The sequence below is a fragment of the Euphorbia lathyris genome, chromosome 1 (genome assembly GCF_963576675.1).
Source record: "Euphorbia lathyris chromosome 1, ddEupLath1.1, whole genome shotgun sequence".
NCBI lineage: Eukaryota > Viridiplantae > Streptophyta > Magnoliopsida > Malpighiales > Euphorbiaceae > Euphorbia > Euphorbia lathyris.
Genome location: NC_088910.1, coordinates 133664758 through 133736846, shown reverse-complemented (window position 1 = coordinate 133736846; position 72089 = coordinate 133664758). Strand labels below are relative to the sequence as shown.

Here is a 72089-nt window from a genome sequence, read left to right as displayed (position 1 = left end):
TTTATGAAGCTGCCCAACCGATTTCGCAGGCATTCTCCTTGATCAGAGGAAAGGCTGGTGTCGGAGGGGGTACCCTTCTCCTTCTTTACCAGACCAATTCTTGTGCTCCTCGGCATTTTCAGAGTGGTGATTGATAGGGGTATTTTACCTCTATCTTTTAGCATGATTTACGGTTCAATTTTAGAAGAAATAAATAAGTTTAATTACAAAATTATAGTGTTTTAATAAACTAACGAAATAAAAATAAATTTCGTACTTTCGGTTAATTTTCCGTATTTTTTGATTAATATTAGTAAATAAAATGTCAAGCTAACTCGGCTCCCGAGAATTGTATTTCAGGTACGAGCAAGAAGTGAAAATCCACCCATACACGCGAGGCGCATCACTCCTCACGCGAGGCGTGAAACATTGGATCAGAAATAATTGACTTATCCATAGGCACCATGTGGGATCCAGTCATCAATACGTGAGGCGTGTACCTGAGTCAGAAATGATTAACCTAATCCTGAAAGTCAGGCTGCACGGTCTCCCTGAGTCAACTATCCATACGCGGGGCGTGCTTCAGCTACGCACGGCGTAAAAGACCCAATTCAAGCAATAAAAACTCAAACACGTGAGGCGCATCCCACCATAGGTGGGGCGTGTTTGAGACAACAAGATCTGGAATTGGTCCACATGCAGGAGATTTCTGACGGAATGGGCAAACACACGGGGCGTTCCACACCCTACGCGAGGCGTATTATGGGATTTCTGCACAAAATAATGTTGCTCCATGCTTGTACTTTGTGAAATTACAAATCTACCCTAGCTTGATGTGTATAAATAGGAGTGACTAGCACTCATTTCACACCTTCTTTTTTGCATAGAAAGAAACTCTTGAGATAGATTAAGTTCTTGCTATTGTAGTTTTAGATTTTGTTTTTAGGCTTTATATAGCAATTCTCTTCCACCTTGAGAGCTTGTTCGTTGATCCCGGCATTCCATCAAAGTTCCGTTCCATCTCCGTCCACCAAGCTCGAAAGCTCCACCTCCAAGTCCTAAGAGACGGCCTTGAGTCCGGTTAGCTAGTTCCGAGGGTGGATTCTTCCCTTTTCACTTGCTAATTAGCTTGTACTCTTCCTATGTACTAGGCTTGGTTGTATTTCATATTCATATTTATAATTTATGATTTATAATCCCTTTTTCTATATATGTGTTAATGTTTGTTACTTGTTTTGATATTCGTAATTGATTATTGTGTAGGAGAACGCGATTTCCGACGCCATTCGGGCTATCTTTAGGGATTCACATAGGTGTTGCCTTACCGGAAGTGACGCTCCGGAAACCGTAGGAATTGACAAGCCACGGAACTTACGGGCCCTAATTTCTGGTCCCAAGCATTAGACACGCCTTGACTAGGAACCACGTAGTCTAAGTTCTTCACGGGTCGGTTACACTACACGTAGTCGTCTTTGCAAGAGCAAAACATCAACCGTATATGCACTAGAAGTCGTTATTTGTCATATTTATAACTTATCGCATCCACATCATTTCATAGAGTTTTGTTATATAAATTCGCCTTACCCGTAGTTAGGAGTAGTTTGTAGTTGGTCCCCACATCAACCTCAAAGTATTCACCGCTTAAATAACGTATAAAACCGAGTGGTTTAATACTTGCAGTTATAAATCCCGTGGATTCGATACCCGGTCTTAACCGGATTATTACTTGATACGACGGGGTACACTTGCCCCTAAGTAGTGACGTCTAGTAAAGATAGAGCATTTGGAAAGATCACATCCATATGCATACTCTCCAACCTGTGACTGTTCTGGTTGGGATTAGTTCGTTCCGCTCGTTCGTGATGACAGTCATGCCTCCCTTCTTCGGAACAACTTGTACCGGGCTCTTCCACACATTGTCTGATATGGGATAGATTATTCCTGCACCTAGTAATTTAATTACTTCTGCCTTCACCACTTCCTTCATGTTTGGGTTTAGACGCCTCTGTGGTTGTGCTGAAGCTCTGTGAACTTCTTCCATTAATATGCGGTGAATGCATACCACTAGACTAATTCCTTTGATATCAGAAATCTTCCATGCTAATGCCTCCTTGTTCTGGCGAAGTATGGTCAGTAGTTGTTCTTTTTGTTCGGGTGTCAGTGCGGACGAGATGATAACAGGTAGTTTATCTGGAGGATTCAGGAATGCATATTTAAGGTGAGATGGGAGTGGTTTGAATTCGAGCACGGGTGGTTCTTCTATGGATGGTTTCATCACTATTGTCGGTGTATTGTTCAGAGGTTCAAAAAGAGGTCGTCGGTTTGCAAACATGACGGAATGAGTCGACGTGTCTTCTTCGAATCCCTTTGCTTCCTCCTGTTCAGAGTGTAGGTGTTCCTGCAAAAAGATTTGCTCATCAACAAAATCCATAAAATAGCAGGCATCGTCGCTAGATGGAGGGTGTTTCATGGCCTCATTCATTTTGAATACCACTTTTTGGTCGTGTATTTTTAGAATCAACTGTCCGTTTTGGACGTCAATTAGGGCCCTGCTAGTGGCTAGGAAGGGTCTCCCTAAAATGATTGGTACATGTACATCCTCGTCCATGTCCATGATGATAAAATCCACAGGTAAAATGAATTTATCAACTTTAACAAGGACGTCTTCCATGATCCCCATTGGGTACCTGATTGTTCTATCAGCTAATTGAATGGACATTCTGGTAGGTTGGGGTTCCCCTAATCCTAACTATTTGTATATTGAATATGGCATCAGGTATATGCTTGCACCTAAGTCACATAATGCATTATCAATGTTAAGATTTCCTATGGAGCAAGGAATAGAAAAACTCCCTGGATCTTTTAATTTCTGCGGTAGAGGTTCCTTGTTCTGCAAGATGGATGAACAATCTCAATTTAACTGCCCAGTGCCACGTTCTCCAACTTCTTCTTGTTCTGAAGCAGTTCCTTCAAAAAATTTGCATACATGGGCATTTGGGCTAATGCTTCAGCAAACGGAATGTTGATGTGTAGTTTCTTGAACACTTCTAGGAATTTCCCGAATTGCTTGTCCATTTGTTGCTACTTAAGCCTTTCTGGATACGGGATGCATGGCAAATACGCAGGTTCATCCTGATTCCCAAGATTGTTCTCCTGGATCGAAGTTTGTTCCTTGGCCTCTTCTTGTTCTGCTGCGTCTGGTTGCGGCTTAGAGGTGGTAGGGAGTGATTTCATGGCTCGATCTGGTAGTTCTGTACCACTTCTTAGTGTAATAGCTTGGACTTCCTCCTTGGGGTTCACCTATGTTTTGCTTGGAAGGACTCCCTTGTTCTTGGGTATGACTATGTTGGTGAGCTGATGGATCTGTGTCTCCATGTTCTTGAAAGAGTTTTGTGTTTGCTGCATGAATTGCATTAGCATGTCTTCCAATTTCTTATCCTCCCTTGGTTGGTTGTTCATTTGGTATCTGCCATGATTGTTCTTATTGGTCTGGTACTGTTGATTTGGTTGTTTGTCCGGTTGCTGGCTCCAACCGAAGTTTGGATGATTTCTCCAGGAAGGATTGTAGGTGTTGGAATAAGGATTGAGTGGTCTTTGACTTGTTCCTGCAAAATCACATTGTTCTTGATTTGGACTAGGTTGGTTGCACAAACAATCAGCTGATCAATGATTTCCTTCGCAGAAATCGTATTGAACAACTTGCACATTGTTAACTGGAGCTGCGCTCAGCCTTGTGAGTTGTCTGCTTAGGAGTTCAACCTGGGTGGTGAGTTTGGACACTTCGTCTACTACAGGTGAGTTAGCTTCCCTTTTTCCATCTTCTTGGACAGAGTGCCATTTGTAACTGGTGTTGACCAATCTTTCGATCAATTCATACAGTGCTTTTGGCTCAAGTTCCTCAGGATCCCCATTGGCCACTGATTCGAGTTGTATTTTGTGCACATTGGTAAGACCGTGATAGAAAGTTTGGATTTGCATCCACATGGGGATTTTGTGGTTCGAAACTTTCCGCAACAGATCTTTGTATCGTTCCCAGGCTTCAGATAATGACTCATCTTCTTGTTGTGCGAAGTGAGACACGGCATTTCGTAGCTTGATGGCTTGTCGTGGTGGAAAATATTTGGTGAGGAACGCATTTACCATTGCATCCCAAGTACTTATAGAACCTGGCTGAAGGCTCTTCATCCAGCTTTTGGCTTTGTCTCTCTAGGAAAAGAAAAACAGTTTGAGTCGGATGACATCGTCTGAGACTTCTCTGTTGGTTTTGAAGGTGTTGCACATTGTGACAAAGTCCTGGATGTGAGAGTTTGGATCTTCATTTGGTAGTCCTCCAAACTGAACAGCTGTTTGGAGCATCTGGATCATGAAGGCTTTCACCTCGAAGAGATTGTTGCCTTCCTCAGGGATTACTATGCAGGATGAGTGGCCCTCTGTTGAAGGCTTTGAGTATTCCTTCATCCTGAGTGGAGGGTCAATACTCTGGTCTTATTCGTCCATGTTGTCTCCTTGCTGTTCCTCCCTGTTCTCCGGTTGTTCTGGTCGAGGTCCCTCCGGTTGCCTTTCAGCTTCAGGGTGTTGCTCTATTCTGGGCTGATTTGGTTCCGACAGCCTTTGCCTTGTTCTTATTCTCCTGATAGAGTTTCTTCGTCTGAGAGTTGCTTCTATTTCAGGATCAAGAGGAATAAGTGGAGAACATGTTCTTCGCATACGTTAAGAACAAGCGAATAGATCAAGTAGACCCCTGCACACTAGAACAAACAGGTTAAATCGACTAATATACACTTTTGGAGAGAAATGTTTGGCTTTCATATCCCCGGCAACGGCGCCAAAAACTTGTTACCCTAGCAAGTGCACTAGGTCCAAGTAATAAAGTGATAAGTAGATATCGTCTCCACGAGGATATAACAACCACACTCTTACTCCCATAAAAGTATGTATAACCAAGTTTAAAAAGTAACCAAAAGTTTAAGTTGATTTGAAGGTGGTTTGGTACAATATGAAACGTAAAACAATCAAAGAGTTTAATTGAAATTCAGATGAGAAAACAACAGGTATACAGCATACACAAAACGGTTTTAGAACATGCATTCCTATCCTTGTTCATTAGGTGGGAACAGCTTTGGCTTAAGGTATCTTTCACGAAAATCGGTTGAGTCAGGTGTCTCTTGTTCCCAACATTCTTTAAAAATAATTAAAATAAGTATCCTTGAGATTAATATATTCTTAAACTTTAAGAACAGGAAAGCATTTAGTTGGAACAACTAAAACCCTTAACATTTAATTAATTACGTCTCTGTGTCATAATTAAATGTGCTCAATGAAAGTTCAGCTTTACAAAGAGAGTCTCCTCGTGATTGCTCAGCTTAAAAACAGGTTAGCTACTCTTATTTATTGTTAATTACTCATTGAACAGCCAAGCCATACGCACTTAATGAGTTTAGAGAGGAATTAACCTGCCCTGTTTACCTGTTTCTGCTCCGCTGCATACCTGTCTAGTAAATTACTCACTCATGATTGAATGAGATAAAACAAAACAACAATGAAGAAAACAACAATATATTAAAACACATAAAACAAAGTTTCACAACAAGGCTTCAGATCCGAAAATCTGAATGCTTAACATACAAAATGAGGGCTCCTTAAATAGCCCGAAATTGTTCAGAAATCTTTGTTTAAGATATAATAAAATAAAGAAGATATGGTCTGGCAGACTGGTCTGGCAAACTGTTTTAGCAGTCAGGAACAGTCTGCAGCACAGCAGTCCGCCCATGCTTGATGATTTCTTCTGTGAGGGATGGTTGTTCTGCCTCCAGCATTAATTCTTCTTCCGGAAAGGTCTCCAATGATTTAAGGATGATTGATCAAGTTCTTCGGGTACAAATTGTTCCCATGAGTTCTTGTTCTCTTCCTTGTTCTTTGCTTGTCCGCACTCCTTTCCTACTTGTTCATTGTGTGGATTCTGCTACCGAACAGGCAGCTGCATTATCACAAACAATCTGCGAAAACAATGTATTATGAGAACGATATGTTGCATTATTGTTCGTTTATTCCCAAAATTGTTACAAAATATTATACACGTTTTACACTCATCATGAGACAACTCATATTTCTAACCGAAAATGACACATGATATCCACATATGTGTCACCTGGCTATCACGTGTCGATTATTTTTATGAAAAAAAAAACTAAAATTTAGTTTTCATAAAAATACCCGACATGTGGCTGTCACATTTCGTTTCGGTTAGATATTTGAGTTAACTCATGTTGACGTGTCACCCATGTCATTATTTCGATGCGTTTTAACCACTAAAATCAACAGAGTGGCCTAATTGAGACAAAACTCAAAGTTGAGTGATTTTATTAAGACAAATTGAAGTTGAGTGACTATTTTGAGACAACCATGTAAGTTCAGTGACCAATGATGCATTTAACCCCATTTTTTTTATGAAAGGATATAAAATGTATTAAGCTAAACTTCACAAAAAAAATCTGAATAGGTGAAATTGGTCTTTGAAGTTGATATGAAGGGTTATTTTAATCCAAATCAATCTTTGATATCAACTCGATCCTTAAAGTTGATGTAAATGATCAAATTAACCCATAATTAAATGAGTCATGAAAATATAATATATTTTTTATATTCGAATTTTATCATTTTTACATTTTAATATATATATAATCTATTTTTATTCTTAAAAGGTGTTGAAACTGCACTAACAAATGAAATATTTAAAAATCTCTCGAAATAGAACTATGGGTCATGAACAGTTAATTTTGATAGAAACTCATTGGAACGGCTCAAAATAGAATTAGTGCTTTTATATTATATACTAACGCATAATCCTTTTGAAATCATGAATGTTGTAGGAAGTTTATTCTTTAATTCTTTTAAATAATTTTTTCACAATTTTTTATGAATAAAATAATAATATTAAGTAATAACGTGAAGAAATAAATTCAACATATATTTTCTTTATAAAGAGAATATCCAATTTTAGATAAGAATGAATTGAATTTAAAATTTTAAGTCTACTAATTTTTGTTTAATTTTTTTTCTAATGAAATAATTTTTTTTTTTATAAAATCTAATGAAATAATTAGATTAAGTAATAAAGTGTGAAAAAAATAAAATAGAGGCCAAAACCACACTAACAAAGTAAATCTCTAGAAATCTCTCGATCTCAAACTAGGAGTATGGACCACGAACAATTAATTCTGATAGAAACTCATTAACTAAAGGCAAAAAAAATCTCAGTAAATCTCTCAAAATAGTATTAGTGCGTATGGCACACACTACTAGAAAATGTTTGATTGCTAGACGGAAAGTATTTCGTCTGTAAATTTTGACGGATTCCGTCAGTATATGTTCTGTCAAAAGGATTGACGAATTTTTTGACGGAATAAAATTCCATCAAAATATTCTGGCGGGAACATTCCCGCCATTTATTCTGACGTTATATTTTGACAGAAATATTTCCGTCAGATTTGTTAACGGAATTATTACGGAATACTATTCCGTCAACATGTTCTGACGAAATGACTGACGGAATTCCGTCAAAATTAATATATTAAATTTTTTAAATAAAAACTCCTATTATATTATTCTACTTGAATGTTTATTTTTATTTTCGTTATACATAGATTTATGAAAATAATATCTCAATTTGAATTTATTTTTTTTATTCTTAAGGTGTGTAATAATTTTTTATTTATCAAAATTATATTAAATATATATAAAAATATAGTTAAATTTAAATTTTTTTTCATATAGATTTTAAATTCATGTGTGTATTAATGTTTTACTTCATCCTAATAATCTAATTTTCTATCTAAAATATATAGTAAAGTATAAGGTGTTGATTTGATCATGGGTTAATTTGATTATTCACGCCAACTTTAAAGATTGAACTTATAATCAAAGATTGATTTGGACTAAATCGACTATTCATATAAACTTTAAAAGCCAATTTGAATCTTTATTTATTTTTATCACTAAAAATTCTTTAAATCATTTTCAGTCATCATTCTTGTTCACCATTTCCACTATCCCGTCTTATTGATAATAGAGTTCAACGTAAATCTTGGATATTTTTGAATCGGATCGAATACCCGAATAAAAAGATCCAAAATTGGATTGGAACGTTAACTTTTTTTAGGACCGGCCGAATTATACTGTTGACTTAGTTAGATATAATTCTAAAAATTTCCAAATTCCTAATATTACTCAATAAATATTTTAGAGATTTTAAAACCGGACCAAGTATCCAAAAAAAGATCCAAAACCGAATTAAACCGTTGACTTTTACTTTAGAATCGAAATGAATTCTACCATTAACTTTATTATATACGATTCTAAATTTTTTCAAATACTCTAATTGTATCAAACTGAACTCACCCTAATCATAAAGGGATAGGTTCAAACGTAAAACATGGAATAATTCAGTTAAAAAACCTGAAGCAAAACAAAAAGGTAGTTTAAACTAAATTACAAGTCTATTTGGCTATTTGCTATTTGCTGATTGTTGTTCATGTTTGTTGGTTGCCTTTAGAAAATGCTGCTTTTCCAAAAAGCAGAGGTTCTCTGCTTTTGTAAAAAGCTTCTTTTTAGCTGTAAAATGCAAATAAGGTGTCTAATCAAACACCTAAAACTCTGCCTTTTAAAATGAAAAGGCAAACAGAAGGTGAAAAGTAGGTAAACAAACGCCCCCGCATTTCTGTTCGGTAAAAATTGAAATTAAATAGATTTGATTCGGTTTGATTTGGATATAAATCAAACATTCCTTTCTTAATTTTTAATTTATTGTATTAGGAAAATAAAACATAACCAAAAAAGCAATCAATTCAATTTTATGATCTGTTATTTAAATATAATTAACATTCTCATTTTGAACTTTTTTTTTTATAAACAGCAAACTTGTATTATAAAGCAAGAAACAAAACATCGTTCTGAATACAAGATGAGACACAATCAGGGAAATCTTCAATGAGAATTTCTATATGAGAAAGAGAGCGTGCTCAATCAGCTAAATTATGTGCGATAACGTTCGATTGACATCTCTCAAAAACAAACTCAATTGAGGCAAATGTTCGAGCAACCTCAAAAATATCTCCTAGAATTACACTTAACCAGTTTGACAGAACTTTATCTCCTTTAAGTAAATTGATAGCTGAAACTGAATCAGATGCAACCAAAATCATTTGATATCCACAATCTTTAACCACGCGTAAAGACCATAAAATTGCTTGTTAATTGAATGAGGTAAAAATTCCCTTGAACTCCTTAATTTCTTATTGAAAAATAAAAGATTTTAACTATTACATTTATATGCTAATTCTAGGTTTGCCTATCAAGTAAACTTAGTGACCAAGAAAATAATGAGACAAGTGTTTTAATCTAAGCCCTTGGATGAGATGAATGGTGGTGATTTGATTGAGGTGTGATTGGGTGTGGTGATAAACACCAAAGCTTGATGAAGCCCTTCTAGAATGTGTCACTAAGCTGGAGATGATGAAAATGCCCCTGGCTTGCGCAAAAAGACGCATGTGCCCCTGAACCTTTTGTCTTGCGTGTAAATAAGCCTTCAAATCTTATTAAATGTACTTTACTCTTCCATTTGTTCGAGAAGAGAAAACCAAAAGCCTCAAGGCTCTCTTCTTCTTCCTCTGTTCGACCTTCTTCTTCTTCTGTATGAGAAACCCTAGTTGATCTGTTGAGAAAACTCATCCGTTTTTGCTTTGTAACTCTAATATCCTCCCTCAAACTAGACTTGATGGTTTTTCAAGCCTAGTTTGCTCAAAAGGAACCTTAACTGCGGCGAGTGTTGTGCTTTGGTGAATAAATCTGCGAGTTGCAAGGCAGACGCGATTGGCATGAGGCGTATGAGGCCGGCTTGGACTCTTTCACGAACGACGTGACAATCAATGTCTATATGTTTCGTTCTTTCGTGGAAAACGGGGTTCTAGGCGATATGCATGGTCGATATGTTATCACAGAAGAGAAGAGAGGCAGTGGCCGGCGATGAGTGAAGGTCTCGAAGGAGATTTGTGAGCCAATGGAGCTTGCAAGAGGTGGAAGCCATGGCGCGGTACTCTGCTTCCGACGAGGAGCGTGATACTGTGTTTTGCTTCTTCGATCTCTATGAGATCAAGGCGGATCCGAGGAAAACCGTATACCCAGTCACCGATCTTCGTGTTTTTGTGCAATTTCCCCAGTCAGAATCTGTAAAGGCTTGTAGTTGAAGGTCATTGGTGACGGGAAAGAACAGAACTAGGCCAACCGTCCCCTTAAGGTAATGTAACACCCTCTGAGCTCTACTTTGGTCTTCTGTTGTTGGCTGCACAAGGTGTTGTGATAATTGGTTTACTATGAAAGAAAGGTCTGGTCTTGTATGCGTAAGATAGAGTAGTTTGCCAATAAGTTGTTTGTATGGTGTATTGTCTGGCAACAATGTTTCATTTTGACTGGGCTTGTAGTTTGGTAATGCCGATGACGAGGCTGGTTTACAGTCGATGAACCCCATCTCTTGTAACAGTTCTAATGTGTATTTCCTTTGTGACATGTGGAGGCCATGCTTGCTGCGAGAAAACTCGAAGCCAATGAAGTAATGAATGGTGCCCATATCCTTGATGTTGAAGGTGTCGTTTATATGCCTTTTGATCATGGAGATGGCATGCATGTCGCTTCCTTACAGTATAACATCATCAACATACACTAAGATAGCGGTTGTGTGTCTTGCCTCCATTTTGGTAAATAAGGAAGGGTCAGCTATGAACTGAGTGAAACCCATCTGTTTGATGGTTGTCGTAAGTTTGGCATTCCATTGTCGTCCAGCTTGTCGAAGCCTATAGAGGGCTTTGTTGAGCTTACAAACTTACTTGCTGTGTGTAGACACCGAGTCGGAGGACCTGTGACGAAAACCTGGAAACAAGACGGTTGAAGCGATTGATTCTGAAAGTTTCAAAAAAAAAAAAAAAGAAAAAAATAATAAATAAATAAAATAAATAAGTTACGGTCGGTCGTTGTTGTCGATCGGATGGCCCGCGAATGCTTAACGGCACGGTGCGAGTGCTTAGCGGCGGCCGGCGCGCGTTCGACGACAGTCGGATGCCCGCTCGACGACGCAAAGCGCGCGCTCGACGTCTGTCGGACGCACGCATCCAACCATGACTGGTACGCGCTCGGTGTCCAAGCAAGACACGAGCTTGGCGGCACGGGACGTGCGCTCGTCAGCCACGAGGCGGGTGCGCCCGGCAGCGCGGAACACGCGTTCGACGGTCACGACGCGTGAACGCCCGACGACGCGGAGCGCGAGCTCGGCGGCCGCGGGGCGTGCACGCCCGACGACGTGGGACGCGCCCCGGCTGCCGTTGAGCGAGTGCCCGACCGCGCCGGGCGGACGCCCAACGGCAGTTGGGCGGTAGCCCAATGTAGTGTTGGGCGGCCGCCCAACAGCTTTGGACGACGCCCGATTTTGCTCGGGCGTCGCCCAAAGCTTCCGGGACCCGTTTCCCTATAAAAGGGGCGCGGATCCCAATGAATAAGAAGGAGGATTTTCTTTGGAGCCTTTCTCACTCTAAACATTTTTAGAGAGAGAAAGTGAAATTTTTTTGAGAAAAATATTTTTTTTCTCAAAAATTCCAAAGTTCCTAAAGTTAAATTTTTACTAAAAAAATATAAAAAACGGGAGATCGCAACTCGTGGAATCAATCGGCTTCGACTATCAGATACCGAATTTAAGGTATTATCCGAGGACTAGACTCTTTTATTTTATTTTATTTATCTTCTCCTTCTATTTATTTTTATGCTATAGTTTTTATTTATTTAGTTATTCATTTATTTTGTCACGTTTTATTTAATTAGCGTATTTATTTAATTTTCGTTTCGTGTTGAATAAAATTCGGTTTTGTTTTAAAATAAAAATCCTCGTTTTGATGTCCCAATACGAACCATGATCCGATAAAAAGGTAGTTCGAGTATCGAAAAGCTTTGAGATTATAAGTTTTTTTAATCTAAAAAAATTTCCAAATAATGTTTTAAAATAAAAAACATCGTTTTAGGAACTTCCGTTATTGACTATGATCCATTTTTGGTAGTTCGGAAATCCAAAGCGGTTGAATTAGATTTAATTTAAAGCTTTTGAATAAATCTGAAAATAATTGGAGTGCTGTTGTAATTTGCCATTTCTGTCACTAATTGCTGTTTACCGACGGATTTTCCGTCGGTAAATCTGCCAAAACGTAAAAAATGCCATTTCAGTCCCTTTTTCTTAACTTTTAAGCTTTTAACCCTTATATATATAGATATAATTATGTAATATATGTTTTTCCAACTATTTTAGATATTTAGTCTATATAATCATTTAGGATGTTTGCGTATCATTTTGTATTCAATTTTAAATATAAGTATATGTATATATATATTATTTTTATTCATTTGAGTTATATTAGATTTTATTTTGAAGGTTATTTACTTGGGTATTTTGGGAGAATTAATAGATATTAGTATATGTTATTTTTTATATTTAAAACTATAATAGTTATGTATATATGTAGTTTTGGGACATTTGGGTTATTTTATTAAATGAAATTATTTTGGATAAATGTTATTTTCTCATTTATGAAGTTTATTTACTATTTTCACCTCTTTTAAAGTATAAATATATTGTACCTAGTATTTTCATATATGTATAGTTTCCTTTTTATTAACTCTTATTTTCATATTCTCTTTTGATTTGGGTGTATATATATATATGCTTAAAATACTTTCTTTATTCTTTTGGACCATTTATGGGTTCATGTTTTAAATGGGCTTTATTTGAGTGTGAATCTTGGTTTAAGTGGGTTTATTATTGTAATTATAATAGGTGAAAAGTCCATTAAATAAAAGAGGAAAATAAATCACAAAAAGAGAGTTTTTCAACTTAATCATTTAATCTAATGAATTTTTAGAGGTTCCTAATGTAAATAAATGGAGTTACTTTGGTTAATATTTCAAAATTGGTTTCAAAACATCACGTTTTAAAACCTTAATCCGTTCCAAAGGCGGATTAAGCGAACATTGTAATTAAAATCGTTTTCTTTGTGAATAATAGAGTTTTTGAATCATTTTCTTAAAGGGTTTGTACAAAATTAAATTGACTTGTATGTTTAATCATGTTTTCCTATTAAAAGGTTTTTATCCTAACGTTTTCAAACACTCGAGTCGTTCCAACGGCGATTCGGGTGAACTTCATCAAACGGGGTTTTAAAACGCACCTAAATCGTTCCAACGGCGATTAAGGTGCGAACCATGTAAATAAACTCGTTTTAGGGAAATAAGTTGGTATAGAGTAAACACACAACATGACATTTAAATAAAGTCGTAAACCACTTCTTTCTTCCCCCTTCTCTGTGTATGCATAATATAAATGGGTGATTCTTTACTAATGTGGCTTTTCAATAATGTATGCTCAAAACGGTTTCTAAAAAGAGAAAGAAAAGGTTTCAAATGAATTTTAAACTTAAAGAAGTATACGATTAGTCCGTTATCGCCTAACATGCTGAGTAGGAGGCCGGTGGTTCATAACCGGGCGATGTCGGGGTGCCTAGTAGCCTTTCTCCGGAAAGGAGCTAGCCTTCTCGGCTCGTATCTAAGTTTCCCGAACCCACACCGGTCTCCCGCAAGGGATCGGTGTTCATTTTCCCATTCGTGGGTGGCGACTCTTCCATATCTCCGAGCTCCGGTCCTGCCGAGCAGCTTGATTCCATGATTGGTTGCTTTCGGTGCCAATCACCGCTTACGTCGCCATGAGGTTGTCCACCCCCCGGTCCGTCCGGGAGATTAGGCCGCGGCACCTCGTCTAACACTGTGTTGTGGTTCAATCCCTGGAGGCAGATCCATGTAAACGTCTTCGCTCAGATTCCCATGTAGGTAAGCATTGTCAATATCTAGCTGGTGTATGTACTAATTTTTGTTTATAGCCAGAGTTAGGAGCATCCTAATCGTTGTAAACTTTGCAACAGGAGTGAAGGTGGCCGTGAAATCAACTCCCTCTTGCTGAGTATACCTGATGGCGTAAAGTCTAGTGGTAGAGCTTTTCTACGACGAAATGTATATATTATGAGTGCGGACTCTATATCTATGGATGTGGTCTTTCTAAGCACTTTATATCTACTAGACGCAACGACTACTTAGGGGCAAGTGTACCCCGTCGTATCAAGTAATAATCCGGTTAAGACCGGGTATCGAATCCACGGGATTTATAATTACAAGTATTAGACGACTCGGTTTCGTATGTTATTTAAGCGACGATTACTTTGGGGTAAAGTAAGACACAACTACAAACTACTCCTAACTATGGTGAGACAGATTTATGTAGCAAATACTCTGCGAAGTGCAATGGCGATGATAAGTTATAAATATGACAAACAAAGACTCCGAATATATACGATTAATGGTCTACTCTTGCAAAGACGACTACGTGTAGTTCGACCGATCCGTGAGGTACTTAGACTACGTGATTCCTAGTCAAGGCGTGTCTAATGCTGGGGATCAGAAACTAGGGCCTGTAAGTTCCGTGGTGTGTCAATTCCTATGGTTTCCGGTTTTGTCACTTCCGGTAAGGCAACACCTATATGAATCCCTAAAGATAGCCCGAATGGCATCGAAAATCGCGTTCCCCTACACAATAATCAATTATAAGTATCAAAGCAAGTAATAAACATTAACACGTATATAGAAACGGAAATTGAAAATCATATATTATAAATGTGGAAAGCATAAATGAGGAATACAACCAAGCCTAGTACATAGGAAGAGTGCAAGCTAATTAGCAAGCGAAGAGGGAAGAATCGGCCCTCGGAATTAGCCAACCGGACTCAAGGCCATCTCTTAGGACTTGGAGGTGGAACTCTCGAGCTTGGTGATGAATGATGGAGCGGAACGTTGATGGAACGCCGGAATAACTGAACAAGCTCTTGAGGTGGGAGAGTTTTATTACATAAAAACTGAATCTAAAACCAAAACTATACAACAACTATCTAGGTAAGGTAGAGGTAGAAGATAGAAAGTAGAAGGTAGAAGGTAGAAAGTAGAAGGTAGAAGGTCCCTAAATGAGTGCTAGTCACTCTTATTTATATATCAAGCTAGGGGTAGAATTGTAACTTCACAAGGTACAAGTATGGAGCAACATTATTTGGTGCAGAAATCCCATAATACGCCCCGCGTATGGTGATACACGCCCCGCGTATATGCCCATTCCGTCAGAAATCTCCTGCATGTGGACCAATTCTATGTCTAATTGTCTCAAATACGCCCTGCGTAGTCTGAAGTACGCCCCGCGTAAATGAGTCTCTGAAGTTTTACTGCTTGAATTGGTGCTTTTACGCCGTGCGTAGCTGAAGTACGCCCCGCGTAAAGGATGATACGCCCCGCGTATGGAGAGTTGACTCCGGGTAGACCTGTTCATAGGTTGGGTCGGACCGGGCTCGGGCCGGGCTACACCGGGCTTATGAATAAAAACTTCTACCCAAACCCAGCCCAGCCCATACTAAATATGCTTCGGGCTCAGGCCGGGCCGGGCTGGATTAGAGAACCTTAATCCCAGGCCCGCCCATGCTAATTTTTTAAAATATATAAATTTCAATTTTCATTTTAATTAAATTACAATTAACAATATCATAAAAAAAAGTCAGAAATAAACATAAATTCAACAAAATAGTCAAATTAAAACAACTGGAAATTTGAGTTATAATACCCAAAAAAAACAATGCTGAAACAAATGTGCAGATCATTAGTACCACTAGAATTGTGAAGGATTTGCTGAGATGGTCGGAGTGATAGGCGACTTTGATACCTGATATAATTGCTATTATGACTTGGGAGAGAAACATTTGTGTTCTGACTTGGATATTAGGTTTAAATAGGTTTTAGTTTTATTATTATATATTAATAAAATTAAATATAAATAAATTTTATAACAGAGTGCAAATTAATAAAATTAAATATAAATAAATTTTATAACAGAGTGCAACACTTTTATATTTGAGTTTTAATTAACATATAAATTGTAATAAAATATAAATACATATGAATAAATTACGGGCCGGGCCGGGCTAAGACGGGCTTTCATAATAGATCCCAAGCCCAACCCATAAATTAATGGGTTTTTTCGGGCTTGGGCCGGGCCGGGCTAAATGAAAATTTATCTTGACCAAGCCCGTCCCATTATCTACGGGTCTGGGCGGGCCGGGCGGGCCATCGGGTCTTTGAACAGGTCTAACTCCAGGAGACAATGCAGTCTGACTTTCAGGATTAGGCCAATCATTTCCGACATGTGTCATACGCCCCGCGTAAGGTGTCATACGCCCCGCGTATGCTGAGTCATTTCCACATGGTGCCTGCGGATAAGGCAATTATTTCTGACCATGTTTTACGCCCCGCGTAAATGACGATACGCCCCGCGTATTTGAGCAGATTTTCACTCCTTCCTCGTACCTGAAATACAAATCTTGAGAGCCGAGTTAGCTTGACGTTTTATTCTCTAAATTCAACTAAAAATAAAGGAAATTAACCGAAAGTAAGGAATTTATTTTTATTTTTTTATTTTATTAAAACACTCTATTTTTGTAATTAAACTTATTTATTTCTTCTAAAATTAAACCGTATATCACGCTAAAAGATAGGGATGAAACGCCCCTATCAAACCTCCTCGGACTTTAAAGTTTTACTTGTCCTCAAGTAAAAGAAATCGAAAGACAAGGGATTGAGATATTTGAGAAACAAACCGAAGGTTGGTTTTACCAAGTGCGTGATTTCAAAGTTACGGTTTTATGCAAAGGTTTCGGTAAGTACCTACGCAAGCAATTGAGTACAAAACTTGTTTGAAACTTCCATGATCAAGATTAATAGGCAATATTAACGGGGTTTGATTATCTTTTGAGAACCCGATAGTACCTCACCAAGGGATTTCGCTCTTACGCTCAATTTTTGGTGGGTCGGTGTTTTCGCACTCTTCTTTGCACTTACTCAAGATCATGTTGAATTTGCATTTTCATCCGGGTTTTTCCTCCTATAACATGGTTAGGCAACATTAAAAATGAACCCGGAGGGGGGTTGTAATGTGGGTGGCTTCTTTAGTGGTTAGTTTAAAAAAACTCAAGTTCCAAAATACCGTTTTGTGATTGCACCGTGTTTTTGTTTATTTCGACCTTGGCAATTTTTACAAAATATGCTTCAAAATTGCTCGGGTGGAGCTTGAGAATGCCTTTTTGTTTTTATTGTATCCTTTGTTTTGATAGAGGCACAAAAACAATATTTTGAAGGCTTATGGTGCTCATTTGCTAAGGTCGTGACTTATTTCGGGTAATTCGGGTGCAAATTGATTTTTTCGGTATTTGAACAAGAGGAAAAAGGGTTAAATGTTAAAAGGGTATTAACAAAAAAAAGTTGGTTAATAGGCTCGAAGGGGTTTCCTAATGTTTAATGAAAACGAGAAAAATAAATTAAGAAAAATTAGCCTAAGTAGGTTCAGTTTATCATCTATTGCCTTTTTACCAAAAATAAGTGTACTTAACCCGGTATTAGATGCAAATTCTATGAGTCGAGTAAATTCAAAGCCCTCGAAAAGTTGTGAAAGAAAATAGAGTTCTCGTACGAACTCTTTTAGGCTCAAAAATACCTCACAAAGATTCGGGTTTAAATTGTGTACTATCAAGTCTTCGCTAAATTCTCAACTATCCCGTTTTTATTGCCTTTTCAAAGTTCATTATGGAGATAACATTTGGGTTAATACTCAATGCCTTAGTTTAGTACTAACCTAAGCTTTGCGTAAATTCCCTATTTTCAAAACTAAGACTAAAATTTCTCACTGAACCATTCCTTTATGTTCCGATGCTTTTGTTTTTAACGATAAATAACGGAACTTTTATCAATTTCCGAAGGAGGTAGTGTGTCGGAATAAATTTAAGATTCAATAAATTAGTTTAATTATTTTATTATTTATTTAATTTTTATTTTTGTTTTTGTTTAGTGCAAAACAAACTGAAAGTGCGGGGTTGCACGGCCCTCCGCGTTATTAAAATGACGTTTATTCCAAAAACGTCGCAAAAGAAAAACAAAAACAAAAATAAAGGTAAAGTTAACTTTAAAGAAGGGCCCAGATGGTCTGGTCCCCACGCGGGGCGTACCCGAGAGGGCGTCCCGCGCAAAAGGTGCTTTTTAAGCACGTTGGGGCCAGAGACATAAGCACGCGGGGCGCACTTGGAGAGGCGCCTCGCGTGTTCCTATCTCTAGACAATTTATTTATTTAGCAGGTGGGGCACGCGGGGCGTAAAAGGGATACGCCCTGCGTGAACGTTATTAACTCACGCAAAAACAAAAATGACAAGTACGGTGCGCGGGGTGTATAGGTGTGTACGCCCCGCATGGCTTATTCTCCTTTGGATAAAGTGGGATTTTTTTATTATTTTTATTTTATTTTAAAAGAAATGACATGCGGAAAATAAAAGTTGGGAAAGAAAACACCCTTATTCGAGCTTGGGTTGCCTCCCAAGAAGCGCTACGTTAGCATTTTCTCCTAGGTGTATGCTTCCATTCGCGTGAAAAATGCAAATTCTTGAATAAACAATCCGTACCTACAAAACGGATTGTTAGCTTCAAAAAAAATTTAGCAAAAACCAAAAACTATATTTACAGAAATTATTGAAGAGTTTCGTTTGCTCCCTCTTTGACTCCTTGGGTAGCTCAAAAAGAGTGAAATAACCCGAGGTAGAAGGAACCTCAAACTCTTCTAGTTGTGGAGTCATTTCCATAGGTCCGCACACAACCGGCTCATCGATTAGGATTTCCGGCTCCTTGCAGTTGAGACAACCTACATGATTTGGGGATTCCTCTTGAGAGGGCTCAATTAACTCGACCTCCACATCTTGATCACCCGGGTTGGCGTCTCTAATCGATTCGTCTGCGGTTGAATCGAGACGTTAATCCGGCGATTTGACTTCCTAAATCCCTGCAATATGCCTCATTGTTAGATAATCTCACTTGAATATCTTTAAGCATAGAGATTGCCACATGGAATTGCAAGGCTGAATGTTGGTGCGAACATTCGTCGTCCATGAGGTCGCCCCATACATGACGACTATGAGACATCATACCACGGAAAAGATCATTAGTAACAACAAGAAATAAATAAATTATTCACAAAAAGAAAATGATATTTACAAATGCTTAAACTAACAATGAAACGTTTTTGTCTAATATTGTAGGAAATTATAAATCCCCGGCAACGGCGCCAAAAACTTGATGGCGTAAAGTCTAGTGGTAGAGCTTTTCTACGACGAAATGTATATATTATGAGTGCGGACTCTATATCTATGGATGTGGTCTTTCTAAGCACTTTATATCTACTAGACGCAACGACTACTTAGGGGCAAGTGTACCCCGTTGTATCAAATAATAATCCGATTAAGACCGGGTATCGAATCCACGGGATTTATAATTACAAGTATTAGACGACTCGGTTTCGTATGTTATTTAAGCGACGATTACTTTGGGGAAGTAAGACACAACTACAAACTACTCCTAACTATGGTGAGACAGATTTATGTAGCAAATACTCTGTGAAGTGCAATGGCGATGATAAGTTATAAATATGACAAACAAAGACTCCGAATATATACGATTAATGGTCTACTCTTGCAAAGATGACTACGTGTAGTTCGACCGATCTGTGAGGTACTTAGACTACGTGATTCCTAGTCAAGGCGTGTCTAATGCTGGGGATCAGAAACTAGGGCCCGTAAGTTCCGTGGTGTGTCAATTCCTATGGTTTCCGGTTTTGTCACTTCCGGTAAGGCAACACCTATATGAATCCCTAAAGATAGCCCGAATGGCGTCGGAAATCGCGTTCCCCTACACAATAATCAATTATAAGTATCAAAGCAAGTAATAAACATTAACACGTATATAGAAACGGAAATTGAAAACCATATATTATAAATATGGAAAGCATAAATGAGGAATACAACCAAGCCTAGTACATAGGAAGAGTGCAAGCTAATTAGCAAGCGAAGAGGGAAGAATCGGCTCTCGGAACTAGCCAACCGGACTCAAGGCCGTCTCTTAGGACTTGGAGGTGGAACTCTCGAGCTTGGTGATGAATGATGGAGCGGAACGTTGATGGAACGCCGGAATAACCGAACAAGCTCTCGAGGTGGGAGAGTTTTATTACATAAAAACTGAATCTAAAACCAAAACTATACAACAACTATCTAGGTAAGGTAGAGGTAGAAGATAGAAAGTAGAAGGTAGAAGGTAGAAAGTAGAAGGTAGAAGGTCCCTAAATGAGTGCTAGTCACTCTTATTTATATATCAAGCTAGGGGTAGAATTGTAACTTCACAAGGTACAAGTATGGAGCAACATTATTTGGTGCAGAAATCCCATAATACGCCCCATGTATGGTGATACACGCCCCGCGTATATGCCCATTCCGTCAGAAATCTCCTGCATGTGGACCAATTCTATGTCTAATTGTCTCAAATACGCCCTGCGTAGTCTGAAGTACGCCCCGCGTAAATGAGTCTCTGAAGTTTTACTGCTTGAATTGGTGCTTTTACACCGTGCGTAGCTGAAGTACGCCCCACGTATGGAGAGTTGACTCCGGGAGACAATGCAGTCTGACTTTCAGGATTAGGCCAATCATTTCCGACATGTGTCATACGCCCCGCGTAAGGTGTCATACGCCCCGCGTATGCTGAGTCATTTCCACATGGTGCCTGCGGATAAGGCAATTATTTCTGACCATGTTTTACGCCCCGCGTAAATGACGATACGCCCTGCGTATTTGAGCAGATTTTCACTCCTTCCTCGTACCTGAAATACAAATCTTGAGAGCCGAGTTAGCTTGACGTTTTTTCTCTAAATTCAACTAAAAATAAAGGAAATTAACCGAAAGTAAGGAATTTATTTTTATTTTGTTATTTTATTAAAACACTCTATTTTTGTAATTAAACTTATTTATTTCTTCTAAAATCAAACCGTAAATCACGCTAAAAGATAGGGACGAAACGCCCCTATCAATACCCTTTGGCCACGAGCCAGGCCTTGTACCTCGAGATGCTTCTGTCTGCTTTATGTTTGACCTTATAGGCCCATCTGCACCCTATGGGTCGTTTTCCCTCAGGTAAGGTGGCCAAGTGCCATGTTTGATTTGCTTCTAGGGCCGCTAGCTCGTTTTCCATAGCTTTGGTCTAATTCTGATCTGACTTAGCTTCTTGGTATGTTGCAGGCTCTTTGTGACAGACAAGGTTAAGAGAGAAAATTCTTTTGGTTGGGGAAAGTTTCTCGTACGAGAGATGCTTTGAAAGGGCATGCGGAGAATTTGTAAGACAATGCAATGACGAACCTTGTATTAAAGCTAAGTGATAATCCCTGAGATAAGTTGGTGTCTTTTTGGTTCTCTGTGGCCTTTCACTGGTTGATTGATCATTTGTGAATGGTGTTTCTGTGGGCTCATGATTGTCTGTCTGTATTGCGTCTACATGCCTCATGATATCTGGTATCCCTGTTTGTATTTCTGTGTCTGGGGTCTCATCCTCATCATCGATCATGGTTGCAATGTGCAAAGAGTCTAGCTCTTCTTCGCTGCAAAAAATCTCTGCTCCTTGGTTGGTTTCCAAAAAAGGAAAGCATTGCTAAAAAAACTTGACATGCCTGGAAAAGAAAAATATGTTAGTGCTTGAGTTTAAGAGTGTGAAACCCTTTGTGCCATGTCTGTATCCCATGATTGCACATCTGATTGCCCTTTCTGTAAATTTGCTCTTGTGTCTATCTAGTGATGATGCATAGGCTAAACACCTGAATACCTTAAGGTCTTCTATGTTACTTTTTTCTCCATACACTCTTTGATAAGGTGTTTCCCCTAGGATTGGTGCCGAAGGCAATCTATTTATGAGATAGACTGCATGACTGACGGCCTCTGGCTAGAATTCCTTGGGTAAGGAACTTTGAAACATGAGTGCCCTTGTGGTATTCATAATGTATAGATGTTTTCTTTCTACTCTGCCGTTCTGTTATGGTGTTTCTAGGCATGATGTCTGATGTATGATTCCATTTGTGACATAGAAATCCTTCATGATGAACTCAGGGCCATTGTCCGTTCTAATCACCTTTATATCTTTGTTGAACTGTCGTTTGGCATATATGCAAAACTGTTGTAATGTTGTGCTTTCTTCCCCTTCCGTTTGCATTAACGTTACCCATGTATACCTGCTATGGTCATCAAGTATGGTTAGGAAATAACGCTTGCTAGAGTGTGATTCTATAGCTGGACCCCATATGTCTACATGTATTAGGTCAAAGCACTCTTTTGCTATGCTATGGCTGTTTGAGAATGAAGTCTTTTTCTGTTTAGCTTTTTGGCAAATGTCACATGGCATTCTTTTAGATGAATCAAAATCATTACAAGGTAAGTTGAGGCCTTTCATCCTTTCGTAAGAAGGATGGCCAAAATGTTGGTGCCATACATTTGCTTTAATTGAAAAAACAGAACAATGACTACTAGGCAATGGATACTCTAAATAGTAAAGGCCTTCATGCTCCCTAGCCAAGCCAATCCTCTTCCCACTTGTTGTGTCCTGTATTACACACATGGACCCAGTTATCACAATGCACAATTCACCAGTATCAAGTAATTTGCTGGTTGATATGAGGTTGTAATCGAAAGCAGGCATGCATAAGACATTATGCAAAGTGAGTTGTGGACTTAGAGTTACAGTACCAACATGTTCTGCCTTAACCCTTTCTCCGTTAGGCAAATTTACCCAACATTTGTCTATTTTTGTGTACGAGGTGTATAGTTTTGTGTCACAAATGATGTGGTCCGTGGCTCCAGTGTCTATTATCCAACATGATGGAACAGAATTAAGGTTTAGGCTTTTACCAGAACTGTCTCCCTTGACAAAAGTGTTGACACTACTGCCTGAGGCCGGGGCCTTTCCTGAATGGCTCAGTGGCAATAAGGCGACTAGCGTCTGATACTGGTCTTTGTTTAGAGTGAACGATTCTGCGTTTGCCTGCTTATTATCCTCTTCACCCGAATCCATGTTGTCTCTGCCCTGATTTACTGCTGAGTTTGCCTTGGGTTGATTAGTTCTGAAAGGATTCCCCTTATTTCTATTTCCATAGTTTGGCGGATAGCCGTGTTTCTTGAAGCAGATATCTTCAGTATGTCCTGTATTCCCATAATAAGTGCACGAAGATGTATTTTTGCTGTTTGTTTTTTGATTCGCATACCTCGAGTTATTACGATTGTTGTTTTGCCTGCCTTGTGTGTTTGTGAAACCTGCGAACGGATTGCTTTCGTTTGCCTCTCCTTGTTTGGCAGGTGCAAATCCGATTTTTCGTTCGTGTTGAATAGACAAGGCGTAAACCTTGTTGAGTGACGGTAGCAGTTCCATGAGGAGAATCTGGGAGCATACCGTGGAATAGGACTCATTCAGTCCCTACAAAAAGGTGATCACTTGATCTGCGTCCTACTGATCTCGCAAGATCTTGAAGGCTCCGCAACTGCACGGTGTCTGGCAGATACATTTGGGCATGGGTCGTAGATTTAACAGTTCGTCATAGAGTATTTTGAGACTAGTGTAATACTCCGTAACGTTTCCATTACCTTGTTTCAGGCTGTGGATCTCTCGTCTGAGCTCCAGAATCCTCAACGAGTCTGCCTGAGCAAAACGCTCCTTCAAGTCAGCCCATATCTGATCGACCTTATCCAACCACATAATACTTCGAGCGATGGAAGGGGAAATGGCATGGTGTATCCATGAGATAACCATGTTGTTGCACCTTTCCCATTGGTTGTACATAACATCTTCTGAAGCCGGAGCCTTGATAGTTCCATCGACAAATGAGAATTTGTTTTTGGACATGAGGGAAACTTTCACGGCCCGAGACCATTGGTGGTAGTTGGATCCGGAAAGCTCATGTGAAACCAGGGATGGAGCTGGAGTTTCATTTAGTGGAAGATGATAGGGGCTGCTGGAGTTGATAATAGGAGCAACCATTGATGCTTGCTCAAAATGAGAGGATTCAGTTTTGCTCTGATACCATGTTAATTGAATGAGGTAAAAATTCCCTTGAACTCCTTAATTTCTCATTGAAAAATAAAATATTCTAACTATTACATTTATATGCTGATTCTAGGTTTGCCTATCAAGTAAACTTACTGACCAAGAAAATAATGAGACAAGTGTCTTAATCTAAGCCCTTAGATGAGATGAATGGTGGTGATTTGATTGAGGTGTGATTGGGTGTGGTGATAAACACCAAAGCTTGATGAAACCCTTCTAGAATGTGTCACTAAGCTGGAGATGACGAAAATGCCCCTGGCTTGCGTGAAAAGACGCATGTGCCCCTGAAGCTTTTGTCTTGCGTGTAAATAAGTCTTCAAATCTTATTAAATATACTTTACTCTTCCATTTGTTCGAGAAGAGAAAACCAAAAGCCTCAAGACTCTCTTCTTCTTCCTCTGTTCGACCTTCTTCTTCTTCTGTATGAGAAACCCTAGTTGATCTGTTGAGAAAACTCATCCGTTTTTGCTTTGTAACTCTAATATATAATTCTGCATGCAATACATATATTGTTGAGCCAATTGGTCCTCCACCAGATATGGACACCAAACCATTGCAATCCCGAACTACCATCCCAAACGAGCATTGGGACGATCTGACCGAAAATGAAGCGTCACAATTAATTATTAACAAATACGTCGATTAATTTCATGAATTTAATTTGATTAATTTCATGAATTTATAATAATTATATTTTTTATATCGAATAAATTAACTAATAGAATGATGTAGTTTTATTCGGTTTCGAGTTCTTCAATTTTTAATAAGAAAAACTAAACCAAATTGGAATTATTAAGAAATTAAAAGTTGATGCTAACAAAAATAATATTATGTTCGAATTAGTCCGAGTTGGGGTAAAATTACCAATGTTTTAAAAACCGGACCGGACGTTGAACCGGTGAGACAACTGGTTCAAGGTTCAATAGGTTCAACCGGTTCAACCGGAATGGTTCAACCGGATAAAAAAATAAAAAAATATATATATAAAAAATAAAATGATGTTTCATTGAACATAAAATTAAAAAATTCATACCTATAATAAACAATTCTTAAGTTAACATATTAATTAAAAATTAAAAATTCATACAGATAATATAAAAATTCATACATCGGTAACCAATCCTTAATTTAACACATTAATTAAAAATTCATACATCTAAAATCAAACTCATAGTTTAACACAATATTAAGATTAAAATTAAATTAATTAACGCCAATTATTAAAGAGGTTGTTCTCTACCTAATTTTTAAATTTTTTCCTTAATTCAATATGTTTTTCAAAAAATGGCAAAAAACCAGGGTCAACCCGGTTCACTGTTTCAACACCGGTTCGCGGTTCAACCCCGGTTTGATGCGGTTTAATATAGTTGAACCTGTATAGCTAAAACCGGACCAGACACTTGACTGGTTCGCGGTTCGACCGGTTCGACCGGCCGGTCCGGTCCGGTTTTCAAAACACTGAAAATTACTTTAGGTTTTCAACATTCTAAAAAATTTTCCTAAAAATATACTGTCTTTTTTTTTTATATAGTTTTTCCCTAAAAATATATTAGTTTTTTTATAAAGGTAATTAATTTATTAGTCCCTATATTTTGACAAAACACACTGTTTAGTTCCTATATTTTTAAAAACACACGGTAAGGTCCCTAACCTTTTTCTCGATGAACTATTTAGTCTCTAACGTTTTTCTCGGTGAACTGTTTAGTCCCTGCAATTAGACTCTCATAAAGATTCTGTTAGTCAATTTGGATTTGAGTCAAAATCTATTTAAAATAAAAATGTAACGCCTTAATTACCCTTTACCACAACATCAAATATATAAGACCATTATCTTCATTGTTTCTCATCTTTGTGTTCTTCTTTCCCTTTATTTTCCTATCCTTTAGACTCTACTGCATTTAAAATCAACTTTGAGTGTTCTTCTTTTTTATTTTCTTCATTTTTTTGTGAGTGCGAGTTGTGAGAGAAAGACATAGAGGTGTGAATTGTTTTTGACTGATAAATAATAAAGGGTAATTTAGTCATTTCTGAATTCATAAACGGTAAAAAATCTAACAAACAGACGGAAGGACTAAACAGTTCACTGAGAAAAAGGTTAGGCACCTTACTGTGTGTTTTTGAAAACACAGGGACTAAGCAATATGTTTTATCAAAATATAGGGGCTAATAAATTAATTACCCTTTTTATAATTTGTATGTTTTCTCGGTTTGAGACTCGTTAGACACCAATTAAGTGGATCCTCTCCAATTAAAGTATTCTGTGTACATTAAGATTCGAACTCGAGATCTCACAATTAAAAATATACTCTTTTCGTTCTAAAATATATATCGTTTAACATAAAATTTTATAAATTAAAAAAATCATTAAATAAGATTTAAAAAGACAATACTACTCTTATTTAATGACTAATTCTCACACAATATTTACCCATCTTCTCATTAATTACAATACAGTTAAAATAGATAAATTTGTAAAGTAGTGCAATCGTCTCTCTATTCTCACCCAATATTATCTTATAAATTTTTTCATATTCTTGAATGTGCTATCAAATGAAAAAATTTAGCACAAGGGAAAATTTAGTAAAAACGATTTATAATTCAGAAGTTTTTTCCCTCTCTTTAATTACATATAATTCAGACCATGGAGTATTTATAAATAATAAAATTTGTTTTCATACTTGTTACTTAAATTAATACTTATTTAATGAAGGAAAAAGTATAAAAATAAACCTTATGGTTACACCTGTTTTCGAACAACACCTATGTGGTTTAAAAGTTTGCAAAATGGTACGTCGAGGTTCATTCCGTTAGCAAACACATACCAATTTGACTAACGGTGTTAAAAGTCAAAAGGAAAATAGTTAATTTGGTACTTATATTTATTTATTTTATAAATTAACTCTCATTATTATTTAATTATCACAAACAAATCCAAAAATAAAAAATAAAAATCATATATATCTTCTTCTTCATTTTTCTTTAATTTTTTATTTTTTCTTTCTCTCTTTTCTCTCTCTACTCTATGTTAATTTCTCTCTAAAATCAATACAATCTTGGCTTTCGCTCTTTTGCAACTAATAGAAACCGAAACTTAGGTTTTAGGTGAAGAAAATACGAATTTGGAACAGAACATCGATCTGCTTCTGAATCGAATAAGAATTTGATCAATTAAAAAGAGGGGGAAAGATGGGTGGGAAATAGAATGTGTCTATTTCTTGTTCCAATTTCAGATAGCGACTGGCTTCATCTTGAGCCGTCTTAGTTCCTATATAGAAGAAGCAATATTTTGGATGAACAAGCAATTAATGGCGGCTCCTACGGTAACGAATAGACATAATTACTACCAGGTCATGCTACTTTCTTCCCTAATTGTTGCTTTTGCTTGTTAAATTCCTTGCAGGATGAAGCTTTCTGCTTTGGATTCGAATTCGGATTCGGTGCCGATCCAGTTGAATTGCTTCTGCATAGAAGAGGTAAAGAGCAAATTAAGCTCTTCTTGATATCACAATTGAGACTACTGCTTCTTTTAAACCCCCAAAAAGACTTGCTTTGAATCTTTTTTTTGCAACTCTGGATTCAAAATTGATTTGTCTTCTTCTCTCTTATTGGATTTATAAGGAATAGGAGGGAGCGAAACGTTTCGCGGATGTGTTTGATTTGCAGCAGCGGGAAGAATGATGCCGTCGGCGAAAAGCTCGCCTGATGAAGAAGATTGATGGTTTAAGCTGCTGCATATGCTGAATTCGAAATCAGAATTTGATTCTAGGAGATCGACATCTCTTCGAACCTCATCGTCTTGTTGAACCTCGTTGTATATGTAGTAACAATTTAGGCTCTCTATGAAATGTAATTCATGGCCGCCACATAATGTGGAGCTTCATTATTTGTTTGATTTTGTTTAACCCAAATATTTTTTATAGTCATTATCATGTTTACTACAAAGTCGTCGCGTAATGATTCAATTGATTTTAGAGAGAGAAATTAACAAAAAGTGGAGAAAGAAGAGGGAGAAAAAAATGGAGAAAAGTATGTATTTAGTTTTTTTTTAATTTTGGGGTTTGTTTGTGATAATTAGACAACAAAGGAAGTTAATTTATAAAATAAATAAATATAAGGACCAAATTAACTCTTTTCCCTTTGACTTTTAACACCGTTAGTCAATTTGGTATGTGTTTGCTAATGGAATGAACCTCGACGTACCATTTTGCAAACTTCTAAATCACATAGGTGTTGTTCGAAAACAGGTGTAATCATAATGTTTATTTTTGTACTTTTCCTTTTAATGAATTCAGTAAACTATTATCATATTTTGTAAAGGAAAAAAAAAAAGGGTAAAACTCTTATGATTGAAGTGGATACATAAACAAATATTTATAGGTTCTATATATTAATATCAGCACCCTCATAAGTATTCCGATGTCGTCCAGCGGTTAGGATATCTGGCTTTCACCCAGGGGACCCGGGTTCGATTCCCGGCATCGGAATTTTTTTTATTTTTTAGGACTAGGGGTTCGATTCCCGGCTGGAGCATTTCGTGGAGCTGTGATATCAAATATATCTGAGCTCATACTTTCTGAATTTATGGGCTTTAACACCTTTTCTAATTCTGGGCCTTCGGCCCATTCACACTTTTTTTTTGGGAAATTATGGGCACACATTATTTTTAACGCTTTTATACGTAATCAATTATAAAAGGCTTAATATTCTTCCAGCCCTCTTAACTTGTCCAAATTTGTTATTTTACACCCTCAACTTATTAAATATCCTATTTACTCCCTTAACTCCATAAAAGTGGTATTTCTCACCCTCTCAACTTATCCATTTATCTCCACAACTCATAGAATATACTATTTACCCCCTTAACTTCATAAAAGTGGTATTTCTCACCCCCTCAACTTATTCATCTCCAACTCATAGAATGTCCTATTTACCCCCTTAACTCCATAAAAGTGATATTTCTCACCCATTACAATCAGTTATCGAGGCCTAAATTGATACATTTTTTAAACGTTAAATCTATATTTGTGCTATTTTATACGTGGAATCTAAATTGATATTTTTTCAAAATCATATGTATATTTTGATACTTTTTCCATACATATAATGTCTTTAACTTGTTTATATTAATATTCTTGTTTTTTTATGGAAAAAAAATGTTCTTGTTATTTGTATCTTTTATTCATTCTTTCTCTTTTCAACTTTTTTTGCTAGTTAAATTTTGATTATCTAATTATTATAATACAATATTATTATAATAAACACATGAAGGATCAATATAATTACCAAATTAAAACAAAATAAAAAGTTGATATTAAAAATCTATATTTTCAAACTCATTTGAATAAGTGCTATTGATTTTGCACTATAAAAGGGTAAGAAATACCACTTTTATGGAGTTAAGATGGTAAATAAGATCATAAGGGGTGAGAAATACCGTTTTTATGGAGTTAAGGGGGTGAATAGGATATTTGATGAGTTGAGGATGGACAAAATGACTAATTTGGACAAGTTAAGAGGGTGGAAAATACCATTTCTATGGAATTAATGGGTAAATAGGACATTCGATGAGTTGGATGAGTAAAATGACCAATTTGAACAAATTAAGGGGGTTGTATGAGCATTAAGTCAATTTAAAATTATGACTTCACATTGTAAATTGTTTTTAAAGGATGAATTTCTCTGTAATTTTCCCTAAAAGTTTTATAAACTTTAAGCCCTTATGAGGAATTCAGCAGATATTTAAAAATTTATAAAGTTAAAAATGAGACTGAATATTTGGGCCTAATTAAAAGGAAACGTATGATGTATCAGGCTTTTATTAAGGGCCTACTTAAAAGTTTTATAAAGTTTAGGCCCTTAGTTATTTGATATCTATTTATATAAAGTTTTGAGTTAGGTATATATATCATAATTAACCATAAAATTACAACTACATAGATTAGTAATTTACACCATAATTTTATATAAATATGTCATTATTTTCGTATATAACAAATAAAGTATAATTTTACACCATAATTTAAAATTTTTAAACTCCAATTCATAAATCTTAAACCTTAGACAATATATCTTAGACTCATAATTTATAAACTTCAATTCTTAAAATAGATTAAAAGTAATAATTTTATTAGTTTGACATGTATCAAAATTAGAACTTGATATAATTATAGATAGTTTTTCAAATGTGAATTTATATATAAATTTCCTTAAATTTTTCTTTTACAATCCATAAACATAAACCCTGGATTATATAGGGAAAATTACACAGAAATTTATCTTTTGATGTCAAATCATAATTTTGGATTATGTCAAACTAGTAAAATAAGTACTTTTAATATATTTTAAGGATTATAATTTATAAATTAGAAATCTAGAATATATTTTATATGATTTATGATTTATGAATTGGAATCTAGAATCTTTAAATTATAGCGTAAAATCATAATATATAGAGAATAATGACATATTAAGAATTAAGTTTGGTGATATTCATGTATTTGACCCCTGGATATAGTAGATATTTTTGGACCCCTTTTAGCCCTGGACCCTAGACCTGTGCACTCCGGGCCTAGACCAAGGGCCGGCCCTGATTAAGTGGCTGATGCTTAAGAAATTTAATACATAGTGATACATGGAAGAAAATACTCATGTATAGGGGCTTAATACATCAGTTGTCGTCCAAAAAGGTTGATTGACCTCCTAAACTTATATGGTGTCTTATTAACCTCCCAAAACTTACTTAAAGGGTCATGATTAAGTCTCTAAATCTATAAAAAGTGATAAAAAAAAATGTACGAAATATAAAGTTAATTTATTTTAAAGACTTAAAATCACGAATATTAAGCCTTTTCTTTTTAAGGTTTGATTTTTTTTTTATAGATTTAGACAAATTGCAATGTAGATCACTTTAAACAAGTTTAATGGGCAAATGGATCACTATAATCAAGTTCAAGAGGCCAATAAGTCATTTTAAATAAATTTAGATAGCCATAGATTATTTTAAGCAAGTTGATAGAGCTAACGAAATATTATATAAATTCAGGGGCAATTAATTTTTTTTGGACAAGTTGAAGGACTTTTAATGTATTAAGCCTTTATAGGGTATTTATTGCTATGATCCTGTATTTATTCTAACATAAAAGCATTAATGGTTTTAAGATGTAGATTTAGGGATCAAGTGGGAGAATGTAGTCATGTGTTTTTGTTCATTAAAAAATCAGTTTTTGTAGTATCTAATTTATTAAAAAAAAAATCAATATCTCCTTAAAACAGTCTTTAATTCTACTTTTTTTTTTTTTTTTTTTTGAGAGACATCACAACAATTAAACAGTAACGAGAGAGCGCTTGTCGTTACAAATAAACTGATATAAGAAAGGTGGAATAGAACCAGCTAGCGAGACAGGATTCAAGAGTTTCTTTCCCCACGAAGCACACTCATGAGCAACAAGATTAGCCATTCTTCGACAATGAACCACTTGAGCGGAACTGAACCGTGAAAGCCACAGTTTAACATCATCAAAGATAACCGAACCACTGAAATCCACCGCACCCCTGTCATTTAGAGCATTAGCAATCGCCAGATTATCCGTTTCCAGAACAAGATTAGTGAAACCACCATCCCATGCCGTTTGAAGTCCCAGCACAATCGCATACATTTCTGCCACTTCAATTGAGATTGTCGGCTGTACCGGCGCAGCTGCTAGCAAAATAACATCGCCCAATTCGTCTCGTATAACTGCTCCACTACCACCAGATTCATTAAGTTTCCACGAGGCATCCACATTAATCTTAATCAGGCCAACCGGTGGTGGAGACCATTTCCCTCTACTAACGCCGAGTTGATCAACACCATCACTGCTAACATCATTGATAGCTTTCCAATTAGACAACCAATCCTTAGCAGCCGCCGTAATAATGTTCGCTTGACCAGCAATACCGTTATGAACAAGGCGATTTCTATAAAACCACAACATCCAACAAATTGTTACTATTTTTACCAATAATTGAGAATCCCCAATCAGCCTTATTCCCTCTAAACCACCATTGAAATCGTACTTTAGAGACTGCCAACGCCAATCATTTGGAAGAACAATTTGCCAAACCTCTTTGGCCAACCTGCATTTCATAAAAATATGCACAAGATCTTCCCCTTCCCATCTACACCATGGGCAAATGCTAGGAGCTTCAATCCCCCTCTGCCTCAAGTTTGAGAAAGTTGGCAATATATTACGAACCGCTTTCCACAAAAAGTGTTTGATTTTAAGGGGTAAACGAAGTTTCCAAATCCATGCATAATTGGAACCATGAGTAGTCGAGCTAGATGCTTCACCCAGGTTCAAACGTCTGTTCTTTTCAATCATATAGTATGCAGACTTGACAGTGTAAGAACCGAGTCGGGAATCAGCCCAATAACGCACGTCCGGCGGAAATCTACGACTCAGAGGGATTTTCAAAATTTATGAAGCTTCATCCGGACTAAATAATTGTGTTCCAACCTCCCAAATCAGAATCAATCAACTCAGTTACGGTACTAATAGGAGAGCTCATAAGCTTTGTTAAAGGACGTTTCATAGGTAAAGAAGGGATCCAATTCGATTTCCAGATATCAATCTTAGCCCCATTCCCTACACGCCAACAAGAACCATCCTTAATAATCTTCCGAGCTTGGATCAGCCCCCTCCAAATATAACTTGGATTCCATCCTAATTTAGCCTCATCAAATCCCGAGTTTTTTAAATATTTAGCTTTGTAAACTTGGGCACAAAGAGAAGATGGAGACACAACGATTTTCCAAACTTGTTTAGCAACCAAAGCTAAATTAAAAGATTCGAACCATCGGAACCCAATGCCTCCATCTTTTTTAGCTTGACAAAGGGCGTCATAGGTTAGCCAATGCATAGATCGTTTGTTACTTGAACCTCCCCACCAGAAACGACTTATAAGTGATTGTAAATTTTTACAAAACGACGGCGGCACAATAAAACAACTCATCACGTATTGGGGGATAGATTGTGCGACTGCCTTAATAAGAATCTCCTTCCCACCAATAGAGAGAAACCTTTCTCCCCAACCATGAATTCTTTTAGAGAGCCTTTCAAACAGGTATTTGAAGATAACTTTCTTAGATCTGCCCACGAGTGTTGGCATACCTAGGTATTTCGGTAAATGGCCTACCTCCTTCACACCTAAAGAATTAATCAGACAAGCCTTTTTATCATCCTCTACTCCCTTGCTAAACGAAATTTCTGATTTCTCATAATTCACTTGTTGACCCGAGGCCCCTTCATATTCTGCCAGGATTTTTTTAACAATATTAATTTCCTGTTCATTAGCTCTCCCAAATATAATTGAATCATCAGCAAAAAGAAGATGACTAATGATTGGACAACCCGGACCCATCTTAATACCATGAAATCTCCCATCAATTCTGCTCTTTTAATTTTTGAAGAGAGACCCTCAGCACAAATCAAGAATAAGTAGGGGGAAAGTGGATCCCCCTGTCTTAAACCTCTTTCTGGTTTCAACATTCCCGTAGGTTGCCTATTAATAAGGAAGCTGTATGACACAGAAGTAACACAAGTCATAATCCAGCTAACGAACTGATTCGGGAAGCCCATCTGTACTAACATTTTCTCCAAATAGCTCCATTCAATCCTGTCATAGGCTTTACTCATATCTAGCTTAAAAGCAAACACCCTTTTTTTTCCTTTCATCTTGTGTTTCATTGTATGAAAAACTTCAAATGCAATCATTGTATTATCTGAGATGGATCTACCTGGCACAAACGCTCCCTGCTCACCACTTACCACATCATCTAAACAACACTTCATCATGCGAGCTAAGATTTTTGAAATAACTTTATAGGCCACATTACATAAACTGATTGGTCTTAGCTCTTGAACATGCTCATGGTTATGAACCTTCGGAATTAATGTTACGAACGTGTGGTTTAACATATCAGGCATAGCCCCGGTTTGAAAAAACTCTTTGACAAGTAAAATCAAGTCCTTACCAACCGTATCCTAGAATGACTGTGAAAGTCCGAACCTACTCCAAAGTTTTTGAGAACGTAAGAGAATGGAAAGTTGAGCCCTCCAGATGGGTCTCAGAAAACTTCGTACAGAACGAACAACCTTTCTGCGAATGGATTTCACAAAACGGCTGGACGGAGCTGTTTTCGGTTAGGGATGATACCTACCCTGACCTGGTAAGGGAATTTTACCACAACCTTCGTGTTGCAAACGACAATACTGACTACCTGTGCACTGTGGTGAAAAAGAAAACCATCTTCATCAACCCCCTATACTTAGAAAATTTGCTCAAATTGAAGACAGCAGGAGCAAGGCTGAGAAGATCTGGAGATCAGGATGGCACTGACTATAACCATAACTTCTGCAAACCTGAGGGTCACTCAGGAGAAGTCTCGGCTTCATCAATGGGTCAGCACCAGAAGATGGCTCATTACTTTTCTGACCTACTTCATCTACCCCAAGATCAACTGCACTACATCAGCAACAAATTTCGAGCAATGCTTTATCTGGCATATGCTGACATACACTCCCATCAACATGCCAGTCTTTCTTGTTGCTGGCTTCCTACGCAGTACTGGTACGCTGAGGCTCGGGTCAATTATCACAAGAATCCTCATTGACCATAAAGTTGACCTCGAAGGTGAGGAGTCTACTCGAGGATCTAAGATAACAGCTGCCTCGCTGAGGGCATTAAAATTTGGACAGCCTTTGAAGAAAGGTAAAGTTGATGTTGTTGCTGGCCAAGCTGAGGGAACTGCTGAGCCAAAGAAAGGAAGAAGGACTAAGGCCCCAGCTTCCCGAAAAAGAAAAACTGCTGAGACTCCTTCCACAAATGTTGAGTCTCCAGCAAAGAGGCAGAAGTCAACTGGTAAGTCAGCTGAGAAAAGAAGCAGGCAAGGTGAGCCTGGAACTGAGGAAGCTGCTGAGCAACCTCAGAAGAAGCAGAAGCCTTCAACACTGACTCCCCTCGACGCCATACCGACAGATTTTGTTGTACCGGGTGATTCTCACTTCACCCAGTGTCAAGGTACAATTGCTGAGTCCGAGGAACATGAGGTACAACTGGATGACCACTTCATCTCACAAGTTGAGGAAGAAATTGATGGTGATAGCACTGAGGAGGAAGAAGAAGAAGAAACCAGCGGTCAGGATGACGCTGAGGATTCTGAGGAAACAGCCAGTGAGCATGAGGCTGAGGATGCCGATACTGGGGTAGATGCTGGAGATGAGCATGTCAATACTGAGTTGGCTGCGGGAGTTGAGCAAGTACTTGACCAACACACTGTTGATCAAGTTGAAGAGCAAGTTGACCAGACTCATACTGAGCAACAAGAATCTTCTCCTTCTCACTCAGGAGAACCTGCTCATACTGCCACTCCACCTCGTAGAAGGAGAAAGTTGGTTAAGGCCAGTGAGAAGCTAGTCAGCGAACCTCCTGTGCAACCACCAACTCTTCCTGACTTTGTTCTCTCAAAGACAACTAAGGACCCTTCTACCGTCAAACTCAAGTTTTTCATACGCCAATCAACTTCCACTACATCGGCGCCATTAGAAAAACAAGCCTCTGTTTCTTCTCAGCAGGAACATGCCAACCCCAATGCTTCTGCAACATCAACCAGTCAGGTTGAGCCGTCTACTGTTCATGCTATTTCCTCAAGCATGGTGCTGACTCCACACACTTCTGCCATCAGCACAGACAGTATTCGTATTACAACTTCTCCCACTTAACTCTCTGCCGATCAATCAACTATCCCGCAAACACAAGTGCAGATTGAAAATGTTATTCCAGTCACTGACCAGGTTACTCCTTTCACTCCTTTCACTCCTATTCCTACCGGTCACACTGATGTCCCTGAAGGATCCCAAAGCTATCTGAATGCCACTGAGTCCGGAAAAAAGATAATTGACTCAGTGCAAGCCTTAATCAGAGACCTTCAACATTCCACTCCTCCTGCTGCTGGATCTTCACTTCTTGAGACCACCCAGCTTTCCCAGGTCACTCAGCTTCTTAACAAAGTTAAGGGACTCAAGGATCTGCTGAACGTCGTCATATCCTTCCAAGCACAGCAAGCTAAGCAGGATTCAATTGCCAAGCTGGCTGAGATCCAGCTGACAACCGTGCAACACCTGAACTCTCTCCACCAACAAGTCCAGAACTTGTCAGCTGCGCATCCTGACTATGCCACTTCATCTGAAATCAAAATGCTCTTTGCTCAGCTTCATACTGAGCAACTTAAGACCAACGAGCAAATGGTTTCGTACAGTCAGTGCTCAGTAGAGCAAATTGGTGAGGCTATACGGTTGCTTAATCTGAATAAGCAAGAGATGGATACTGACGCAATAAAGCAGAATGAGATGCTGACTCTCGCACAACAAACTTTCAACCACATTCATCATAACAACATTCAACGTCAGTATTACGACACAGCTCTCTTAAAGACCTTTCACCAAATCTTTGTTGGCCTTACTGAAGCTCTTATCTAGCAAGGCAAAGCTTAAGCGTTTAGCGTAAATATGCTCAGTGCTGCTGATCTCAAAGTACCCGAAGAGGTATCAGCTAATGGAGTTGCCATTTTTTATGGCGTAAATGAAAGCGCTGAGAAGCTTAAAGAGCTATCTCAAGAACTGACTCGAGTTGTCTTAACTGATGCATTCAGACTCTCTAAAGTTGACAAAACGGGGGAGAAAGAACAAGCAGCTAGAGCTCAGTATGAGCGAAGTCAGTCATCGTAACACAAGAAAAAGAAATAGATAGGCTAGCCCAGTTTTAGACTAAGTCAGTTGTAATCTATTTGCCTTATCTATAAAAATTTTGCTGTGTAAACACTGACTTCTATCTATATATCATATCTGCATCTTTTATTCAAATCCTGAGTTATGATATATGTTACTAAGTACTGAGTCATTATGTATCTTCAATTAAATCAGCTATGTTTAATACTTGTAACATTAATTGACTAAATCAAATGCTGATAACATGTTTGACATTGACCTATGTGTTTATAAAACATTCTGTTAAGAACTCATTGAACAACAAATTACTCAGCGCGCTTTATATGACTAAACCTTCCGCTTAATACTGAGTAAATGGAATATGTTGAAATAGCTGACCTATATCTGAAAACTGACCTTAGACTTACTCATTTAAACCTTTAAATGTTTTGAGTAAAACTAAGTCAGTAGCTCAACCCTTACGGGGGAGTTCGCTCAATTATACTAGGTCAACTATCATGGGGGAGCTCATACTGAGTTCCTCGCTGAATAGTTTTGCCAACATCAAAATGGGGGAGTTTGTTGAAACACCTTTCCACTTAATTTTGATTTGACAAAATTGTTTAAGTATAATTTAAAATACATATTCAAAACACACTAAGTTTAAATGCTTTGATTTATTCTACTAATGTGTTTGTTCAATGTTGAGTTAAAACTATTATAAGACATAAGAATTAAAAGGCCCAAGCCCAATACGGAAGCCAATGCCCAAGTCAAACAACTCAGTACAACTCGGCCCGCGTTTGTCAAAACATTGCCGTTCTGGACAAAACGCAACTCAGCATGAGAAGGATCTAGAAGACCTTCGGGAACAACTTCAAGATGAAGCCGCTGAGTAGATTCGACAAACGTACAAGACAGCAGCTGGCTAAGAAAAACTTTCAGATAAAGTATTTCCCCTTTGGGCAAAGTTCAGACGACACAGTATGCTGTCCAGTTGACTTTACCATAAAAGGAGAGACAATCTGCTGAGCTGACCGGGGACAGAAGATACACAATTCCGATTGGCCGAGAGTTCTGAGCAGGTCAGGATGACAACGACAGGAAGCCGTTTCCCTCCAACGGTTATTTCAAAATTCGAAATGACCGAGGCCTCAAGACGTCTCTATAAATAGTGCCATCAGAAGCTTCACTCAATACAGAACTTGATCAAGCAGTTACGCTGACTAAATTTCTACATAAGTTCTGCAATCAAGAAGCAAAGCAAATCTTACACTACAATTCATACATTTGTTTAAAAGTCTAGAGTGATTATTTCAATCGTCTAAAATGTCTTAGCAAATCTTTGTATAGGACAAAACACTTATCATTTTTAGAGATAGAAAGGAGAGACTGAGTACTCGGTTATAATACTCAGCAAGAGATTAGGATTGAGTAGAGGTATAGAGGAAGGTACTCTTGTTATACTCAGTTGCTAAGATTGTAAAGGGTTTGAGGCTCTACCTTTAAAAAGCTCAGTAGAGGATTCGAAATCTCGGAACGTGTTCCGGGGACAGGACGTAGACTTAGAAGAAGCCGAACCTGGATAAATCTGCTGAGTAAAGTATTTCTTACCTTTAACTCCTTATATATATTGCTTGCTTAAAATAACAAAAAACTGACCAAGTAAAGAGGTCAAGTTGAGTTGTGCGCGTTAAACATCTAAGCTCAGGAATAGACTCTAAGTGCTATCTCCTGACTCAAGCTAAGAAACTGACCTAGTCACCAGTTGACTAAGCCAGTATCTTGTTGTTTACTCAGCGCCGCTGTTAAAACCTTTTTCCTTAAAAAAAGAAGTCTGCCCTAATTGCGAAAAAGTTTAAATAGTTCCTAACCCCCCCTTGGAACTATACTTGCAACCTTACAAGGGACCAACACTGTTTGCAATTCTGATCCCGTAACCACATCTTCTCAAACCTGAACAATTTTTTCCTCTTTGTGTCTCCTACTGAATCTCCCTCAAGGTTCAACAAAATTGGACAATGATCAGAATGAATCCTTGCAAGATTTTGAACTTTGTATCCTGGATATAGTAATTCAAAGTCAGAATCACCAACAAAGCGGTCGAGACGTTCTCTGACTTCCTCAGTACCTTCCCTACAATTCGTCTAGGTGTATACCGGACCAGAAAATCCGAGATCCCTAAGATTACAATCCTGTAAACAATTTGAAAATAATTCTACTTAATACCAAAGTAGGGTGATTCATTTATTTGATGTAAATCAGTTACGTTTATTTACTTATATACGTCTTTAGAAGGGGTCTAAACTCACTCACAATCTAGAAATACATGCACTATCTACCTATTATAGTAGAGCTTAGAAGATTTCTCTAATTTTAATTCTCAATGTTTGATATATCAACGGTCAAAGGTTAGATTTTATTTTTCGGCGATCTTTAATTATTTCATGTTAAAGATAAAGGTTGTCTATCATTACGTAAACAAAAATGTTAGGAGTTAGATTAGATTGGATATTGATCAAATAAATTTGGAGGGTGTTTGTTTTAGCTTTTCGGAGGAGCGTTTAGCGTTTCACTCCAAACCGCAGGAAATATAGCGTTCGGTTAGGTTTATATAACCGCAGCGTTTAGCATTTTCTCTGAAAACTGCAACGTTTTGGAGCGTTTCACGAAAAGCTTCTATTTGAAGCTTTTCATAAACAGTTGTTTGCAGTTATTTGTTATTGACAAAATTATCCTTCTTATTTCTATAAAATATGTTTACTCTTTAATATTATTTATATTTCTACAACATAATTACCAGAAAAACAAGGTTTTATTGCGTTAAATAAATTTTTTATTTTTTTATATAGATTATTTTTATTAATTTGTGTAACATATTTTTTATTTTATAACAGGATAAAGTGCAAAAATACCCCTAACATTTATAACTAGAAGAAATTGGACCGTTAACATAAAAAATTGTGCGATTATATCCCTAATTTTGGCAGCCCAATGCAATTTTACCCCTAACATTGACACGTTGGGTCAATTTGAGAAATAATTTATCAAACTGTTTTATTGGTCATGAATATTGTTATCTACACTTCACATGTGTACCATTTCATCATCGTTAGTAACAGATCACAAACATATGATTAGAAGTAAAAAAAAAAATTAAGAAAAAAATATATTATCTTTTGGACGAGTTTGACAAAAAAAATTCAAATATTTCACCGAATTTATAAATATTAATTTATAATTTTATTATTAAATCACAAAAAAAATATGCAATATTTTTTTTAGAACTACTGATATGTGCAATTGGTGTAGAATAAGAAATAAAATATCTATGTTTTCTAATAATATCTGAAATCGACCCAACTTGCCAATTTTAGGGGTAAAATCACTCTTAGCTACCAGTGTTATGTGTAAAATTGCACTATTTTAGACATTAAGAGTAAAACTATTTCTAGTTGTAAATGTTATAGGCATTTTTTCACATTTTCCCTTTTATAATTTCATCGTTTATTAATTTAAAACATGTCCATTTTAGACATTTTAAATCCGAACAGCAACAGTTCAATATAATTTTACCAAACACTAGTAATTAAACAACTAATAACAAACCGCTAACATCAACAGTTAACAACAACCGCAACAGCTATTAGCGAACAGCTGAACCAAACAGGCCCTTGATGTTGGTAAGAAAACATTACACTCTAACTCAAAATACAAGATTAACGTGGTTCGACGAATTTGTATCACAACTATAGAAGAGGAAAATGACTTTTACTAAAGCAAACTAAGAATAAGAGAATATATAAAATTCACATATTAAAAAAAATCTTTAAAAAATCTATTCTAGGTGTTTTCCTCTCTCCTTGTTTTGCTCTATTTTTACCTTACATTTAACCAATTATATATATATATATTTCTAGATTATTTGCATGTCCAATTATTTCAAAAACATTTTGGGGTGTTTGTTTTAGCTTTTCGAAGGAGCGTTTAGCGTTTCACTCCAAACTGCAGGAAAAATAGCGTTTGGTTAGATTTATATAACCGCAGCGTTTAGCATTTTTTCTGAAATCTGCAGCATTTTGGAGCGTTTCACGAAAAGCTCCTATTTGGAGTTTTTCATAAATAACTATTTGAAGTTATTTGTTATTGAAAAAATTATCCTTTTTATTTCTACAAAATATGTTTATTCTTTAACATTATTTATATTTCTACAAAATAATTACCGAAAGAATATTTTTTTATTGCGTTCAATAAATTTTTTATTTTTTATATAGATTATTTTTATTAATTTATGTAACACATTTTTTATTTTATAATAGGATAAAATGTAAAAATACCCCTAACATTTATAGCTAGGAGCAATTTTACCTTTTAACATCTAAAATGGTGCAATTATACACCTAATGTTGGCAATCAAAATCAATTTCACCACTGACATTGATAAGTTGGGTCAATTTGAGAAATAATTTATCAAACTGCCTTCTTGGTCATGAATATTGTCATCTACACTTCACATATGTACCATTTTATCGTCGTTAGTAATAGATCACAAACATATGATTAGACAAGAATTTTTTTTTAAGAAAATAAAATAAATATTTGTATAAAAAATTCAAATATTTCACCGAGTTTATAAATATTAATTTTCAATTTTATTATTAAATTACAAAAAAAATATGAAATCTCTTTTTTAAAACTACTGATATGTGCAATTGGTGTAGAATAAGAAATAAAATATCTATGTTTTCTAATAATATTTGAAATCGACTCAACTTGTCAATGTTATGGATAAATTGCTCTTAATTGCAAGTGTTATGGATAAAATTGCATCATTTTAGACGTTAAGAGTGAAATTATTCCTAGTTGTAAACATTATAGGTATTTTTTTCACATTTTTCCTTTTTATAATTTCATCGTTGATTAATTTAAAACATGTCCATTTTAGACATTTTAAATCCGAACAACATCATTTCAATATAGTTTTACCAAACACTAGTAATTAAACAGCTAACAGCTTACTGCAACCGCAAATAGCTAACATCAACCGCAACAGCTATTAGCTAACAGCTGAACCAAACAGGCCCTTTGTCGCACAATTCTAAAAGCATTTTTCATGACCAAATTCAATTTAATATTTATGAATTTATAGTTAATCTATATATATATATAGGATTGATCGGTTGAGAGCCTGATTTTACACGTACGTGTGTCTTTTTTTTTCTAAAGCGAACTTGTTCAATTTTTTTTTTCCGTATATGTATTATAATCTAAGTGGTCAAGAATCAATTTTTAAGTACCAATATAAAACTTCTTAAAAGAATTGGATTTAAAGAGGATCTAACGGGTCAAAAAATTAGAAATTTGGATTTAAGGGGCTTAACAGGCCAAAAAATTTTAGAAATTTGGATTTAGGAAGTGACTAAAAGGAAAAAGAAAATAGAAATTTAATATTTAGGGAGGTCTAACAGATAAAAAATTAGAAATTTGAATTTAAACATAATAGACTAGACTAATTTTAAGGTACTAATTCAGCACCCTATCAATATTAAAAAATATGATTAAAGGATTGGGATTAGTTAAAAAATAATTCTCCCTTTAGAAGTTGTTTTTTAGTTCATGCTCCATAGTTAAATTTTGAACAAAAACGACACGAGGTGGTGTCGTAATGCCTTTTTCTTTAATAAAAGAATATCACTACACCAAAGCTTGATCATATATAGTTTATATTGGAATTTACATGGAAAATTAGTTTTAAGAATTTATCTACAATAATTATGTTAAAGAATAATTTGAATTATGTCAAATTAAGTGAATCATAATTTTTAATATATTTTAATGATTAAAAGTTATAAATTTTTAATATATTTTAATGATTCCTCACTAAGTATTTTAATCACAACTGCATTCTTATCTTCAAGATTCGATTCATGAAGTTGATTTAGTTCCTTAACCATCTAGACCACATGCTTGGTGGTAGTATGTCCAATTGGATTTGATCCTGACACAAACCCATAAATTGATTTAAATTGTCGGCCACTTCTACTCCCATTTTTCCTTATAAATAATAAAACTCATTTTTTGTGTGGTTAATTTATATCTGACAGACTTAGATATGTGAATTTTGAATAATCGAGTCCTATGAGATTTGAGACTTAAAAGTATTTAAATCAACTTAGTATTAAACTTAGAATAATCCAATCAAATTAAATGTCGATATGAATACTTAGTATCTCGACAAATTCCCTTCATATTGGCTTCAAGAGCTTTCTTGATTGACTTCGGCAATGACTCGAGTCGAAATGAACTTGCTCTCCTACATCCAAATTAAGTGCACAACTTATCAATTGAATTATTCAACACCCTCCTTCAATAGCTAATTTTAGTCACATTTTGATCCGTAGTTTGTTCCATTATTTCACCACAATTTGGGGGTGGTTTAAATGAAATGTAGGATTATGAATATCATCTAGAACGACCTTGCAATCATTTCTAAGCTCAAATTGAGCATACTATTTCAGAGTCATTCTATGGGCAATATGTACCCCTTGATAAAAACTTTTCGTATCACAAAGTTCACTATCTCTAGCCTCCATGTTACCAAAATAACTTGCCTTAGCATGCAACAATCCTAAAAAGTCGATAGCAAGAACTCTAATGTCTTCCTTTTCATTCATAATCGATGTAATCATCCCATTTTTAGGAATAAAAAGTCTCCCCACTCAATATTTCAAGCCATCGACATTCTTGTGTTTCGTAAGGGATTCATTATGCTGCGAAACTGTAGCATCCCTTTAAATCTATGAAATATACACACATATATATATGTAACAAATAATAGTTAAAAGTAATGAAATGATATCTTATTAAATGACGTCTCAACTTTTATATCTTCTACTATCATATCTTCTACTCCATCGGGAATTTCCCAACAGTGAGGCTTAGTGCTTGATGAGAGAAAATGATATCCGTTAAACCATTTAGCCTTATTAAAGGCCTTAATCATCATCATCACTGTGAGAATGTGAAGTGAAAACAAAAAATGCGGCTTTAGAAATCTATGAAATTGGGCAAGAGTTAACTATATATATATATATATATATATATATATATATAACTGAAGAGGTTGTAATTAACCCAAACACGAAAACGATATCACTTCATGGAGGTTTATTAAAATGATGTTGATTGGTCGAGGGTTATCAAAACAATCTGTGTAACATGTTTTTAAACCTTTATTTATATTGGATTTTTATTCCAATTATTTTGCGTTATAAATTATTATTACTATTATTATTTTTAAATTAAATTTCAATTTTAACCAACTCACATCTAATTTTATTGATTAAAATAATTTTATTGAATAAAAATCCAATAATTAAAAGTTTGAGGACATATTGCATTGGTTGTTTTGATAACCTCCATGAAGTGACATCATTTTATATTGGGTTAAGTACAACCTCTTCCATTAGATATATTGATAAAATCGATAGTTAACTTTTGCCCTAGTTCGTAGATACATGTGGCTGCGCCTCTAACTTTTGGATTTCATTTCACATCTTATAATGGCGATGATGCTTAAGGCCTTCAATAAGCCCATATGCTTTAACGGGTGTCATTTTCTCTCATACAACACCAAACTCCACGGTTGGGACATTCTTGACGGAGTAGAAGATATCACAAGAGACATAAAAATTGAGACGCCATTTAAGGTATTATTTCATTACTTTTAACTCTTATTTGTTATATATATTTTTGTATATTTCATAGATTTCAAGGGATTATCTATTTTTGCTTATAAAATGCATGAATGCTGATGACTTCAAATAATTGGGTTGTAAGACTTTTTATTCATAAAAATGGGGTTATTAGTATAAATATGGACTCGTTTGTTATGAATGAAACAGAACGCATTAGTGTTCTTGCTATTGACCATTTAGGAATGTTATTTATTGAGGCACGTTGTTTAGGTAACATAGAGGCTGGAGACAGTGAGCTTTGTGAGACGGAAGGGATATATCAAGAGTATTTATTTCCCATAGAATATCTTTGAAATTGTATTCTCAATTTGAGCCTCGAAATGATTACAAGGTCGTTATAAATGGTATCATAATCCCAAGTTTGAACCACCCCCAAATTGTTGTTAATTAATAGAACAGATTTATGGACCAAAAGTGACAAAAATTAGTTATTGGAGGAGCGTGTTAAATATTTCAAGTGATAAGTTAGGGAGATATGGACTTGATTTGGAAGTAGGAGAGCATGTTCATTTTGACTCAATCGAGTCATTGCCAAATCCAGTCCAGAATTCTCTTGAGGCCGATATGATTTTTCGATATTGGTTACAACACTGAAAAACGAGATGAAGGGGTTAGTGGCCACTATTTTCAAAAGGGCAAGAAGGAACGTAGTATTTCAAAAAATTTAGGAAAATGTTTTGCTCTTTTTAAAAGGTAAAACATTTTCCTACTTTCTTCATGAATTTTCCTATACCAATCTAATTTTTTTTATTGAATTATTTCTCTAAGGAAGCAAACATTAGAAATCAGAAAAATATTTTCCTGCACAGTATTTTTCGGTAAACAAACATAGCCTAGGTATTTATGGACACTTAAATAATATTTTATTGTAAGCATAATAGGTTTTGATTCAAGATTAGTGTTTATCATTATCATTTTCCCGCCTTTTCCATTTTTAATTCAGAACTAGCAAATGATCATATTAATTTAGCTTATATATTTGTAAGCTTGTAAAAAAATTGGTAAGTTTGATGAGCGTGTATACTTCATTGAAATAAGGACCGAGTTAATATTAAGGATCAAGTTGATATTTACACATATTTGTATGTATTCATTATTTTCAGGTTGGATTCCCGGCTCCACCACTGTCTTTTATAATGGTGAAATTATCTTTCATTTAGCAAGTTATGTATGATAGAATTTTGAAATTGATAACAGTTATAGACACTTTATTCTTGTTTAATTGCATATGATAATCACTTATTTTTATCCAATTATATTCGATAATAACTTCTATTTTTATCCAATTGCATCCATTAACTTGATATTCTTTCTTAATTAAATTTAATAACCAAAAATTTCAATCCCCCTGAACTTGCAAATGTTCCTAAATAAAAAACAATTTAAAAAAATAATAATAATAAATTAACATTAATTACAAACAATTAATGAGTTTGACTAATATACCCCTCTGCATTGGAGCTTTCTCATTTCCCCCCTTTCAACCACAAAAAGACCTAATTACGAAACATCTTCTCTAAGCGGCGGAAGTACCAGAACCAATTCCTGCTTTTCACTTCCGGTGCGGCGAAGAGCAAGATCACCGGCTTCTCGGTCTCAGTTTCACCTCTTTCAGTCGGCAATCACCAGTACTGGTACAAAAGGAAACCGATCCATACGATTATTAGGTGTGTTTTTACAGTTTTGATCCTTTACCTTCTCTTTCGAAAAATGGATGGTCGAACTGAAATTGGAGCGGTTAAGGAGGATCTGGAAGGCTTGACGGTGTCGGAGCTAGTAACTTTACTGAAATCAGCTTTTGAAAATGCCTATTTTACTCTAGTGGAGGAGGTTTTAGTATCTAGAGAAGAGAAATTGAAGGCGGAAATGGAGGGGAAGAACAGAGAAAACGAATTGTTGCTGGAAAAATTGCAGAGGTTTAAGAAGGAGTCTAGGGAAATGAAGGAATTGGTTACTCGATTGAAGGAAGAGCGAGATGTATTGTTGAATATAATGAAAGAGAATGAAGACGACAAGAAAGAGATTATTGAGCTCAAAAGGAAGAACTGTGAGCTTGAATGTGCTAAGCTGAATGCTGAGACTGAACTGGATGTCTATAGAGGGACAATCAAGGAAGATCGAGATGAATTGTTGAAGAGAACGAGAGAGAATGGCGATCTTAAGAAAGAGATTATTGAGCTCAAAAGGAAAAACTGTGATCTTGAATGTGCTGAGTTGAATGCTGAGACTGAAATGGGTGTCAATAAAGGGATACTCAAGGGGATAAATGAGAGGCTTTTGTCTTTGGAGAAGGATTTGGGGATGGTCAGAACATTGGAGGAAGTTGATGTTACAATTGAGGACCCATTTGTGAATCTCCCTCTGGACACAAATGCAGGTATACACGATGTCCTTGAATCTCATATCCATTTTATGTATTGTTATTTATGTGTTAGATATCTTATTTTAGGGTGTTAAAAGGGGTTGTCCTGTCTTAATGTGTTATGTAATTTATATGTCCCACATGATTAAGTATGTTTGAACTGATAGAAAGTAGTAATGAATTCTTATTGGTTCTCTTAAGGGTTGATACAGAAAGCCTTGCTATATATAAAAAACTCTGTTTACAAATGAAACTAGCTAACAGAATGCTAAGAACCTTGGCGCCTAGACTAACTGCTTGTGCCACATAAGCATAAGCTTGTAACATTTCTGTTATCTCCATTCTTGATATTTTATTCCAACACTCCCCTCTCAAGATGGAGATGGTAAGATGACTAATCCCATTTTATTCAAAGTATATTTCATTTGATTTTTACTGAGTGATTTAGTAAACAAATCAGCTAGTTGATGATTAGATGGGATAAAAGGAGTTGTTAGGAAACCATCTTGAATGTATTCTCGTACAAAATGACAAGTCAATTGATATGTGCTTTGTCTGTTCATAGAAAACTGGGTTTGCTGCAATGTATATTGATGACTGGTTGTCAAAATGCAAACTCAGAGGTTAGTCAATATTGACACCAAATTCCTTAAGCAAATGGGTGAGCCATTTATGCTCACAAGCAGTAGTAGCCATGGCCCTATATTCTGCTTCTGCAGATGAACGTGTCACTGTGTTTTGTCTCTTATATTTCCAAGAAATAAGAGAATTACCAAGCATAACACAATACCCAGTAACTGACCTCCTTTCAGTTTTACATTTTCTCCTATCCGAATCACAAAAACCATATAGTTTTAAGTCATTATTTGATGGGTAAAATAATCCCAGACTTGCTGTCCCTTTTTATATTGCTTCTTATATATGTATATAGATATGAGCAATTTTTATTTATTTTTTTGTTTGTAATTTGGAAGGTATGTTTTTGATTGAATGTAGTGGAAGAAGAAACTAAGATGTTTGATTCTGCTGAGAAACTGCTGTCAGAAACAAATCCAAATCCAAGTCGTGGCTCATCACATAGGAAAAGAACAGGTAAGTCAAAGTTCATATATGATTGACACACTTATCATTATTCTTACATTTTGACACGATATGATTGGCACGATTATCAGTTTTCTTTACATTTCGACACAATTACCCAATGCGCGGAATTGCACCTGTAGATATGTAAGGATATTTATTATAACTGGTATGGTTTATATTCCAATACAAATGCACTTGTTCTTTCACTCTCTCAAGCTAATCTCTCCTTTAAAATAAGGAAGCAACTTAAGAGTCTTAGGGGAATACTTTAGCTCTCCAACTGGCTCTGCAACTCAAATGCCTTGGCTTACCTCTTTCTCTTTGCCTTGGCAGCCTCTGAGCTTACTTCAACTGGTACAACCTACCCATAAGAAACTGCGACTGTTAGCTCCATTGAAGCTGTTAGCTCCAATAGCAAAGACTGGTGGTAATGTTTAAGACATGAACTACTTCAAGGTGGTAATGCTTAACACATGCAAGTCGAAGCCGGCCCGTTCTGAAGTGCCTAGACGCGCCGGAAAGGCAGAGTTGATTCTTTGAGTTCCCTGGCCTGGCTAAGGGTCCGGCAGAAGCCGGTAGTGGATCGTCTGCTATCTGGGCAGCCAGCCCAATCGGCATCGGACCTTCGAGTTAGCTAAGACAAGGTAGCTGCGGGGACGTTACTCTATTCGTTTAGTACGACTATTAGTAGCAGTCGGTGCCCCTTTTTTATTTTACTTCACATAGCTTTTCGTCTCCATAGTGACCCCCGTTCTTCTAGTTGCGGGACGAAATCCGAGGTCCACGCTTCTTTCTTGTGTTTAAGTAAATACGTAGACCGCTAACCTATTCTAAGATCAGTAGAAGTAAGTTTTTTTCTTTCTTAAAAGTAAGTATTTATGAAAATATCGTGATAGTGCGAACAAAAGCCAAGAAGAGTCCTATCCGAGAGGTTGCCCAGCTACAAAGCAGACAGCTGCCGGCTTTTTTACAGCCAGAGCTAGATCTAGAGGCGGACGTGATAGAAAGCTTATAAGGCAAATGGAAAGTGAAAGTACGAGCCTTTTCCCAAGATCAACGGACACAACTTGTTATATTTCTCACATTGCTTAATTAAATAGCTATATGGTTCCATTTATATGTGAGTCAACCCTTCTCCTTTGAGTCAATCCTCCTTTTTGAGATATGTTTTGGTATGTTAGCCCATCTCACCAAAAATTATGGTCAAATATCTATTTGATCCTCATCATTTCAGTAATTTTTAAATGGATTTTTGTTTATTTGGACTTTAATGTTACAGTTATATAAGTTCAATGATTTTTATGTCAAACAATGAAGTTTAGTGGTCATAATATTAGTAAATGCTATAGTTCAGGGGTCTATGAATGTAATTTACCTTTTGTTTTGGCAAGTGATTAGTCCCTCAAATGGAAAGTAGAGGGTCTAACTCAAATATTTGTCTTGTCCAATGGTTATTCTTAATTGCACTATCTTTCTAAGTTGTTGCTACATTGCATTGCACTGAAACTCAATAGTGTTTCTGCTTTACCCTTTCTGTTTCAATTTCGTTTTTGTTTCAATTCCTTTTCCTAGCTATGTTTTGAATACTATTTTTTAGAAATTACGTTTTCTGTGTCCGTTTCAGTTTCAGTTTCCGTTATACAGACAAATGGGTTATTCTATCTTCCAAAGTTGTTTCTATATACACTGAAACTCAATAGTGTCTGCTTTTCCGTTTCTGTTTTAATTTCGTTTTTATTTTCGGTGTCAGATTCGGTTTCAGTTTCCATTATGCAGACAAATGGTTATTCTTAATTGCACTATCTTTCTAAGTTGTTGCTATATTGCACTGAAACTCAGTGTTTCTGCTTTTCCTTTTCTGTTACAATTTCACTATATTTTGAAATGACATTTTCAGTGTTTGTTTCGGTTTCAGTTTCCATTATACAGACAAATGGTTATTCTTAATTGCACCATCTTTCTAAGTTGTTGCTATATTGCACTGAAAACGCAATAGGGTTTCTCTTTTAGTTTCGTTTTTGTTTTCGTTTCTTTGTTCCTTCTTCTTTGAATGTTATGTTTTAGAAATAACATTTTCAGTATCTGTTTTGGTTTCAGTTTCTGTTATACAGACAAATGGTTATTCTTAATTGTATTATCTTTCTACGCAGTTGCTATATTGCACTGAACTCAGTAGCATTTCAGTTTCTTTCGTTTTCATTTCCATTTTCCATTTCTTAGCTATGTTTTGGATACTATGTTTTAGAAATAGCATTTTCGGTGTCCGTTTCGGTTTCAGTTTCCATTATTTGAACATTTGATTATTACATCTCTGATATCCTAAAAATTCATGGCAGACATTGTCGAAATATTCAATAGCAACGTCGAATCTTCTTCACTCGAGAGAGATAGTCGAGTAAAAGTTGAAGAGCCTGTTCCTTTTGCTTCTGTCGAGCACTGTTCACCTGCACCACTGAATTTGAAGACTCATTCCATCGGAAAAGGCGAAACTTCAGCGAACATGTCGAAGCGGCTGAGGGAGCTGCTGAGTGAGCTTGGGGATGAAAGTTCGAGTTCCTCTAGTTCAGATGATGAATTGGATCTTTCTATTGATTATTCTACCCTTTATAAGACTCTGGATTGAGGTTTTAAGAAGTTCTCCACAGCTTGGTATGATCAAACTCCCATTTTGATATTTGTCATTAATTGTAATACATGTTTTAAGCCTCTTTTTGTAACGATTCGGTTTTGGAAATTGTATTGTCGTGTCCGAAATTGACAGTCCTATCATATTGCTTAAGCCTTTATCTACAGATTGATCCCCTGCTTGCCAAATCTGCTTTATAGATGCATCAAACATTTAAAAGAACTGCTTTCCAATGGTTAAAATGAATAATGCGCTCTTAATTGAGTTTATGTTTAAAAGGAGAAACATATATGTCAACTCGATTATCATTTTTCTTACATTTTGACACTGATTTTGACAGGATTACCTGATAATTCGAATTGCACCTGTAGATATGTGGAGGATATTAATTATAACTGGTATTATATTTCAAGACAAATGCACTTGCTGTTTCACCCTCTCAAGGTAATTTCACCTTTAAAATTGTTAGATATCTCATATTGCTTACTTAGATAACTATATCTATATGGTTCGTATATGTAAGACAATCCTCCTCTTTTGAGGTATCTTTTGGAGTTGACGCTTTTATTTACACGGTATGAGATTAGAGAGCTATATGGCTCTTTATATAGGAGTCAATCCTCCTTTTCTGAGGTACCTTTTGGCAAGTTAGGCTATATGGCTCACAAAATTATGGTCAAATATCTATTTTATCCTCTTCATTTCAGTAATTTTTTTATCGATTTTTCTTTATTTGGACTTTAATGTTACAGTTATAAGTTCAAGGGTTTTTATGTCAAGCAATGAAATTTAGGGGTCATAATATTAGTAATGCTATATTTCAGGGTCTATGAATGTAATTTACCTTTCATTTTGGCAAGTGATTAGGCCCTCAAACGGAAAGTAGACGGTCTAACTGAAATTTTTGTCATGTCAAGTGGTTATTCTTAATTGCACTGATTCTAAGTTGCTATATTGCTTTCTGCTTTTCTGTTCTGTTTCAATTTTGTTTCCATTTCCATTTCCGTTTCCTAGCTATGTTTTGAATAACTATATTTTAGAAATAATGTTTTCGGTATCCGTTTCGGTTTCAGTGTCCCTTGTACAGACAAATGGTTATTCTTAATTGTACTATCTTTCTAAGTTGTTGCTATATTGCATGGAAACTCAATAGCATTTCTGCTTTTTCATTTCTGTTTTAGTTTCATTTTCGTTTCCAATTCCGTTTTCTAGCTATATTTTGAATACTATGTTTTAGAAATGACGTTTTCGGTATCCGTTTTGGCTTCTGTTTCTGTTATTCAGAAAAATGGTTATTCTTAATTGAACTATCTTTCTAAGTCAACCTGTATTGCACTGAAACTTAATAGCGTTTCTGCTCTTCCGTTTCCGTTTCCATTTTAGTTTGCTAGCTAGGTTTTGAACTATGTTTTAGAAATGATGTTTTTGGTGTCCGTTTCAGTTTCAGTTTCCGTTATACAGACAAATGGTTATTCTTCATTGCACTATCTTTCGAAGTTGTTTCTATATTGCACTGAAATTCAATAGCATTTCTGTTTTTTCGTTTCTGTTTCGTTTCCGTTTCCGTTTCCTTTGTGTTTTGTATACTAGGTGTTAGAAATGCGTTTTCGGTGTCCCTTTAGGTTTCAGTTTCGGTTATACAGACAAATTGTTATCCTTAATTGCACTATCTTTCTAAGTTATTGCTATATTGCACTGGAGAACTGGATAGCATTTCTGCTTTTCAGTTTCTGTTTCAATTTCGTTTTCGTTTCCAAGCGAAGTTTTGAATACTATGTTTTAGAAATGATGTTTTTTCGGTTCCGTTTTGGTTTCGGTTTCAGTTTCCATTATACAGACAAATGGTTATTCTTAATTGCACTATCTTTTTAAGTTGTTGCTATATTGCACTGAAACTCAATAGCGTTTCTGCTTTTGAGTTTCAATTTCGTTTTCGTTTCCATTTCCGTTTTCTAGCTATGTTTTGTATACTATGTTTTAGAAATAATGTTTTTTCGGTTCCGTTTCGGTTTCAGTTTCCATTATACAGACAAATGGTTATTCTTAATTGCACTATTTTTTCTAAGTTGTTGCTATATTGCACTCAAACTCAAAACTGTTTCTGCTCTTCCCTTTCTGTTTCAATTTCGTTTTCGTTTCCATTTCCTAGCATTTCTGGTTTTCCGTTTCTGTTTCTGTTTCAATTTCGTTTTCGTTTCCATTTCCTAACATTTCTGGTTTTCCGTTTCTGGTTCAATTTCGTTTTTGTTTCCATTTTAGTTTCCTAGCTATGTCTTGAATACTATGTTCTAGAAATTACGTGTTCGGTCTGTTTCGGTTATACAGACAAATGGTTTTTTTTTAATTGGACTATCTTTCTAAGTTGTTGCTATAGTGCACTGAAACTCAATATCGTTTCTGCTTTTTGGTTTCTGTTTTAATTTCATTTTTGTTTCTGTTTTTGTTTCCTAGCTATGTTTTAAAAATAACGTTTTCGGTGTACGTTTCGGTTTCAGTTTCCCTTATACAGACATGGTTATGATTATTCTTAATTGCACTGTCTTTCTAAGTTGTTGCTATATTGCACTGAAACTAAATATCATTTCTTTCTTATTTCTGTTTCAATTTTGTTTTCGCTTCTATTTCCATTTCTTCGATATGTTTTGAATACTATGCTTTAGAAATGACGTTTTCAGTACCTGTCGATTTCAGTTTCCGTTATACACATGAACGGTTATCTTTGATTGCACTCCTTTCTAAGTTGTTGTTATATTGCATTAAACTCAATAGCGTTTGTGCTCCAATCTCCCTTTTGGTGTCCCTTTCGGTTTCAGTTTCCACTATACAGACAAATGGTTGTTCTTAATTGCATTATCTTTCTAACTTATTGCTATATTGCACTGAAACTCAATAGTGTTTCTGCTTTTCGTTTCTGTTTTAATTTCCTTTTCGTTTTTCATTTCTGTTTTCATTTCCTAGCTATCTTTTGAATACTATGTTCTAGAAATGACGTTTTCAGTGTCCATTTCGGTTTCAGTTTCTGTTATACAGATAAATGGTTATTCTTAATTGCACTATCTTTCTAATTTGTTGCTATATTTCACTGAAACTCAAGTGTTTCTGCTTTTCCGTTTCTGTTTCAATTTCATTTCAGCTTCCGTTTCCTAGCTATGTTTTGAATACTATGCTATAGAAAAGACGTTTTTGATGTCCTTTTCGGTTTCAGTTTCCGTTATACAGTCAAATGGTTATTCTTACTTGCACTATCTTTTTATGTTGTTGCTATATTGCACTGAAACTCAATACCATTTCTGTTTTTCCGTTTCTGTTTCAGATTCGTTTTTATTTCCATTTTCTTTTCTAGCTATGTTTTCAATATTATGCTTAGAAATGATGTTTTTTCGGTGTTCGTTTCGGTTTCAGTTTCCGTTAGACAGAGAAATGGTTATTCTGAATTGCACTATCTTTCTAAGTTGTTACTATATTGCAGTGAAACTTCGGTTTCTGTTTCAGTTTTGTTTTTGTTGCCAATTCCGTTTCCTAACTATGTTTAGAATACTATGTTTTTGAAATGACGTTTATTTTGTCTCCCTTTTGGTTTCAGTTTCCGTTATACGGACAAATGGTTATTCTTAACTGCACTATCTTTCTAAGTTGTTGCTATATTGCGCTGAAACTCAAATAGCGTTTCTGCTTCTCCGTTTCTGTTTCAATTTTGTTTTCGTTCCTAATTCGGTTTCCTAGCTATGTTTCGAATATTATGTTTTAGAAATGATGTTTTCCGTGTCAGTTTTCCGTTATATAGACAATTTGTAAGCATTTGATTGAATTTAGCATTTCGCATTTGATTGTTATATCTCTGATGTCCTAATTTGCATTGCAGACAATTGGAGACCTTTATGAAAAGACATGGTTGAAATCATAGATTGCCGCGATGAATCTTCTTCACCCGAGAGAGGTAAGCGAGTAAGAGTCAAAGAGCCTGTGCCTTTTGCTTTTCCTGTCGAGCATCGTTCACCTGCAGCACTGAATTTGGAGACTCGTTACATCAGAAAAGGGGAAACTTCAGCGATTCTGTCAAATATACTGAATGAGCTTGGGGATGACAGTTCGAGTTCCTCAGATGATGATATTTGTCATTAATTGCAATACATGTTGTATAACAAGTCAGTTTTGGGAGGGTGACGTCGGGGTGGAAAGAGTGGCCCTAAGGGATCGTTATTACGACGTAGGAATGGATTGAATCTTATATCGGAACTACTTTAACGTTACCGTAGCGATAAATTTTATAATTTTTATGTTAATATATAAAGTTCAGTTTCAATAGCATTAGTAAAATTATAGTTCAGAGTTCATATATCTATTTATTTTTTTTATGTGAATATAATGTTACTAGGTGTTGGTAACTCAGTTATATCTTCATGTTGAATTAGAGAAGATAATGAAGCAGAAAAGAGTGAGTAATTTTAATAATTATTAAAAAAAAGAGAAAAAATAAATATTTGATTTTATTATTTAGGAATACGGTGTAAAAATATTTTCAATGTTCTTGACAGTGAAGAGTAATTTTATCTTTAAAATTAGGGTAATTAATTTATTAGTCCCTATATTTTGACAAAACACACTGTTTAATCCCTGTATTTTCAAAAACACACTATAAGGTCCTTAACTTTTTTCTCAGTTACTGTTTAGTCCCTAACGTTTTTCTCGGTGAACTGTTTAGTCCCTAACGTTAGACTTTCATGAAGATTTTGTTAGTCAATTTGGATTTGCATTCTTCTTTTCTTTTCCTTTAAACTCTAATACATCTGAAATCAACTTTGAGTGTTTTTCTTCTTGATTTTCTTCTTAATTGTTCAAATTCGTAAGCATTGGGTCTTTTCTTTTTCTTGTTCTCCATACAAATAGCTTCTTCTTCTAAATTAGATTTTCTCTTCTAAAGTTTGAAGGTAAATAGTAAAGGGTAATTTAGTCATTTTCGAAGTCATAAACGATAAAAAAATCTAAGAAACAGACGGAAGGACTAAACAGTTCACTGAGAAAAAGGTTAGAGACCTTACCATGTGTTTTTGAAAATACAGGGACTAAACAGTGTGTTTTATCAAAATATAGGGACTAATAAATTAATTACCCTTAAAATTATGTAATTACTCTAAAGTTGCAGCAAAGAGCAATCTAACATTGGTATAAGATAGTCCTAATACACAAATAACCCCTGAACTTGTCTAAATGTTGCAACTGCCCCCCTGAACTTTCAATTGTAACAACTTACCTCTTAAACTTGTCCAATTGTAAAACATAACCCCTCAAACTTGTCCAGTTGTAAAACATAACCCCAAATTGCTGAAATGGACTGCAATTGAAAAAACACGTGAAATACAAACGTTGCAACGCTCGTGGAGTGTGATAATCAGATCTTTAGCGTGATACGAATCCGGGGAAACGTTTTTACGGTTGCTTCAAGTACGGGGTAAAAAATTTCCCAATTTGGGGTTATGTTTTACAATTGAACAAGTTTAAGGGGTAAGTTGTTACAATTGAAAGTTGGAGGAGACAGTTGCAAAATTTGGACAAGTTCAGGGGGTTATTTGTGTATTAGGCCTATAAGATATTTAAGAAACAATACGAATAAACAGGGTATGAACATGAGACATGAATAAATGTAAAAATAAAAAATAAAGGATTATACTGTCTTTTTTTTTTTTGTATGAGTGAAAAAAAAAATATGTTTCTGAATTTATAAATACTAATATTCAATTGTATTTTTGAATCATAAAGAATGTACATATTTTTTTAGAACTAATTCACGATATAACTAAAATAAAGAATAAAATGTTGTGTTCTATAACAATGTATGAAATTGACCCAACTTGCCAACGTGTAGTTAAAATTGTTCTTATTTGCCAACGTTAAAGTTAAAATTGCACAATTTTAAGCATTAGAGATAACATTGCTTCTACGCTGTCAATATTAGAGTTATACTTACTAAACTTCAAAACATGACATAAAAGCCACACAATTTTACACTTTCTAACATTATGACCACTAAACTTAACTAATCTCTAAAAACAACCTTAAACAACCTCAAAATGGAAATTTTCGAAAGTTAAAAGTTGTTTAGAAGGTCATTACTGTGAAATCACATTTTTTATTTTCCAAAATCATCATTTCTGGATCTCTCCCTAAAGATTCATTTCTCTTTCCTAACCAAACAACGCTTAAATGTCCTCAAAACTAAAATTTTGAAGAATTTAAAGTTACTTAATATTATCAATTCTTGAATTAATTAATTTATTTATTTTGAGGTCGTTAAAAATCATTTTAAAACGTTGATTGAAGTTTAGTAATTATAATGTTAAAAACTGTAAAATTAAGTAGTTTTAATGTTATGTTTTTTTTGAGAAATGCTTGTAATTTTATTAGATGAAACATGAAGAAGTACAACAAGCAAAATGTAAGGAATAAAACCTCACATGATTACAGACTAAAGCAAATATAATATCCACAAAGGGATAGAAATGACTACAAAGAGCAAAAAAAGGTCATAAAAGGCAAAAAAAAAACAAAAAAACAACAATATATTTAATGTTATGTTTTAAAATTTAATGATAAAATTTAATGATCATATTCTAAATTTAATGTTAAAATTTAATGATCATATTCTAAATTTGAGTCGTGTCAATTTAGGGTCCGTTTGGCGAACTCCTTTTCAACCTCCTTTTACCTTTCACCACTCAAAAGCACATAACAAGGTGTTTGGTTAAAATAAAATACAACTGCCTTTTCCTATTTGATAAAGAAAAAGCTGCGTTTCACAAAAGTAGCATTGTGCTACTTTTCCTAATCTACTTCTGCCTTTACGATTTTTATCCTATAAATACCCCCATTGTAAATCAATAATTTCCTACCAAACTTCTTTTTCTATATTTTATTTTCTGACTTCATCATTACCAAACTACTACTGCCGCGGCAACTTGTCAAGTGAGTAGCTCATCCTTTTTAACTTTTTTGGTACAGAGTACCTTACATATTTTTTAATTTTTTTTAGGTACAGAGTACCTCATATATTTTTATCATAGCTTTTTTTATCACAGCTACATATTTATGTTTTCAAGACCTATTGATTAGCTCATTCATGCTTTATTAGGTTGACTTTCTTAATTTTTTTTTATCAATTTAGTTATTTTTAATATTTTAAATTTGAATAAAAGATATTGACAACATGAGCTTGTTTTAAAATTAATAAATTTTATACTTAATTTATAAATTTTGTATTTTTGAAAATTACCAATAGTAGAGTTAGAGAAAATACTAGAGTAATTGTTTTATTTATGTGAAAATATAAAACCAAATTCATCACAAAAAAATACAGAACTGGATTTTTTTTTCTTTTTTAATCACAATAAAATTGACTAATTGAAACATTAAAAATTTAGAGAACTCTTTCAAAAAAAAAAAACTTAGAAAACTATTAATCATCCGGTTATAGTTCTCAATCTATATAGAGTTTATTTTGATCAGTTTGGTTAAGTCGGTAATTTCGTCATAAAAATCGAACCGACCGAAATTACCGAAATATTATATGTATTGTAACAGAAACCGAATCAAATAGACCGAATAACAATTTTGAGAACTAGATAGAATCATATGAATATCTACCACTAACAATTTTGTTATTTGTTTCTATCAGAACTATCCTGCGATCAATTTACTTTGCCATTTTTCTTACTCATGGCAGCGCCATCATCTTCAAATATAGGTATTATATAATTGAATTGTTTTTGGTTTTATTGAGAACTAGCCTAAAGAATTCATATGACAGTTTGAATGAATTTGAATGGATCATTGCATACATATCTATATTTTTTCATAGGTGCTAGCACGAGCCAAAAAAAAAAACGGTTCCAAGAAAAAAATGGAATGATGTAGAATTTAATGCGTTTATTGATATCTGTGTCCGGGGCATTACTCTTGGTAAAAGAAGTGGAGGGGGATGGGGTCCGAAAGGATGGCCATGGGTAGAAAATGAAATGAAGATTGTGGGTCACATGTTTACTAAAGATCAGATGAGACATAAATGGGATTCTATGAAAGTACATTGGAAACTATGGAAAGATCTAAAGGGAAAAGAGACTGGTTTAGGATGGGATCCTATTAAAGGCACAAAAGATGCTTCTGATGAGTGGTGGGATGCTAAGATACAAGTAAGTTAAGTCTGATAACATTTATTTGAATAATAAATTTTAAATTAATTGGTTGATTTATGAATAATTTTATTTCCACTTGGAATGTCTAGGAAAATTCAAGTTATGCTCCATTACGTGAGAAATGGATTGGACAAGATGTCTATGAAAAATATGAAATCTTGTTTATGGACACTGTGGCTACTGGTGAATATGCATATGCGCCATCTTCTGGAATTTTGCCTAATGATACTGAGGAGGATCCAATTTATAATAATGTGATTAATTTGGTGCACAACAATGACTTAGAAGAAGCTTTTGAAGATCAGTTAGAAAGGATGATGAATCGAGATTCTGTTTTAGGAGGTTCACCCATTCAGCTTGGTGATGATACTATTAACTTTGAGAATACTGATAGAATTGATACTTAGCAGAACATGGATAAACAAAAGAGAAAAATGACATTTGTAGACAAAGCAATAAAGAAAAAGATAGGTGATAAAGGGAAAAAGAAGTCCAGTACTACAGAAGTTACTGATGTTATTAATGCATTAAAGGACAGCATTGAAGTAACTGCTGAAAAGAAAATTGTTGCATGGGGTAAAATGTTAGGAGAACGGCCTCGTGATTATTCTTTGGAAGAGATCTTGGATGATGTGTTGAGTTTGCCACAGATAGAAATTGGTTCTGATATTCATTTTTTTTGCGGGGATTTGTTTCTTGATAAATCGCACAGGGAACTATACAAAACACTAAAGAATGATGATTTGAAGATTAAATGGCTTCAATATAAATTTAATTCGAAAAAGTAGCAGAAATTAAGAAACGATTTCATGTCTTTTATATTTTACCTTAGAGAGTTTTGTTATTATTATTTTTATAATTATTTACACTACTATTAATTTGGATTTGTCAAAACTTTCCTTAGTTCATTGATGACTTTTTATATTTATATAATAATTTTTTTATGATATTGTTTTTTCTTTTTTCTTTATATAGATATGGATGTTGTTCGTGAAATTATTTTTGATGATGACAATGAAGACGATGATATGTTAAGAGCAGTAATATATAGCGTTGAGGTTCTAACTCAACATTATTTGAAATATATTAAAAAAGAACCATGCATGGATTCATTCCAAACAGGGATTTTATGGTTGTTGGAAATAATGAGAGGCAATGAAACAAGATGTACTAATATGTTTAGAATGGATAAGAAGACATTGATAAATCTTTCTCACGATCTTGGAGAGCATTATGGACTAGTTCAATCAAATAGAATGTCTATTTTGGAGAAAGTTTGTATATTTTTATACGTACTCGCTCAAGGAGCTTCAAATCGAGCTGTTCAAGAACGTTTCCAACACTCGGGAGAGACAGTTAGTAGGATTTTTCATGAAGTGTTAAAAGTAATGATACAATTCTCAATGGACTTGATAAAACCTAAGGACCAAACATTTTCCACAATCCCGCCTGAAATAGCTAACGATGAGAGATACATGCCATATTTTAAGGTAATTATTATTATATTTATATTCTTAATTTTCTATATCATCATATTTTATAAACTACATATACATAATGAAATTTTAGGATTGTATTGGAGCAATTGATGGAACTCATATACTAGCTTGTGTAAAAGAAAAAGAGATCATTCGATTTATTGGTAGAAAAGGAGTGCCTACACAAAATATTATGGCTGCATGTAGCTTTGACATGTTATTCACATTTGTACTGGCTGGTTGGGAAGGTACTGCTCATGATTCACGACTTTTCCAATATGCTATCAATAAAACAGAAGTAAATTTTCCTAAACCACCTCTAGGTAATCATATTTCAATTTTTTATTTTATATTTTAGAATATATATGATATACTGTTTTATTTATGTATTTAAGGATATATGCAGGAAAATATTACGTGGTTGATGTTGGATATCCACAAATTGAAGGGTATCTTGCACCATATAAGGGAACAAGATATCATTTATCCGATTTTCAACGTGGTGGTCGACCAAAGGGGCATAAAGAGACTTTCAATCGTTGGCACTCATCTCTTAGATGTTGTATTGAACGAACTTTTGGTGTTTGGAAAGCAAGGTGGAGAATATTACGAGCGATGCCTTCTTATGCATTTACTACACAGAGGGATATTGTGATTGCGTCAATGGCACTACATAATTATATTCGAAGAAACGCATTAGCAGATCCGGGCTTTAAACGTTTGGATGCATATCTGGATTTTGTGCCATATGACTCATTGACTAGTTTAAATGATGTTGATACAAATGAAAATCATGAGGAAACTGGAGCAACTCAAATGAACGTTTTGAGAGATCATATTGCTTCCATCCTATTTAGAGATAAAAATTGATTTTGAAGTGAATAAATATTATAAATTTTTTTTATAGTAATTTAAATTTTAATATATAGTACTTTATGGAAAAAATGAAATTATTTATAAATTTTTATTTTTGTAATTTTTATTTAGTTATTTGTATTATTTTTATAATTAATTTTATATATTTATTTAAAACATGTCCATATTAGTCATTTTACATACTAACAGCAACAGACAATCATATTTTTACCAAACACTAATAATCAAACAGCAAACATCAAACAGCAACAGCAAACAGGAAACAGCAAACAGCAACAGCAAACAGCAAACAGCAACAGCAAACAACAGTTAAACCAAACGAGCCCTTAATTTAATGATCATCCCCTTGTAATTAATGGTCAAGTCAACTTTTATGGTGATTGAATAATAAGAATAATAAAATTATATTGTAACCAAAATAATAAAATAATTACAAGTTTCATTTATTTTTACTTAACTCACTAGTGGACCCATCATGCTATTATATAAGGTTTTTAGATTTTATCTTAATCAGCTCTTCAGTCTATTTATTTATTTTTATACTTGAAAATACAGAATTGCCTCTAATTATACAAATAAAATAACTTATCTTCTAGTTTTCAAATTTAATCAAAATAGTTTTAGTGAAGTTTGTGTAGTATATATATACCGAAATTTACTTGTATATATTAATTATATAAAAAAATTATATTTCTTATTTTCTTAAAAAATTCACTTTTATAACTTTATATTGTTCTACTACCTTTTAATAATTTTACAATATTTATGAATAAGTTCTACACTACTAAATTAAAATTTATAACTATATAAAAATTAATAAAACAATTAACTAATATTGGAGAGATTATTATTATAAAGGAAAAAAATAAAATAGAAAAAATAGATATTTTATTATTAAAACATATAGTAAAGGGTAATTTTGATATTTTAAATTTTATTTAGTCTAATTTGACCATTTACTCAAATATAAGAACTAAAGAGTTAACATAAATAAAAATTGAGGGACTATGTAATCATTTCTAAAAACACGGATACTAACTAGTGTATTACATAAAAACACATGTATCTTATAATTATTACGGGTAAATTACATACGTGGTGTATAACCTTTACCCCAAATTACACTTTGGTGTACAACCAAAATTTTGTCACACTAAACTGTACAATCTTTTGGTGACCTCCCACTAAAATGTACAGTCGGTAATTTTGACCGGTCAAAGCCTGTTCAACGCGCCACCTCATCACTTTTAACATCCTAATAAATAAAAGTGGATCCCACCTAATGTTAAATGACTAATTTGCCATTAATTATATTTTCTTTTATATTAATATCGTGTTAACCTGTTCGGGTTAGTATTGATTTCGTATCGTATTTTCGAGAGGCTAAATTTACATGTGTAAACAATTTTTTTTTTGTATATATACATGTTATAATCTAAGTGGTACATAACCAATTTTTAAATTTTCCGGTTTGTGTCATTTTCCGGTATGTTAATTACCGGTACCATGGTAAATATTTAAAACATTACACTGGAAAATATTTTAATTCCACATTCTCTTTGAAATTATCATTAAAATAAACATTTTTTTTAAGAATTATCCTAATTTATGAACACTATATTATTTATTTATTTTTACATGAAGGAACTAATTTTGCAAATTCTATAATGACATTAGAAAAATATAATAATTCAATTAGTATGTCTTCTCTTTCTTCTAATTTATATGCTACCAAATAAGCAGTTATAAATTATATATATATATATATATATATATATATATATATATATATATATATATATATATATATATACACACACGGAAGAGTTCTCAATGGCGAGTCTCCATCTATGGAGACCATTATATTCTAAATAAATGACCTGCTATAGCAGGTTACCAATAAGTTATCATGTTATTTAAATGCATATTTCTCTCTCTATAATAAATGATTGTCCACATTTTCCAAAAATACTTACTCTTTCTATAATAAATTCATAAAACATTAAAAATAAATAAATAAATAAATAAAATCAATAAAAAATCGGTCTCCAATTTTGGTGAATGATTTTATTTGGGTAAATTACACCCATGGCCATTGAACTTTACCAATTTTCACATTATGACCACTGAACTTCAATTCTTTCCGATATGGTCACTGAACTTTACACTTTTTAACACCGGTGACCTCTCAATTATTAATTGAGCTTACAATTCTAAGGATTTCTAAATTGAGCTTATATTTATTACGTTACTTTATTTACGTTGCGTTGGGTTACGATGTGTTAAGGATTGTAAGCTCAATGATTGTTTATAAATAAAAGTTGGGATAAGGTACCAAAATAGGCCTAAGGTTTTTGCGGAAGTACCAATTTAGGCTTAACGTTCAAAATAGCACCAATATAGGCTTAACGTTTACAACATAATATCAATTTAGGCTTAACGTTTACAATATAACATCAATTTAGGCCTCACGTACAAAATAGCAACAATATAGGCTTACTGTTTACAAAATAATACGAATTTAAGCTTAACGTGTTACAAAATATATACAATTTAAGCTAAACATCATAATTAAATTAATCATATTATATTCTTTCCCTATTAACTTTATATGTTATCTTTTATTTAGTTCTATATTCTTATTTATTATAATACAATTAATTAGTATTCTTGTCAATTAAAATCTTATATTTGTTTTTCATAAATGATTCCATGACTACTAAATTTCATTGCTCATGTAATATATGCAAACTAAAAGTAATTGAATATCCACAATATTTTGAACACTGACATGTATCAATATTATATTTACTAGTGTTCAAAATATTGTGGATATTCAATTACTTTTAGTTTGCATATATTACATGAGCAATGGAATTTCGGAGTCATGGAATAGTTGATGAAAAATAAATATAAGGTTTTAATGGGCAAGAAAACTAATTAATTGTATTATGATAAATAAGAAAATAGAACTAAATAAAAAGAAAACATATAAAGTTAATAGGAAAAGAATATAATATGGTTAATTTAATTGTGACGTTTAGCTTAAATTAGATATATTTTGTAAATGTTAAGCTTAAATTCGTATTATTTTGTAAACGTTAAGCTTATATTGGTGCTATTTTGTACGTGAGGCCTAAGTTGATGCTATATTGTAAACATTAAGCTTAAATTGATATTATGTTGTAAACGTTAAACCTATATTGGTGCTATTTTGAACGTTGAGCCTAAATTGGTACTTCCCCAACAACCTTATGCCTATTTTGGTATCTTATCTCATAAAAGTTTAAAGAAATAAAAAAAACCTAAGGATTTACAAATTCAGCTTCCAATCCTAAAGATTTATAAATTGAGCTTACAATCCTAAAGATTTATAAATTGAGCTTACCTTACGTCACGTTACCGAAACATATAAGATTTATATAAAATTCAAATGTTTTACGTAAAACTTGATTTTTTTGCAATGTTACTGTTTTTTTTTTGTAAAAATACAACTTTATGTTAATTAAGTCCAATTTTACAAAAATTATCTCTAAAGATATGAGATTTACATAAAGTTTAATTGTTTTACATGAAAGTAATATTTTTCGTGAAAGTTAGTAATCTACGTTACGTTATGTTACGTTACGTTATGTTATATGTTGCGTTACATTACTTTATGTTATGTCACATTACATTATGTTACATCACATTATATTACGTTACATCATATTATGTTACATTACGTTACGTTATGTAACATTATATTATGTTATGTTATGTTACGCTACGTTACATCATGTTATAAATATGTTATGTCATGTCAAGTTACATTACGTCGTGTCAAGTTACGTTACGTTATGTTACGTTACATTACGTTACGTTACGCTACGTTACAGATTGACAGCTCAACGACTATTTATAGATAAATTGAGCTTACAATCCTAAGGATTTACAAATTGAGCTTACAATTCTAAGGATTTATAAATTGAGCTTATATTTATTACGTTACGTTATGGATTGTAAGCTCAATGATTGTTTATAAATAAACGAAAGCTTAAAGAAATAAAAAAACTAAGGATTTACAAATTAAGCTCATAATCCTAAGGATTTATAAATTGAGCTTACAATCCTAATGATTTATAGGTATACTAAACTGAAATATTACTGAACTGAAAAATCACTAAACTAAAATATTACTAAACTAGCACATCACTAAACTGAAACGTCACTGAACTGAAATATTACAAATATGAAACATTACAAAACTGAAATATCACTGAACTCAAATATCACTAAACTGAAATATTACAAAATTGAAACATTACTAAACTAAAACATTACAAAACTGAAACATCACTCAACTGAAACATCATTGAACTGAAACATCACTGAAGTGAAACATTACTAAACTGAAACATTATTAAAATGAAACATTACTGAACTGAAACATTATTAAACTGTAACATCATGAAACTGAAATATTACTGAACTGAAATATCACTGAACTGAAACATTACTGAATTGAAACATCATTAAACCGAAAAATTACTAAACTGAAACATCACTGAACTGAAACATCGCTGAAATGAAACATTAATAAATTGAAACATTACTGAACTTAAACATTACTAAACTGAAACATCACTGAACTCAAAAATTACTAAATTGAAACATTACTGAACTGAAATATTACTAAAGTAAAACATTACTAAATTGAAACATTACTGAACTGACACATCATTAAAATAAAACATCAATAAACCGAAACATTAATAAATTGAAACATAGCTGAACAGAAATATCACTGAACTGAAATATTACTAAACTGAAACATCATTGAACTGAAATATCACTGAACTGAAACATCACCGAACTGAAACATCATTAAACTGAAACATCACTAAACCGAAATATTACTAAACTAAAACATCACTACATCAAAACTTTACTAATCCGAAACATCACTAAACTGAAACAATACTCAACTGAAACATTACTAAACAAAATCATCACTGAACTGAAATATCGCTGAACTGAAACATTACTACACTGAAATATTAATGAACTGAAACATTACTGAATTGAAATATTACTAAACTGAAACATCACTGAACTCAAACATCACTAAACTCAAATATTACTAAATTGAAACATTACTAAACTAAAACATCACTGAACTAAAATATTACTAAACTAAAACATTACTGAACTAAAATATCACTGAATTGAAACATTACTGAACTGACACATCATTGAATTGAAACATCACTAAACCCAAACATTACTAAACTGAAACATAGCTGAATTAAAACATCACTATACTGAAATATTAATAAACTGAAACATCACTGACCTGAAACACCACTGAACTGAAACATCACTAAATTGAAACATCACTGAAATAAAACTTTACTGAACTGAAACATCATTGAACTGAAACATCATTAAACCAAAACATTACTAAACTAAAACATCACTAAACCAAAATATTACTAAACTGAAACATCACTGAACTGAAATATTACTACATTAAAACATCACTGGACTGAAACATTACTGAACTAAAACATTACTAAACTCAAACATTACTAAACTGAAACATTACTAAACTGAAACATTACTGAACTAAAATATCATTAAACTGAAATATTACTAAACTTAAACATTACTCAACTGATACATCACTGAACTGAAACATTACTGAACTAAAACATCACTGAACTGAAGCATAACTGAACCGTACGATGACTAAACTGAAACATTACTGAACTGAAAAATCATTAAACTGAAATGTTACTAAAGTGAAATATTACTGAACTGAAACATCAGTTAATAGAACCATTACTAATCTAAAATATTACTAAACCGAAAATTACTAAGCTAAAACATCACTGAACTGAAACATCACTAGAAGTAAATATTACTAAATTGAAATATCATTGAACTGAAACATCACTAAACTAAAATATTACTAAAATCAAACATTACTGAACTAAAATATTACTAAGGCGAAACATTATTGAACTAAAACATCACTAAACTGAAACATTACTGAACTAAAAAATTACTAAACTGAAACATCACTAAAATAAATATTACTGAACATAAAATCACTAAACCAAAATATTGATAAACTAAAACATTACTGAATTGAAACATTACTAAACTGAAACATGAATGAACTGAAATATTACTAAACTGAAACATTACTAAACTAAAATATTACTAAACTGAAATATTAGTGACCTGAAACATCACTAAACTGAAACATCACTGAATTGAAATATTTCTAAACTGAAATATTTCATAAATTGAAACATTACTAAATCATCATTAAACTGAAACTTTACTAAACTGAAATATCACTGAACTGAAACATTGCTAAATTGAAACATTACTGAGCTGAAACATTACTAAACTGAAGCATTACTAAACTGAAGCATTACTGAACTGAAGCATTACTGACCTGAAATATCACTCAACTAAAATATTATTGAACTGAAACATCACTGAACTGAAACATTACTGACTTGAAACATCACTGAACTTAAATATTACTAAACTGAAACATCACTGAATTGAAACATCACTGAACTAAAACATCATTGAACCAAAATATTACTAAACTGAAACATCACTGAGCTGAAATAATACTAAACTGAAACATTGCTAAACTGAAAGATTACTAAACTGAAAGGGCATACCCAGATATTTACCAAGATTGGTAGTTCTCCTAAAGCCTATCTCCGAACAAAAGTGATTTTGAAGCTTGTTAGAAGTATTAGTAGAAAAGGAAACACGAGATTTAGATAAACTGACCTTTTGCCTCGAACTATTAAAAAAAATGATACAAAACATGCGCCTAAGTTAAAGGCACTTCAGACATAAGGATAATATCATCCACAAAGAAAATATGGGACAACCTTGTCCCATTTCTAGAAACTTTGATAGGCTTCTAAAAACTATCTGCAACAACATCAGAGATAAGATGACTAAGGCACTACTAAACTGAAACATTACAGAACTCAAACATTACTAAACTAAAACATTACTGAACTGAAACATCACTGAACTGAAACATCACTGAACTGAAATATCACTAAACTCAAACATTACTGAACTGAAAAATTACTAAACTGAAACATTATTAAACTGAAACATCACTAAACTGAAATATTACTGAACTGAAAATCACTAAACCGAAATATTAATAAATGAAACATTACTGAACTAAAATATTATTGAACTGAAACATTACTGAACTGAAATATTACTAAACTGAAACATTACTGAATTGAAACTTCATTGAAATGAAATATTACTAAATTGAACCATTACTCAGCTGAAACATCACTGAATTGAAACATTACTAAATTGAAACATTACTGAACTGAAACATCTCTGAACTAAAACATGACTGAACTGAAACATTACTGAACTGAAACATCACTGAACTTAAATATTACTAAACAGCAACATCACTAAATTGAAACATCACTGAACTGAAACATCACTGAATTGAAACATTACTAAATTAAAACATTACTGAACTGAAACATCTCTAAACTAGAACATCACTGAACTGAAATATTACTGAACTGAAACATCACTCAACTTAAACATTACTAAACTGCAACATCACTGAATTGAAACATCACTGAACTGAAATATCACTGAACTAAAACATCACTAATCTGAAACATTACTGAATTGAAACATCACTAAACTTAAATATTACTAAACTACAATATCACTGAATTGAAACATCACTGAACTGAAACATTACTGAACTAAAACATCACTGAATTGAATTATTACTAAACTGAAATATTACTAAACTGAAATATTACTGAACTGAAACACCACTAAACTGAAACATTACTAAAATGAAATATTTCAGTTTAGTAATGTTTCAGTGATGTTTTAGTTCAGTAATATTTCAGTTTAGTAATGTTTCAGGTTAGTAATGTTTCAGTTCAGTAATATTTGAGTTTAGTAATATTTCAGTTCAATGATATTTGAGTTGATTAATGTTTCAGTTTAGTAATATTTCAGTTCATTGATGTTTTAGTTCAGTAATATTTCAGTTCAGTAAAGTTTCAGTTCAGTGATATTTCAGTTCAGTAATGTTTCAGTTTAGTAATATTTCAGGTTAGTAATGTTTGAGTTCAGTAATGCTTCAGTTGAGTGATGTTTGAGTTCAGTTATGTTTGAAGTCAGTAATATTTCACTTTAGTAATATTTCACTTTAGTAATATTTCAGTTTAGTAATCTTTGAGTAAAGTAATGTTTCAGTTCAGTGATGTTTTAGTTCACTAATATTTTAGTTCTGTGAAGTTTGAGTTCAGTGATGTTTTAATTCAGTAATATTTCAGTTCAGTGAAGTTTTAGTTCAGTAATATTTCAGTTCAGTAATGTTCCAGTTCAGTGATGTTTCAGTTCAGTAATATTTCAGTTCAGTAATGTTTCAATTTAGTGATGTTTCAGTTCAGTAATATTTCAGTTCAGTAATATTTCAGTTCAGTGATGTTTCAGTTCAATGATGTTTCAATTTAGTTTCAATTCAGTAATATTTGTGTTCAGTGATGCTTTAGTCCAGTAATATTTCATTTTAGTAATGTTTCAATTCGGTAATGTTTCAGTTCAATGATGTTTCAGTTCTGTAATGTTTCAGTTAGGTAAGGATTCAGTTTGGTAATATTTCAGTTAAATGATGTTTAAGTTTAGTGATATTTTAGTTCAGTGATGTTTCGGTTCAGTGATGTTTTGGTTTAGTGATATTCAGTTTAGTAATATTTCAGTTCAGTAGTGTTTCAGTTCAGTAATGTTTCAGTTCTATGATGTTTTAGTTCAGTAATATTTCATTTTAGTAATGTTTCAATTCGACAATGTTTTAGTTTAGTGAGGTTTCAGTTCAGTAATGTTTCAGTTGAGTAATGTTTCAATTTAGTAGTATTTGAGTTCAGTGATGTTTTAGTTGAGTAATGTTTCAGTTCAGTAATATTTCAGTTGAGTGATGTTTCGGTTCAGTGATATTCAATTAATTAATATTTCATTTTGGTGACATTTCAGTTTAGTAATATTTCAGTTCAGTGGTGTTTCAGTTCAGTGGTATTTCAGTTCAGTAATATTTCAGTTAAGTGATGTTTTAGTTTAGTAATCTTTCAGTTTAGTAATATTTCAGTTCAGTAATGTTTCAGTTAAGTAATATTTCAGTTCAACAATGTTTCAGTTGAGTGAAGTTTCATTTCAATAATGTTTTAGTTTAGTAATGTTTCAGTCCAGTAATGTTTGAGTTCAATAATGTTTCAGCTTAGTGATATTTCAGTTTCATGATGTTTCAGTTTAATAATATTTGAGTTCAGTAATATTTCAGTTTATTGATGTTTCCGTTCAGTGATGTTTCAGTTCAGTGATGTTTCAGTTGATTGATGTTTTAGTTGAGTGATGTTTCAATTCAAAATATTTCAGTTCAGTAATATTTCAGTTCAGTAATATTTCAGTTCAGTGATGTTTCAATTCAAAATATTTCAGTTTAGTGATGTTTCAATTCAGTAATATTTCAGTTCAGTAATGTTTCAGTTCAGTGATTTTTTAGTTCAGTAATATTTCAGTTCATTAATATTTCAGTGCAATGATATTTCAGTTCAGTAATGTTTCAGTTGAGTGAAGTTTCATTTCAATAATGTTTTAGTTTAGTAATGTTTCAGTCCAGTAATGTTTCGACTCAGTGATATTTCAGTTTCGTGATGTTTCAGTTTAGTAATATTTCAGTTTAGTAATATTTCAGTTTAGTGATGTTTCAATTCAGTAATGTTTCAGTTCAGTGATGTTTTAGTTCAGTAATGTTTCCGTTCAGTCATATTTCAGTTCAGTAATGTTTCAGTTTAGTGATGTTTCAGTTGAGTGATGTTTTAGTTGAGTGATGTTTCAATTCAAAATATTTCAGTTCAGTGATGTTTCAGTTCAGTAATATTTAAATTCAGTAATGTTTCAGTTCAGTGATGTTTGAGTTCCATAAAATTTTCTATTCAGTGATATTTACGTTACGTTACATTACATTTGTGTGAGTTTAAATATATGAATTATAGAGATTATAAGTTTAATGATTGTTTATAAATAAATGAATGCTTAGAGAAATAAAAAAAAAATTTAAGGATTGACAAATTGATCTTGGAATCCTAAGGATTTACAAATTAAGTTTATAATCTTAGAAATTTATAAATTGAGCTTACAATTATAAGATAATAAATAGGGGGACAACATCATTAATTAAAACATCATTAATGTTGTATTTGGTTATCATAAATAATGTTGTACATTCTCAATGTCAAGCTTTTCATGTTCCCAATGAATAATCATTTATTAAGATTTAATGCATATAACATTGATTAGACGGATACAAAATTACTTAAAAGAAGACGTCTTCTTATGTAAAATAAAAACATCCGGGAAAAAAATTATTTCTTGGAAGTTGGTTATATCTTGAGCAAAGAGAAAACGTTTTTCAAAGCACAATATTCCAAGTTACAACTGACATGTCATCAGGTAAAACCCATTTTAATATTAAATGACAACTTAAATTATGAACCATTAGATCTTGATCCAATGGATATTAAACACTCACCACCCATGGAGATAATTTAGTGCTCACCATTGAAAACAACCATATATATATATATATACTAAGAATCCCCATGTAGAAACATAATGGGACGGGGATGAAGATCACCATGGGGTGGGAGAGAGGTCTGTGTCCCCACCTCATCCCCGCCTCTAGGGATTTAATTTCCCCATCCCCAATCCATGGAGAAAGTTAATAAGATTCTCTGTTTCTGTTGGGATGATTTTCCCACAGGAATGAAAAATCCCCGCCACAATTGCAACCTTACACCCACGATGCTACGTA

At 34.1% G+C, this 72089-nt stretch overlaps 1 protein-coding gene and 1 non-coding gene across 3 annotated transcripts; both read left to right on the top strand.

The window, feature by feature from the left end:
* Window positions 1-28499: 28499 nt before the first annotated feature.
* On the top strand, window positions 28500-28571 carry TRNAE-UUC (transfer RNA glutamic acid (anticodon UUC)). The gene has a single exon. It is a non-coding gene; the product is annotated as a tRNA-Glu (tRNA).
* A 17504-nt stretch (window positions 28572-46075) lies between these two features.
* LOC136211037 (protein CROWDED NUCLEI 2-like) lies at window positions 46076-54966 on the top strand. 2 transcript variants are annotated; one of them, XM_066002542.1, is made up of 5 exons: window positions 46076-46964; window positions 47946-48041; window positions 50369-50681; window positions 50999-51102; window positions 54521-54966. In XM_066002542.1, the coding sequence occupies exons 1-3, from the start codon at window positions 46298-46300 to the stop codon at window positions 50653-50655; spliced, it is 1050 nt and encodes a 349-aa protein (XP_065858614.1). In that variant the 5' UTR covers window positions 46076-46297; the 3' UTR covers window positions 50656-50681; window positions 50999-51102; window positions 54521-54966. The 2 variants fall into 2 exon arrangements, with proteins under 2 accessions (XP_065858614.1, XP_065858615.1); XM_066002543.1 differs by lacking the exons at window positions 50999-51102; window positions 54521-54966 and adding an exon at window positions 48366-48676 and having other exon boundaries at window positions 50369-50501.
* The last annotated feature ends 17123 nt before the right edge of the window (window positions 54967-72089 follow it).

Coding starts and splice junctions, on each gene's coding strand:
- LOC136211037 (XM_066002542.1), top strand. CDS start 46,298: ATGGATGGTCGAACTGAAATTGGAGCGGTTAAGGAGGATCTGGAAGGC. Junction 46,965..47,945: donor CCCTCTGGACACAAATGCAG/GTATACACGATG, acceptor GATTGAATGTAG/TGGAAGAAGAAACTAAGATG. Junction 48,042..50,368: donor ATCACATAGGAAAAGAACAG/GTAAGTCAAAGT, acceptor AATTCATGGCAG/ACATTGTCGAAATATTCAAT.